General features: G+C 43.3%; 2 protein-coding genes across 5 annotated transcripts in view; one reads left to right on the forward strand and one right to left on the reverse strand.

Annotated features, from left to right (window-relative positions):
* Positions 1–267, forward strand: part of LOC133616077 (casein kinase II subunit alpha'-like) — a 27,272-nt gene extending 27,005 nt beyond the window's left edge. Inside the window, exon 13 of the mRNA XM_061975138.2 lies at positions 1–267. This exon is cut by the window's left edge and continues 79 nt beyond it. The gene's annotated coding sequence lies outside the window, so the exon portion shown is untranslated.
* An 18,131-nt stretch (positions 268–18,398) lies between these two features.
* Positions 18,399–50,082, reverse strand: kiaa0895l. Of its 4 annotated transcripts, none has more exons than XM_061975143.1 (7): positions 49,878–50,082; positions 41,967–42,709; positions 41,754–41,897; positions 34,262–34,394; positions 25,141–25,446; positions 24,865–24,962; positions 18,399–18,761 (listed from the first exon to the last, which is right to left on the reverse strand). In XM_061975143.1, the coding sequence occupies exons 2-7, from the start codon at positions 42,672–42,674 to the stop codon at positions 18,600–18,602; spliced, it is 1,551 nt and encodes a 516-aa protein (XP_061831127.1). In that variant the 5' UTR covers positions 42,675–42,709; positions 49,878–50,082; the 3' UTR covers positions 18,399–18,599. The 4 variants fall into 4 exon arrangements, with proteins under 4 accessions (XP_061831127.1, XP_061831126.1, XP_061831123.1 ...); XM_061975142.1 differs by having other exon boundaries at positions 41,967–42,900; XM_061975139.1 differs by having other exon boundaries at positions 41,967–42,964.
* Between the last annotated feature and the right edge of the window lie 12,081 nt (positions 50,083–62,163).

Below are 62,163 nucleotides of genomic sequence, written 5' to 3' on the forward strand. Positions count from 1 at the left end.
ACACACTCCTCTCAATTAGGGGAATCTGTGCTGAGTTTGGACCAAACTTTATCCCCGCTTCTTTTTTTTTTATATAAAGCAAAGGACTGTTGTATCAAGACAAAGCAGGGTCGGGGGGGGGACTACAAACATTTGTCTGCCATACAAAGCTGCTGTGAACAGATATCTAGTTCCAATATCAGCACTGATCGGTTATAAACCTCCTTTATTTTATGGCGAGAACAAAACCTGTACCGAAAGAGAATAAACAATTATTATTTGAACATTTGTGTTGGATACTCACTTTGCTGTCTCTTAAAGTGAAATAGTTTCACATTGAATAATACAATAAAATATCTTTGAAGGAGGTCTGCAGCACCATCGTCACAGTTATCTTGACGTCGTCCACAACTTCAAAACGGGTCCCCTTGAGCTTGTGAAACAGATCACATCAGTCGTGTAGCTCTAGGCCTATTTTAGGGGGGGCTTTAGTAAAAAAGTGCTGACAAATTAAGCACAAAGCGGCCACAATATGGTAAATCAATAATCATATAAAATGTAATTATTTACCTAAATACGATCATAAATTTGTCAGTCAATCAATCAATCAATGTTTACAGGTAAAAGCCAGTAAATTAGAATATTTTGAAAAACTTGATTTATTTCAGTAATTGCATTCAAAAGGTGTAACTTGTACATTATATTTATTCATTGCACACAGACTGATGCATTCAAATGTTTGTTTCATTTAATTTTGATGATTTGAAGTGGCAACAAATGAAAATCCAAAATTCCGTGTGTCACAAAATTAGAATATTACTTAAGGCTAATACAAAAAAGGGATTTTTAGAAATGTTGGCCAACTGAAAAGTATGAAAATGAAAAATATGAGCATGTACAATACTCAATACTTGGTTGGAGCTCCTTTTGCCTCAATTACTGCGTTAATGCGGCGTGGCATGGAGTCGATGAGTTTCTGGCACTGCTCAGGTGTTATGAGAGCCCAGGTTGCTCTGATAGTGGCCTTCAACTCTTCTGCGTTTTTGGGTCTGGCATTCTGCATCTTCCTTTTCACAATACCCCACAGATTTTCTATGGGGCTAAGGTCAGGGGAGTTGGCGGGCCAATTTAGAACAGAAATACCATGGTCCGTAAACCAGGCACGGGTAGATTTTGCGCTGTGTGCAGGCGCCAAGTCCTGTTGGAACTTGAAATCTCCATCTCCATAGAGCAGGTCAGCAGCAGGAAGCATGAAGTGCTCTAAAACTTGCTGGTTACGGCTGCGTTGACCCTGGATCTCAGGAAACAGAGTGGACCGACACCAGCAGATGACATGGCACCCCAAACCATCACCCAACCATGCAAATGTTGCATTTCCTTTGGAAATCGAGGTCCCAGAGTCTGGAGGAAGACAGGAGAGGCACAGGATCCACGTTGCCTGAAGTCTAGTGTAAAGTTTCCACCATCAGTGATGGTTTGGGGTGCCATGTCATCTGCTGGTGTCGGTGCACTCTGTTTCCTGAGATCCAGGGTCAACGCAGCCGTCTACCAGCAAGTTTTAGAGCACTTCATGCTTCCTGCTGCTGACCTGCTCTATGGAGATGGAGATTTCAAGTTCCAACAGGACTTGGCGCCTGCACACAGCGCAAAATCTACCCGTGCCTGGTTTACGGACCATGGTATTTCTGTTCTAAATTGGCCCGCCAACTCCCCTGACCTTAGCCCCATAGAAAATCTGTGGGGTATTGTGAAAAGGAAGATGCAGAATGCCAGACCCAAAAACGCAGAAGAGTTGAAGGCCACTATCAGAGCAACCTGGGCTCTCATAACACCTGAGCAGTGCCAGAAACTCATCGACTCCATGCCACGCCGCATTAACGCAGTAATTGAGGCAAAAGGAGCTCCAACCAAGTATTGAGTATTGTACATGCTCATATTTTTCATTTTCATACTTTTCAGTTGGCCAACATTTCTAAAAATCCCTTTTTTGTATTAGCCTTAAGTAATATTCTAATTTTGTGACACACGGAATTTGGGATTTTCATTTGTTGCCACTTCAAATCATCAAAATTAAATGAAATAAACATTTGAATGCATCAGTCTGTGTGCAATGAATAAATATAATGTACAAGTTACACCTTTTGAATGCAATTACTGAAATAAATCAAGTTTTTCAAAATATTCTAATTTACTGGCTTTTACCTGTATTTATATAGCCCTAAATCACAAGTGTCTCAAAGGGCTGCACAAGCCACAACGACATCCTCGGTACAGAGCCCACATAAGGGCAAGGAAAAACTCACCCCAGTGGGACTTCGATGTGAATGACTATGAGAAACCTTGGAGAGGACCGCATATGTGGGTAACCCCCCCCCCTAGGGTCAGTGTTCATTCATCGTGTAAAGGTGGAGAGATTGTCGTTATCTGATCCATTCCGTTTGTTCAACACACACATCACCGAAAATTAAATCTACGTTTTCTCTACGCTTGTCGGTGTGCCGATATTCAATCTCTTCCATTTGTTTGTGTACTGAACACCAATATCACTGATAGTCCAGGCCACGTTTTCCTTTGCAACTTTTCTTGTACTGTTTACGCATGTGTGTACTTTTGAAACACTTAAGTCAACTAATACAGCCTAAAACAGTGGTTCTCAAACTTTTTTCCACCAATTACCACCTCAGAAAACACTGAACTCTCCAAGTACCACCATAATGACCAACATTAAAATACAGTAGCGTAGTATTCATACAGTATTCATTAAAAATAAGGAGCAGTTTTATTTAACAAGTATATTTAATTTGTTTGGCCACTGTAAGATTACACACAATGCAAAAACATCAACAATGATACCACATACAGTACATTGACAGACTTTTTTGGTGTACCACTAGATCACCACAGTTTGAGAATCACTGGCCTACAACACAGGTATTAAAGCCCAAGCTCATGGGCACTTATGGGCATAGAGAAAAAAAGCAATTACCTGCGACGTCTGCTTTACTTGACCAACGTATAGCTTCTGCGTGCTATCAAGGACAACGTTGTATTATATATTATAATTTGTGATATATCCTCAGTAGGGCTGTCAAAAATAACAAGTTGACTCAAGTGATTAGTCACAAAACATTGTCACATTAATCATGTATATACGTACAGTGGGGCAAAAAAGTATTTAGTCAGCCACCAATTGTGCAAGTTCTCCCACTTAAAATGATGACAGAGGACTGTAATTTTCATCATAGGTACACTTCAACTGCGAGAGACAGAATGTGAAAAAAAAATCCAGGAATTCACATTGTAGGATTTTTAAAGAATTTATTTGTAAATTATGGTGGAAAATAAGTATTTGGTCAATAACAAAAATTCAACTCAATACTTTGTAATATAACCTTTGTTGGCAATAACAGAGGTCAAACGATTACTATAGGTCTTTACCAGGTTTGCACACACAGTAGCTGGTATTTTGGCCCATTCCTCCATGCAGATCTTCTCGAGAGCAGTGATGTTTTGGGGCTGTTGCCGAGCAACACAGACTTTCAACTCCCTGCACAGATTTTCTATGGGGTTGAGTTCTGGAGACTGGCTAGTCCACTCCAGGACTTTCAAATGCTTCTTACGGAGCCACTCCTTCGTTGCACGGGCGGTGTGTTTGGGATCATTGTCATGCTGGAAGACCCAGCCACGTTTCATCTTCAAAGCTCTCACTGATGGAAGGAGGTTTTGGCTCAAAATCTCACGATTCATGGCCCCGTTCATTCTTTCCTTAACACGGATCAGTTGGCCTGTCCCCTTAGCAGAAAAACAGCCCCAAAGCATGATGTTTCCACCCCTATGCTTCACAGTAGGTATGGTGTTCTTGGGATGCAACTCAGTATTCTTCTTCCTCCAAACAGGACGAGTTGAGTTTTTACCAAAAAGTTCTATTTTGGTTTCATCTGACCACATGACATTCTCCCAATCCTCTGCTGTATCATCCATGTGCTCTCTGGCAAACTTCAGACGGGCCTGGACATGCACTGGCTTAAGCAGGGGGACATGTCTGGCACTGCAGGATTTGATTCCCTGTCGGCGTAGTGTGTTACTGATGGTAACCTTTGTTACTTTGGTCCCAGCTCTCTGCAGGTCATTTACCAGGTCCCCCCGTGTGGTTCTGGGATTTTTGCTCACCGTTCTCATGATCATTTTGACCCCACGGGATGAGATCTTGCGTGGAGCCCCAGATCGAGGGAGATTATCAGTGGTCTTGTATGTCTTCCATTTTCTGATAATTTCTCCCACAGTTGATTTTTTCACACCAAGCTGCTTGCCTATTGTAGATTCACTCTTCACAGTCTGGTGCAGGTCTTTGGTCTTGGCCATAATGGAGTTTGGAGTCTGACTGTTTGAGGCTGTGGACAGGTGTCTTTTATACAGATAACAAGTTCAAACAGGTGCCATTAATACAGGTAACGAGTGGAGGACAGAAGAGCTTCTTAAAGAAGAAGTTACAGGTCTGTGAGAGCCAGAGATCTTCCTTGTTTGAAGTGACCAAATACTTATTTTCCACCATAATTTACAAATAAATTTAAAATTCCTAGAATGTGAATTCCTGGATTTTTTTTCACATTCTGTCTCTCACAGTTGAAGTGTACCTATGATGAAAATTACAGACCTCTGTCATCATTTTAAGTGGGAGAACTTGCACAATCGGTGGCTGACTAAATACTTTTTTGCCCCACTGTATATTATTCAAACAATTTATGATTGACCGTACATGCTACTTTACTTTAATCGCGGATAGTTACATAAAAGTTGGCGCAGCTTGTTATATGGTCTGTGATTAGGTCAATGCATAAGTCAGTGCAAAGATTAGGGTGAAGATGCTAACTGGTGTGCTCGCTGTAAAATGTTGCTTCAAATTACACCCAGATGGGACTTTAGATAACACTTTTAGAAAGTGCAAAAGGAAACATTTTTAAATGTTCCTGTATGATATTCTGACAATACAATTGGATTTGTATCCAAATCTTTTGCTCTTATTTTTTAGGTAATTTAAAATATGCAAGTGAGGAATAATTTATGATTATCCATCCATCCATCTTCTTCCGCTTATCCGAGGTCGGGTCGCGGGGGCAGCAGCCTAAGCAGGGAAGCCCAGACTTCCCTCTCCCCAGCCACTTCGTCCAGCTCCTCCCGGGGGATCCCGAGGCGTTCCCAGGCCAGCCGGGAGACATAGTCTTCCCAACGTGTCCTGGGTCTTCCTCGTGGCCTCCTACCGGTCGGACATGCCCTAAACATCTCCTTAGGGAGGCGCTCGGGTGGCATCCTGACCAGATGCCCGAACCACCTCATCTGGCTCCTCTCGATGTGGAGGAGCAGCGGCTTTACTTTGAGCTCCCCCCGGATGACAGAGCTTCTCACCCTATCTCTAAGGGAGAGCCCCGCCACCCGGCGGAGGAAACTCATTTCGGCCGCTTGTACCCGTGATCTTGTCCTTTCGGTCATAACCCAAAGCTCATGACCATAGGTGAGGATGGGAACGTAGATCGACCGGTAAATTGAGAGCTTTGCCTTCCGGCTCAGCTCCTTCTTCACCACAACGGATCGATACAGCGTCCGCATTACTGAAGACGCCGCACCGATCCGCCTGTCGATCTCACGATCCACTCTTCCCTCACTCGTGAACAAGACTCCGAGGTACTTGAACTCCTCCACTTGGGGCAAGATCTCCTCCCCAACCCGGAGATGGCACTCCACCCTTTTCCGGGCGAGAACCATGGACTCAACCCAAGTGGTGTTTTGTTATTGGACTTTTGTGCCCGTCACGGATTGTCCATAACGAACACCATGTTCAAGCATAAGGGTGTCCATATGTGCACTTGGCACCAGGACACCCTAGGCCGCAGTTCTATGATCGACTTTGTAGTTGTGTCATCGGATTTGCGGCCTCATGTTTTGGACACTCGGGTGAAGAGACGGGCGGAGCTTTCTACCGATCACCACCTGGTGGTGAGTTGGCTGCGATGGTGGGGGAGGATGCCGGACAGACCTGGCAGGCCCAAACGCATTGTGAGGGTTTGCTGGGAATGTCTGGCAGAGTCTCCTGTCAGAGAGAGTTTCAATTCCCACCTCCGGAAGAACTTTGAACATGTCACGAGGGAGGTGCTGGACATTGAGTCCGAGTGGACCATGTTCCGCACCTCTATTGTCGAGGCGGCTGATTGGAGCTGTGGCCGCAAGGTAGTTGGTGCCTGTCGTGGCGGTAATCCTAGAACCCGTTGGTGGACACCGGCGGTGAGGGATGCCGTCAAGCTGAAGAAGGAGTCCTATCGGGTTCTTTTGGTTCATGGGACTCCTGAGGCAGCGGACAGGTACCGACAGGCCAAGCGGTGTGCGGCTTCAGCGGTCGCGGAGGCAAAAACTCGGACATGGGAGGAGTTCGGGGAAGCCATGGAAAACGACTTCCGGACGGCTTCGAAGCGATTCTGGACCACCATCCGCCGCCTCAGGAAGGGGAAGCAGTGCACTACCAACACCGTGTATGGTGCGGATGGTGTTCTGCTGACCTCGACTGCGGAAGTTGTGGATCGGTGGAGGGAATACTTCGAAGACCTCCTCAATCCCACCAACACGTCTTCCTATGAGGAAGCAGTGCCTGGGGAATCTGTGGTGGGCTCTCCTATTTCTGGGGCTGAGGTTGCTGAGGTAGTTAAAAAGCTCCTCGGTGGCAAGGCCCCGGGGGTGGATGAGATTTTATGATTACGGTAATCCAAAATCAAAAGTTTGATTAAACTGATTTATATAAAAAAAAATTGACAGCAGTAATTCTCAGTAATTATGAAGCAGGAAAGGGGTAGAAATAGGTTTGCTGTAAAATTTCATATGAAGTGCCCTGTCATTCATTAATTGACATTTTAATTGACATGGGCCTCCATGCAAAAATGGGGTCCCATGGATCGTGAAGCCCCACGCAGTGCGTTCCTGCTTGTAGAGAGGGGCAGCCAGGGGCTCCTTCTATTACTGCTAAAGCAACCATTGTTTCTAACTGTATTTTTTGCGCCACTTTGCGTATGATTGTATATCCACTAGAGATGCGCGGATAGGCAATTTATTTCATCCGCAACCGCGGCAGAAAGTCGTCAACCATCCGCCATCCACCCGATGTAACGTTTGATCAGAACTGCATCCGCCCGCCATCCGCCCGTTGTTATATATCTAATATTAATTAAAAAAAAAAAAAAAGGGTGAAAACTACGCGAATTGCACCTTGTGCAGACAAGATTTTTCGATCGGACACGGAGGAATTAGCGATGTAAAAGACCACGTTGGGACAAAAAAACACAAGTCTAATGCCGTTGCTAGCGATACAAGTGGAAAACTTTCAACGTTTTTCGTCGCCCAAACAGATTCTTTGGATGTGATAAATGCCGAAGTTTTATTTACGGAGGCAATAATTGAGCATGGACTTCCAATCGCACTGGCTGATCACATGGGACAGTTAATAATGTAATGCAACCTTTAAAAATCATTACGCGGTGATCGCGATCCCAAAAATAAACTTTTCTTGCATGATAATGTCCAGAAAAATTCGCTTTATATTACTATAGAGTCCTTTTAACGAATGAGTTTGATGGTTTATCACAAACCTTAAATGAAAGAAGTCCTTTGTTCTCCTGCAGCATGGCCTTGCTTTGTGTTTGGTGCGCCATCCTGTCGGCTGTATTTCACAGCACGACATACTGTTAAAAGTGTTTATACTATTTATACTTTCAATTAACAAATTGAAGTCTTGTGAAAGGTTGACAGGATAACTGGCATTAACTGTCAAAATAATTTCAAACTATTGAAGTTAGCTTACAGAATAAACATGTCAATCAACCCATATGATTTTTGCTGTAATATTTTTGTTTTGAAAAGTCACTGTGACTGATAGAAAAGTGATGGTTTTAGCAACATTTTAACCTGTCTGAATGCTAATAATCATTTTGCGAGCAAGCAGGTAAGCTGCGCGGGCGGAGCGCGCGGAGTGACCCATGTTACGAGCCCCCGGCCACGGGGGTGGCGGGCAGGTAAGCTGCTTACCTGCTGCGCGTGACGCCGGCCGCGGCGAAAGCGGACGAGGCGGGGTGTCGGTGCGGTGGGCGCGGTAGTGACCCTGGACGTGCGTCGGGCCCTTCTCGCGGATCGCCTCAGCTACGGCTCCCGGTGGGGCCCTCTCGGGGGAAGGAGCCTCGGTCCCGGACCCCGGCGAGGCGTCCCTCCGCTCCGTAAAAGTGTCCATCTCTTTTTTTTTTTTTCTTCTGTTGTGGCATATGCTGCAGGTGCCTGCTCGTTTTTCGTATGTGGGTAACAACATTTAACTATGTATATATATTTCCCAATAGGTTTAACTGCCACCCGCAAAAAAAAAAAAAAAAAAAAAAAAAATCTAATTAATCCGCCCGACCCGACCCGACCCGCGAGAGGATAAAATCTTATTTTTTTAAATTTCATCCGCCCGATCCGCGGATAATCCGCGGACTCCGCGGTTGTGTCCGCAAACCGCGCATCTCTAATATCCACTCATGTAATTACAGACACGTCGGTGTGTTCATTGTTCATCGCTGTCAATAGTTTGTATTTTTACGATGTGTACATCACTCAGTCTTAGGAGTTTGGTAACTGTTTTCCCACTTGTTTATTAGAACAGTTTACTGGCGTCAATTTTAAATGGCCCCTAAGGATCAAAAGTATTAAGAAACGTGCGTATGCCAGCCATGAAGCACCGCATTTACAAATTATTTTGATTCTCAATTAGCCTAACTAGGTGTACTGTATGTAATGTATAACCATATCAGCATTGTTTTTAATATTAGATAAAACAAGGTCATAGATTATTATCAAGTACAGTGGGGCAAAAAAGTATTTAGTCAGCGACCGATTGTGCAAGTTCTCCCACTTACAATGATGACAGAGGTCTGTAATTTTCATCATAGTTACACTTCAACTGTGAGAGACAGAATGTGGGAAAAAAATCCAGGAATTCACATTGTAGGAATTTTAAAGAATTTATTTGTAAATTATGGTGGAAAATAAGTATTTGGTCACTTCAAACAAGGAAGATCTCTGGCTCTCACAGACCTGTAACTTCTTCTTTAAGAAGCTCTTCTGTCCTCCACTCGTTACCTGTATTAATGGCACCTGTTTGAACTCGTTATCTGTATAAAAGACACCTGTCCACAGCCTCAAACAGTCAGACTCCAAACTCCACTAACGCCAAGACCAAAGAGCTGTCGAAGGACACCAGGAAAACAATTGTAGACCTGCACCAGACTGTGAAGAGTGAATCTATAATAGGCAAGCAGCTTGGTGTGAAAAAATCAACTGTGGGAGAAATTATCAGAAAATGGAAGACATACAAGACCACTGATAATCTCCCTCGATCTGGGGCTCCACGCAAGATCTCATCCCGTGGGGTCAAAATGATCATGAGAACGGTGAGCAAAAATCCCAGAACCACACGGGGAGACCTGGTGAATGACCTGCAGAGAGCTGGGACCAAAGTAACAAAGGTTACCATCAGTAACACACTACGCCGACAGGGAATCAAATCCTGCAGTGCCAGACGTGTCCCCCTGCTTAAGCCAGTGCATGTCCAGGCCCGTCTGAAGTTTGCCAGAGAGCACATGGATGATCCAACAGAGGATTGGGAGAATGTCATGTGGTCAGATGAAACCAAAATATAACTTTTTGGTATAAACTCAACTTGTCGTGTTTGGAGGAAGAAGAATACTGAGTTGCATCCCAAGAACACCATAACTACTGTGAAGCATGGGGGTGGAAACATCATGCTTTGGGGCTGTTTTTCTGCTAAGGGGACAGGCCGACTGATCCGTGTTAAGGAAAGAATGAATGGGGCCATGTATCGTGAGATTTTGAGCCAAAACCTCCTTCCATCAGTGAGAGCTTTGAAGATGAAACGTGGCTGGGTCTTCCAGCATGACAATGATCCCAAACACACCGCCCGCGCAACGAAGGAGTGGCTCCGTAAGAAGCATTTGAAAGTCCTGGAGTGGCCTAGCCAGTCTCCAGACCTCAACCCCATAGAAAATCTGTGGAGGGAGTTGAAAGTCTGGGTTGCTCGGCGACAGCCCCAAAACATCACTGCTCTCGAGAAGATCTGCATGGAGGAATGGCCAAAATACCAGCTACTGTGTGTGCAAACCTGGTAAAGACCTATAGTAATCGTTTGACCTCTGTTATTGCCAACAAAGGTTATATTACAAAGTATTGAGTTTAATTTTTGTTATTGACCAAATACTTATTTTCCACCATAATTTACAAATAAATTCTTTAAAAATCCTACAATGTGAATTCCTGGATTTTTTTTTCACATTCTGTCTCTCACAGTTGAAGTGTACTTATGATGATAATTACAGACCTCTGTCATCATTTTAAGTGGGAGAACTTGCACAATTGGTGGCTGACTAAATACTTTTTTGCCCCACTGTATGTGTTCTTTTTAATTATTGAACTGCATATCAACCTCATGATTTCCAGGTGGTTGTTTGTATGTTGAAAACACAACAGCATACAAATACAATATTTCAAGTCAAAAACAGACACCAGAAATGCAGTAAACATAAAAGCAATGCTTTAAAGCTGGGAATGCTGCAAAGCTTATACCATTTGTTTGTCATTACCTGGTTTCCCCCACCGGTCTTGTGGTCTTCTGACCCAAAAGGACTGGTCTGATATGTGAAATGTGTCAATAAGCTGCAGGCACACATCATTAGCTCTAAGTATGATCTTCTATCAAAAGGCACAACAATGACACTTTTGCTCGAATACTCAAAACATCCTATAAATATTATACTTCAAAGTGTGAAAAAACTTGTTTGATGAAGTAAGTATGGTCTTGCCACAACTTTTACACCACTTTTCTCTAAAAACAACTAAGACAAACTTGCATGCATTTTTTTTTTCCTACTTTGCTGGTTCACCAAAAAGTATATATTTTAATAACATAGACCATATTATCATTACTACTGGGTCAATGACTTGATTTCCAAATTACATACTATATATTTTTATTACAGGGCTGGAATATATCGGCAATGAACGTACAAAACAAATAAATACATAATATAAAATTAAAATATTTAAAAAAAACAAAGCAAACACTGACCTACCATCAGTGAAAGCCAAAGCATTGTTTCCCAGATAGAACATGATAAAACGGTGGTTTCATGTGCACTGAATTCCAGTCTTCCACAAGCATTTGGACAAGAATAGCAACATCTTCAATGCAAAAGTTCTGGACAGTTCCTTTTAACTATATTCCAAAATGACAAAACAATTACCGTATTTTCCGCACTATAAGGCGCACCTAAAAACCTTCCATTTTCTCAAAAGCTGACAGTGCGCCTTATAACCCGGTGCGCCTTATATATGAACCAATATTGAGCCACAACAGGTCTCGCAACTACGGGATGCATAACGTAACCCCAGCCTCTACTGTAGCGTCTATTCTATGCGCCTTATAATGCGGTGCGCCTTATATATGAACAAAGTTTTAAAATAGGCCATTCATTGAAGGTGCGCCTTATAATCCGGTGCGCCTTATAGTGCGGAAAATAGGGTAACTTCTTCCCGTGGTAGACAAACAAGTGGTTTAGCACGTTAGCATGCAAGGGTTGTGATATTTATCCGTTTCGCATAAATTCATTTATTAATTCGATTGGGACTATCTGTGCATACAGCTTGTTGTTCCAACTTTGTGCAGTTGATAGCATCGTAACTCTGCTTTTTAACACACTTCATTAATGGGTGGTCTGCCAGAGAATAAGAAGACATTGCAAGACGGATCGGTGTTGCAAATTTTGCATCTTTTTTTCGCTATATTTAGTGAATATTCAGACCCATCTAGTGTTTTCCAAAAAAGTGACAAATCCAGCAAAATGTTTTGGTCTTACAGGAAACTAACGTAAAAGCATGTATCACTCTTCTCAATGAGCCCCACCAACATCTAAAAGCACTCAGTCTTGTGACATAAAAAACATGACTAAAAAAAACTAGTTTGCATAGTTTAATAGTTTGCATTATGGCCAATTATACAGGTAAAAGCCAGTAAATTAGAATATTTTGAAAAACTTGATTTATTTCAGTAATTGCATTCAAAAGGTGTAACTTGTACATTATATTTATTCATTGCACACAGACTGATGCATTCAAATGTTTATTTCATTTAATTTTGATGATTTGAAGTGGCAACAAATGAAAATCCAAAATTCCGTGTGTCACAAAATTAGAATATTACTTAAGGCTAATACAAAAAAGGGATTTTTAGAAATGTTGGCCAACTGAAAAGTATGAAAATGAAAAATATGAGCATGTACAATACTCAATACTTGGTTGGAGCTCCTTTTGCCTCAATTACTGCGTTAATGCGGCGTGGCATGGAGTCGATGAGTTTCTGGCACTGCTCAGGTGTTATGAGAGCCCAGGTTGCTCTGATAGTGGCCTTCAACTCTTCTGCGTTTTTGGGTCTGGCATTCTGCATCTTCCTTTTCACAATACCCCACAGATTTTCTATGGGGCTAAGGTCAGGGGAGTTGGCGGGCCAATTTAGAACAGAAATACCATTGTCCGTAAACCAGGCACGGGTAGATTTTGCGCTGTGTGCAGGCGCCAAGTCCTGTTGGAACTTGAAATCTCCATCTCCATAGAGCAGGTCAGCAGCAGGAAGCATGAAGTGCTCTAAAACTTGAAGGTAGACGGCTGCGTTGACCCTGGATCTCAGGAAACAGAGTGGACCGACACCAGCTGGACTGCTGCTGAGTGGTCCAAAGTCATGTTTTCTGACGAAAGCAAATTTTGCATTTCCTTTGGAAATCGAGGTCCCAGAGTCTGGAGGAAGACAGGAGAGGCACAGGATCCATGTTGCCTGAAGTCTAGTGTAAAGTTTCCACCATCAGTGATGGTTTGGGGTGCCATGTCATCTGCTGGTGTCGGTCCACTCTGTTTCCTGAGATCCAGGGTCAACGCAGCCGTCTACCAGCAAGTTTTAGAGCACTTCATGCTTCCTGCTGCTGACCTGCTCTATGGAGATGGAGATTTCAAGTTCCAACAGGACTTGGCGCCTGCACACAGCGCAAAATCTACCCGTGCCTGGTTTACGGACCATGGTATTTCTGTTCTAAATTGGCCCGCCAACTCCCCTGACCTTAGCCCCATAGAAAATCTGTGGGGTATTGTGAAAAGGAAGATGCAGAATGCCAGACCCAAAAACGCAGAAGAGTTGAAGGCCACTATCAGAGCAACCTGGGCTCTCATAACACCTGAGCAGTGCCAGAAACTCATCGACTCCATGCCACGCCGCATTAACGCAGTAATTGAGGCAAAAGGAGCTCCAACCAAGTATTGAGTATTGTACATGCTCATATTTTTCATTTTCATACTTTTCAGTTGGCCAACATTTCTAAAAATCCCTTTTTTGTATTAGCCTTAAGTAATATTCTAATTTTGTGACACACGGAATTTTGGATTTTCATTTGTTGCCACTTCAAATCATCAAAATTAAATGAAATAAACATTTGAATGCATCAGTCTGTGTGCAATGAATAAATATAATGTACAAGTTACACCTTTTGAATGCAATTACTGAAATAAATCAAGTTTTTCAAAATATTCTAATTTACTGGCTTTTACCTGTAGATTTTTTTTTAAAGATGTCTATTTTTTTTCTATTTCTATCTCAATGTTTTTGTGGCCTATGTCGGCCCATCAGCCCAATGATCCCTGCTTTGGAAAAACTCTGATTATTGTAAATCCTCCCCAAGCCACTGGCACTTGTTATTTTAAGGATGTGTGGCCTCGCTAGACTACAATATGAAGCATTCTTGGTGTCCTTTTTAAAGCGTTCTACGACATCGAAGCAATGCCAGCTAGTGTCAGGAACATTGAGTTTGACGTCACAAAGTTTTAAAAAATTGTGGAGTTTGCATGTCCTCCCCCGTGACTGCGTCGGTTCCCTCCGGGTACTCCGGCTTCCTCCCACCTCCAAAGACATGCACCTGGGGATAAGTTGATTGGCAACACTAAATTGGCCCTAGTGTGTGGATGTGAGTGTGAATGTTGTCTGTCTATCTGTGTTGGCCCTGCGATGAGGTGGCGACTTGTCCAGGGTGTACCCCGCCTTCCGCCCGATTGTAGCTGAGATAGGCTCCAGCGCCCCCCGCGACCCCAAAGGGAATAAGCGGTAGAAAATGGATGGATAATAATTGCATGGATAATGTGATTCTTAAATCAATAAGCAGCAGTTTATACAGCCATTTCAGTGGTAATAATACTACATTTAGGGTATAGTTACATAAAGGCCTGGGCTGATTATTACTCCAACAATAAATTAACTCTAATTGGTGACAAATTGCTGTGTGCAAAATGAACCCATCAACATGGTCAAAAGAGCCAGTATCATGAATTTGTTTAAAAGTAGCGACAGTTTTTCCAACTGTCGAAAAAACAGCACTTCAAAATGCCTAATATTTATTGAAGTGCAATTTTTGCTAACAGAGATTGAGAGTCATTTGTATTTTTATTGTATGAAAAATACTAATGACAACATTTTTTTGCGTTTGAAAGGGTGACTTACATTATTAATATTGTTGTATATTATTAGGGCCCGCACGGCCCATTGCAAAAGGACTCCCACAGGGAGTCCTTATGCAATGGGACATAAGGACCTATTGTTATTCTAAGGTTTTATTATTATTAGGGCCCGCCATGGCCCTTTGCAAAAGGACTCCCACAGGGAGTCCTTATGCAATGGGACATAAGGACCTATTGTTATTCGTCCGTTTTATTATTATTAGGGCCCGCCATGGCCCATTGCAAAAGGACTCCCACAGGGAGTCCTTATGCAATGGGACATAAGGACCTATTGTTATTCTAAGGTTTTATTATTATTAGGGCCCGCCATGGCCCTTTGCAAAAGGACTCCCACAGGGAGTCCTTATGCAATGGGACATAAGGACCTATTGTTATTCGTCCGTTTTATTATTATTAGGGCCCGCCATGGCCCATTGCAAAAGGACTCCCACAGGGAGTCCTTATGCAATGGGACATAAGGACCTATTGTTATTCGATCGTTTTATTCTTTCTTATTATTATTATTATTCTTCCGCAGCTTTGCGCACTACTTTGACCCCCTTAACATGCTTCAAAACTCACCAAATTTTACACACACATCAGTAATATACGGCAAAACTTTTTATCAAAGAACCAAACTTCAAAACTCAAAATTGCGCTCTAGCGCCCCCTAGGAAGAAAAAAAACTAGACTGCCTGTAACTCCCACTAGGAAGGTCGGAAAATTTTGAAACAAAATCCTCTATGTAGGTCTGACGTAGACCTAGTTCTCATAATTGTATGTCTTTGGGCTAAAATCAACAGGAAGTTGGCAATTCCCCCTTCAAGACAAAAAAGTACTAAAAACAGTCACTTTTGCCTCTTTGAGCTGTAATTTGACCCCCTTAACATGCTTCAAAACTCACCAAACTTTACACACACATCAGGACTGGGTAAAACTGTGATCTAATGAAAAAACCTAACCCCAAATCTAAAAATTGTGCTCTACAGCAATTTTTTAATAAAACGGACAAAAAACTGCTCCTCGGAAGAAATAAACTACAAAACTGCCTGTAACTCCCACTGGGAAGGTCGGAGAGACATGAAACAAAAACCTCTATGTAGGTCTCACTTAGACCTACATTTCATAAACTGACAACCCCAAGCTAAAATATACAGGAAGTTTGCTATTCCCCCTTCAACACAACATTTTTGTAAAAACCCGTCCCCTTTCTTCAAACATTATCTCCTCTGAGCGCGTTTGTTGTTTCGGCTTCAAACTAACACAGGAGAGAGATTGAACCCTTCTGATTAAAAGTTGGTGAAAGAGTTGTGATACCTGCTCCGGTTTTGATTTTATGACCCTTCAAAGACACGCTGCACTGATGCTCCTGCGGTGCTGTTTTTTTAAGATGGCTGCTCAAAAGCAGGAAGCACCAACGTGCCCACACAATGCAGACAAGGTAGGTACACTAGACAAAAGTCTTGGGACACTTCAGACTAAAAGTAGACAAAAGTATTGGGACACTTAGGACTAGCACCTGCCAAATACGCGGGCCCGTCCAACGCTGCTTGCAGCTTTAATTCTTTATTATTATTCTTCCGCCGCCTCTTTGAACACTAATTTGACCCACTCAACATGCTTCAAAACTCACCATATTTGACACACTCATCAGGACCTGCGAAAATTGTCTTTTAATAAAAAAACCTAACCCCAAAAATCTAAATTGCGCTCTAGCGCCCCCTAGGAAAAAAAAAAAACAGACTGCCTGTAACTCCCACTAGGAAGGTCGGAGAGACATGGAACAAAAACCTCTATGTAGGTCTGACTCAGACCTAACTTTCATAATGGTACATTCTCGGGCTAAAATCTACAGGAAGTTGGCAATTCCCCCTTCAAGACAAAAAAGTACTAAAAACAGTCACTTTTGCCTCTTTGAGCTGTAATTTGACCCCCTTAACATTCTTCAAAACTCACCAAACTGAACGCACACATCAGGACTGGCAAAAATTGTGATCTAATAAAAAACCTAACCCCAAATCTAAAAATTGTGCTCTACAGCAATTTTTTAATAAAACGCACAAAAAACTACTCCTCGGATGAAAAAAATTACACAACTGCCTGTAACTCCCACTGGGAAGGTCGGAGAGACATGAAACGAAAACCTCTCCGTAGGTCTCACTTAGGCCTACATTTCATAAATTGACAACCCCCAGCAAAAATCTACAGGAAGTTTGCTATTTGCTATTCCCCCTTCAACACAACATTTTTGTAAAAACCCGTCCCCTTTCTTCAAACATTATCTCCTCTGAGCGCGTTTGTTGTTTCGGCTTCAAACTAACACAGGAGAGAGATTTAACCCTTCTGATTAAAAGTTGGTGAAAGAGTTGTGATACCTGCTCCGGTTTTGATTTTATGACCCTTCAAAGACCCGCTGCACTGATGCTCCTGCGGTGCTGTTTTTTTAAGATGGCTGCTCAAAAGCAGGAAGCACCAACGTGCCCACACAATGCAGACAAGGTAGGTACACTAGACAAAAGTCTTGGGACACTTCATACTAAAAGTAGACAAAAGTATTGGGACACTTAGGACTAGCACCTGCCAAATACGCGGGCCCGAACAACGCTGCTTGCAGCTTTAATTCTTTATTATTATTCTTCCGCCGCCTCTTTGAACACTAATTTGACCCACTCAACATGCTTCAAAACTCACCATATTTGACACACTCATCTGGACCTGCGAAAATTGTCTTTTAATAAAAAAACCTAACCCCAAAAATCTAAATTGCGCTCTAGCGCCCCCTAGGAAAGAAAAAAAAACAGACTGCCTGTAACTCCCACTAGGAAGGTCGGAGAGACATGGAACAAAAACCTCTATGTAGGTCTGACTTAGACCTAGTTCTCATAATTGTATGTCTTTGGGCAAAAATCAACAGGAAGTTGGCAATTCCCCCTTCAAGACAAAAATGTACTAAAAACAGTCACTTTTGCCTCTTTGAGCTATATTTGACCCCCTTAACATGCTTCAAAACTCACAGAACTGAACACACACATCAGGACTGGCAAAAACTGTGATCTAATAAAAAAACCTAACCCCTAATTCAAAAATTGCGCTCTTGAGCAATTTTTGAATAAAACGCACAAAAAACTGCTCCTCGGATGAAAAATCTGACAAAACTGCCTGTAACTCCCACTGGGAAGGTCGGAGAGAGATGAAACAAAAACCTCTCTGTAGGTCTCACTTAGACCTACATTTCATAAATTGACAACCCCCAGCAAAAATCTACAGAAAGTTTGCTATTCCCCCTTCAACACAACATTTTTGTAAAAACCCGTCACCTTTCTTCAAACATTATCTCCTCTGAGCGCGTTTGTTGTTTCGGCTTCAAACCAACACAGGAGAGAGATTGAACCCTTCTGATTAAAAGTTGGTGAAAGTGTTGTGATACCTGCTCCGGTTTTGATTTTATGACCCTTCAAAGACCCGCTGCACAGATGCTCCTGCGGTGCTGTTTTTTTAAGATGGCTGCTCAAAAGCAGGAAGCACCAACGTGCCCACACAATGCAGACAAGGTAGGTACACTAGACACAAGTCTTGGGACACTTCAGACTAAAAGTAGACAAAAGTATTGGGACACTTAGGACTAGCACCTGCCAAAGACGCGGGCCCGAACAACGCTGCTTGCAGCTTTAATATTATGATTACAATTGTGTTTAATTTGGTCTTAAAATGATGCTGACAATAATATTGTTTGTCAGCAATAATTTGTGGAACAATCTGCCATCCAGCAAAGTGTGTAATGTGCCCAGGCCTAGTTTCACGGTATATTGAGGTAACATCATAGCAGGAACGAGTGAATGTGAGGTTGTGTGTAAAAAGCCTTACAGTCATGCGCTGGACAAAAGTAGTGTTTTTCCTCTCTTTTTGTTTGTATCATTCAAGTTCTAAAAGTTGCTCAGATAGAGCGGCGCTAATACTGAATAATTTAAGTGCTATTCAGAAGTGCCGCATAATAAGCAGCATCCAGGTGCTCATGGTAGCATGTGTTGCAATGCTGCATCGTCCAGTTTGTTGACAGCGACAATGTGATCCAAGTGTTGAAGGTAGCGGTCTTCATCTCGCATGAAATGTGGGATTCTGGCGTTCGTGGTCACTGCTAAATAGCGTAGCCTCTCCACATCTTCATAGGACACCTGCAGGAGTCAAGGTGGTCAGCGTAGTTGTGTGTTGCTATGGTTACTAATGTTAGCACAATGAACACGTGCTTTACGTTCACTTGTTTGGAAGAACCTCAGAAGTTCAACCAAGGAAAACAGATACAAATTCAAACCACAGGTTAAAAGCGTACAATATGTCATTAACAAATGTGTAATACAAAACCTTAATTTTACAAACTTGGCGCCCTTTGATAGCTAACTCTTCGCACACTTAGCAACGGTACCAGTATCATTCCTCTATTGCTAATACCGTATTCTTCCGACTATAAGTCGCAGTTTTTTTTCCATAGTTTGGCCGTGGGTGCGACGTATACTCCGGAGCGACTTACAGGTAAAAGCCAGTAAATTAGAATATTTTGAAAAACTTGATTTATTTCAGTAATTGCATTCAAAAGGTGTAACTTGTACATTATATTTATTCATTGCACACAGACTGATGCATTCAAATGTTTATTTCATTTAATTTTGATGATTTGAAGTGGCAACAAATGAAAATCCAAAATTCCGTGTGTCACAAAATTAGAATATTACTTAAGGCTAATACAAAAAAAGGATTTTTAGAAATGTTGGCCAACTGAAAAGTATGAAAATGAAAAATATGAGCATGTACAATACTCAATACTTGGTTGGAGCTCCTTTTGCCTCAATTACTGCGTTAATGCGGCGTGGCATGGAGTCGATGAGTTTCTGGCACTGCTCAGGTGTTATGAGAGCCCAGGTTGCTCTGATAGTGGCCTTCAACTCTTCTGCGTTTTTGGGTCTGGCATTCTGCATCTTCCTTTTCACAATACCCCACAGATTTTCTATGGGGCTAAGGTCAGGGGAGTTGGCGGGCCAATTTAGAACAGAAATACCATGGTCCGTAAACCAGGCACGGGTAGATTTTGCGCTGTGTGCAGGCGCCAAGTCCTGTTGGATCTTGAAATCTCCATCTCCATAGAGCAGGTCAGCAGCAGGAAGCATGAAGTGCTCTAAAACTTGCTGGTAGACGGCTGCGTTGACCCTGGATCTCAGGAAACAGAGTGGACCGACACCAGCAGATGACATGGCACCCCAAACCATCACCCAACCATGCAAATTTTGCATTTCCTTTGGAAATCGAGGTCCCAGAGTCTGGAGGAAGACAGGAGAGGCACAGTTGCCTGAAGTCTAGTGTAAAGTTTCCACCATCAGTGATGGTTTGGGGTGCCATGTCATCTGCTGGTGTCGGTCCACTCTGTTTCCTGAGATCCAGGGTCAACGCAGCCGTCTACCAGCAAGTTTTAGAGCACTTCATGCTTCCTGCTGCTGACCTGCTCTATGGAGATGGAGATTTCAAGTTCCAACAGGACTTGGCGCCTGCACACAGCGCAAAATCTACCCGTGCCTGGTTTACGGACCATGGTATTTCTGTTCTAAATTGGCCCGCCAACTCCCCTGACCTTAGCCCCATAGAAAATCTGTGGGGTATTGTGAAAAGGAAGATGCAGAATGCCAGACCCAAAAACGCAGAAGAGTTGAAGGCCACTATCAGAGCAACCTGGGCTCTCATAACACCTGAGCAGTGCCAGAAACTCATCGACTCCATGCCACGCCGCATTAACGCAGTAATTGAGGCAAAAGGAGCTCCAACCAAGTATTGAGTATTGTACATGCTCATATTTTTCATTTTCATACTTTTCAGTTGGCCAACATTTCTAAAAATCCCTTTTTTGTATTAGCCTTAAGTAATATTCTAATTTTGTGACACACGGAATTTTGGATTTTCATTTGTTGCCACTTCAAATCATCAAAATTAAATGAAATAAACATTTGAATGCATCAGTCTGTGTGCAATGAATAAATATAATGTACAAGTTACACCTTTTGAATGCAATTACTGAAATAAATCAAGTTTTTCAAAATATTCTAATTTACTGGCTTTTACCTGTATGTGTGAAATTATTAACACATTACCGTAAAATATCAAATAATACTATTTATCTCATTCGCGTGAACGACGAAGCAAATGGCAGCAATCGTCACTCACACGTCAACCAATAAGAATTCGGTGGGGGAGGGTCATGGCAGAAGTGCATTGTGGGTCATTGGATGCTAACTGCTATACGCTACTGCCGTAGCTATCAAAATGGATCACATCAACATTGGCGGTAACTTATAAAAACTGAGAAGGACTGAACAAAAATGGCACCGAAAAGAAAATCATATACTGCAGATTAAAAGCTAGACGTAGTGAAATATGCAGCAGAGAACGGCAATCGAGCAGCAGAAAGAAAGGATGCTAGCGCATACCACAGGCGACACCGGGGAGGAAGATTTCATCGGATTTAGCGCTCGGGAGTGACAGATTGTTTGGTAAACGTATAGCATGTTCTATATGTTATAGTTATTTGAATGACTCTTATCATAATATGTTACGTTAACATACCAGGCACGTTCGCAGTTGATTTGTGCGTCATATAACGTACACTTATTCAGCCTGTTGTTCACTATTCTTTATTTATTAGGGCCCGCAATGGCCCATTGCAAAAGGACTCCCACAGGGAGTCCTTATGCAATGGGACATAAGGACCTATTGTTTTTCTAAGGTTTTATTATTATTCTTTCTTTATTCTTCCGCCGCCTCTTCGAGCACTAATTTGACCCACTTAACATGCTTCAAAACTCACCAAATTTGACCCACACATCAGGACCTGCGAAAATTGTCTTTTAATATCAAATCAAATCAAATCAAATCAACTTTATTTATAGAGCACATTTAAAATTTACCACAGGGGTAGCCAAAGTGCTGTACAATGAGCAGGTTAAAAGATAAAACGAGTACCGAGCAAACACAACACAACACAAACAGAACACGATAAAAAATAAATAATTAAAATAGAATTAATAAAAAAAAAAAACTGCAAAAATCAAAATTGCGCTCTAGCGCCCCCTAGGAAAAAAAGAAACTAGACTGCCTGTAACTCCCACTAGGAAGGTCGGAAAGACATGAAACAAAATCCTCTATGTAGGTCTGACTCTGACCTAACTTTCATAATGGTACATTCTCGGGCTAAAATCAACAGGAAGTTGGCAATTCCCCCTTCAAGACAAAAAAGTACTAAAAACAGTCAGTTTTGCTTCTTTGCGCTGCAATTTCACCCCCTTAACACGCTTCAAAACTCACCGAACTCTACGCACACATCAGGACTGGCAAAAATTGCGATCTAATAAAGAAACCTAACCCCAAATTCAAAAATTGCGCTCTACAGCAATTTTTGAATAAAACTGATAAAAAACTGCTCCTCGGATGAAAAAAATGACAAAACTGCCTGTAACTCCCACTGGGAAGGTCGGAGAGACATGAAACAAAAACCTCTATGTAGGTCTTACTTAGACCTACATTTCATAAATTGACAACCCCCAGCAAAAATATACAGGAAGTTTGCTATTCCCCCTTCAACACAACATTTTTGTAAAAAGCGGTCACCTTTCTTCAAAATCTATCTCCTCTGAGAGCGTTTGTCGTTTCGCCTTCAAACTAACACAGGTGAGAGATAAAACCCTTGTGATTAAAAGTATAGATGGGATTTTTAATACCTGCTCCGGTTTTGATTTTATGACCCTTCAAAGACCCGCTGCACTGATGCTGCTGCACTGCTGTTTTTTTTAATATGCCTGCTTAAAAGCAGGAAGCACCAACGTGCCCACACAATGCAGACAAGGTAGGTACACTAGACTAAAGTCTTGGGACACTTCAGACTAAAAGTAGACAAAAGTATTGGGACACTTAGGACTAGCACCTGCCAAATACGCGGGCCCGAACAACGCTGCTTGCAGCTTTAATTCTTTATTATTCTTCCGCCGCCTCTTCGAGCACTAATTTGACCCACTTAACATGCTTCAAAACTCACCAAATTTGACCCACACATCAGGACCTGCGAAAATTGTCTTTTAATAAAAAAAGAAAACTGCAAAAATCTAAATTGCGCTCTAGCGCCCCCTAGGAAAAAAAAAAACTAGACTGCCTGTAACTCCCACTAGGAAGGTCGGAAAGACATGAAACAAAATCCTCTATGTAGGTCTGACTCTGACCTAACTTTCATAATGGTACATTCTCGGGCTAAAATCAACAGGAAGTTGGCAATTCCCCCTTCAAGACAAAAAAGTACTAAAAACAGTCAGTTTTGCTTCTTTGCGCTGCAATTTCACCCCCTTAACACGCTTCAAAACTCACCGAACTCTACGCACACATCAGGACTGGCAAAAATTGCGATCTAATAAAGAAACCTAACCCCAAATTCAAAAATTGCGCTCTACAGCAATTTTTGAATAAAACTGATAAAAAACTGCTCCTCGGAAGAAATAAATTACAAAACTGCCTGTAACTCCCACTGGGAAGGTCGGAGAGACATGAAACAAAAACCTCTATGTAGGTCTTACTTAGACCTACATTTCATAAATTGACAACCCCCAGCAAAAATATACAGGAAGTTTGCTATTCCCCCTTCAACACAACATTTTTGTAAAAAGCGGTCACCTTTCTTCAAAATCTATCTCCTCTGAGAGCGTTTGTCGTTTCGCCTTCAAACTAACACAGGTGAGAGATAAAACCCTTGTGATTAAAAGTATAGATGGGATTTTTAATACCTGCTCCGGTTTTGATTTTATGACCCTTCAAAGACCCGCTGCGCTGATGCTGCTGCACTGCTGTTTTTTTAATATGCCTGCTTAAAAGCAGGAAGCACCAACGTGCCCACACAATGCAGACAAGGTAGGTACACTAGACTAAAGTCTTGGGACATTTCAGACTAAAAGTAGACAAAAGTATTGGGACACTTAGGACTAGCACCTGCCAAATACGCGGGCCCGAACCAATGCTGCTTGCAGCTTTAATTTTAAATTGCCTTTCAAATGTCTATTCTTGGTGTTGGATTTTATCATATAAATTTCCCCCAAAAATGCGACTTATACTCCATTGCGACTTATATATGTTTTTTTCCTTCTTTATTGTGCATTGTCGGCCGGTGCGACTTATACTCCGGAGCGACTTATAGTCCGAAAAATACGGTACTTGCTAAACTCTAATTTTATGTCGACAAAAGCAAGTTGACTATTTATGTCGATGTTGACTTAAGTGGAGGAGTTCAAGTACCTCGGAGTCTTGTTCACGAGTGGGGGAAGAGTGGATCGTGAGATCGACAGGCGGATCGGTGCGGCGTCTTCAGTAATGCGGACGCTGTATCGATCCGTTGTGGTGAAGAAGGAGCTGAGCCGGAAGGCAAAGCTCTCAATTTACCGGTCGATCTACGTTCCCATCCTCACCTATGGTCATGAGCTTTGGGTTATGACCGAAAGGACAAGATCACGGGTACAAGCGGCCGAAATGAGTTTCCTCCGCCGGGTGGCGGGGCTCTCCCTTAGAGATAGGGTGAGAAGCTCTGCCATCCGGGGGGAGCTCAAAGTAAAGCCGCTGCTCCTCCACATCGAGAGGAGCCAGATGAGGTGGTTCGGGCATCTGGTCAGGATGCCACCCGAATGCCTCCCTAGGGAGGTGTTTAGGGCACGTCCCACCGGTAGGAGGCCGCGGGGAAGACCCAGGACACGTTGGGAAGACTATGTCTCCCGGCTGGCCTGGGAACGCCTCGGGGTCCCACAGGAAGAGCTGGACGAAGTGGCTGGGGAGAGGGAAGTCTGGGCTTCCCTGCTTAAGCTGCTGCCCCCGCGACCCGACCTCGGATAAGCGGAAGAAGATGGATGGATGGATGGATGGACTTAAGCAGGCACTTTGTAGTAAAAAGAAAAACAAAGTGGACCAGACTTGATGAGTTGGTCCACTTAAACGGGTTCCACTATAAAAAGTGCATCATTTTGTGGTAGTTACACAAGGAAAGTGTAAAATATGGCCAACAGTCTTTCAGACTTGTGGGTTTTCCTTTAACGAGTATCTATTCTAGTATTTTAGTGTCAATCAATCAGTTTTATTTAGAACATGTTAAAAAAACAAACATTTTTGCTCAAGTGATTAACCGTCCAAAAGGACTGGGAAGAAGCGGAGCTTGTCTGGTCCCACTCCTGTACCATATCCTGTGGATTGCTTACAGAAAGTTCTTACACTGACCTTTCCCAGGGAAGTCAACATCTTGAAGTCAATGTCCCTCCGATGGCCAAGTATCTTGAGGATCCCGTCCAAGTAAACCTGGTCTTTACTGAAGCAGCCTGTAAAGATTAACATGCCTGATTAGATGTAAAAAATCACAAGACTGATTTTAACACTTTATACGTGAGGCACAAAATTTTGGTCCGACTTGTTACATGATATTTAAGGACACGTCTATTGCTCACTACAGTGTGTGTGTGTGTGTGTGTGTGTGTGTGTGTGTGTGTGTGTGTTTACCGGGCTGCGACGTGTCCGTCTGTCCCCTCTTGGCGCGCAGGCAGTATTCCCAGCGGACGTCTGGATCCTTAACAAAGCGTGCAATGTGGCTGAAGAGCTGGCTGAAGCTCATTTTGCCGGCATGGAAAACCGTATAGTAAAGAAGAGCCGCACGCCAAAGGTACGGCTGTTTCCGTAGCAACACACTATGCAGGCTGGCTAGCCCTTCCTCAGTGGGGTTAGCCGGCTTGAGGCCAAACTGCTTCCTGCCGTCTGCAGTGGACCAAGGCTGAAGACTGTTGTTGACCCCTCGCAGATAATGTGTGCCTAAAAAAAGGTTGAATTTTAACACGTATCGACCTATTCCTGTAATACAAACTATAACTAAAATGGCAATCAGTACAACGCAAACCTATGCTGAGGCTGTATCATAAAATCAAGTGATACATTTTTTTCCTCATGAAACTTTCGAAATTAGATAAGGAACAACTGATTAGATTTTGGTCCTACTACTACGTTACCTACTACCAGAGGTGTGGACTCGAGTCACATGACTTGGACTCGAGTCAGACTCGAGTCATGAATTTGATGACTTTAGACTCGACTTGACAAAATGTAAAAAGACTTGCAACTCGACTTAGACTTTAACATCAATGACTTGTGACTTCACTTGGACTTGAGCCTTTTGAATTGACATGACTTGACATGACTTGCTACTTTCCCCAAAACCCAAAGATGGAAAAGTTATTCGGGAGCGCTCCGTATTTTTCATTGTGTACTTGTCTATCAGCGTTGCGTGTGTCAGCTGGTGTGGTCTCAGTACAACAGCCAATCAAATTAGATCTACTTTGTTTTCATCACACAGCATTCATCCAATCAAATTGCAGGCCAACCAACGAAGAAGACATGTCCAAACCACACGCCAGTGAACAAAAAATGATACCTAAAATAATTTCGTTTGGGTATAAAAACTACGAGGTGGTCAACACAAAACGGTTTGCAGTATGCAACACATGCGGTTCGAACATTACTGATGGAGAGGCAGCAACTTCCAACTTCGTCCGGCATTTGAAGTTGCACAAAGAACGGTAAGTTTTGAATGTAAGATAACGTTTATTGGCTAAGTAACGTGACTTTTATTTGCTGTGTAGTTAAATCAGTGAGGCTGTAAACTCACTGCTAACGTTATAACGTTATTGCAAACACGGGAATCTGTTGCAGTTCACTACCTTATTCATACTTTTTGTTCAGTGATTTTTTTTTAAGCAGGGTTACGTTAGTCAATATATCACACGTAACGTTAGACGGCGGTCAGCAGCACCGCGTATTTTAGCCACCTAAAAAAAGACAAAAATAGTCAAATAAAGGTCAGTTAAAATGTATACTATATTATGAATATGTGTACCGTTTTAGCTAGCTTTCTGACATACTGTTGGTTGTTTACCTCAGTGGTCCCCAACCACCGGGCCGCGGCCCGGTACTGGTCCGTGGATCGATTGGTATCGGGCCGCACAAGAAATAATTTTTTTTTTTTTTTCTTTTTTTAATTAAATCAACATAAAAAACACAAGATACACTTACAAGTAGTGCACCAACCCAAAACAACTCTCTCCCCCCTTTTGTTCTGGGCATTGAACATGAAGACTCTTCCTTCACTGTTCCGAGTGGCCATGAGAGTCTTGGCAGTGCCTGCCTCCAGTGCTCCAGTGGAGCGAGTTTTCAGCCATGGTGGCATCATACTACGCCCCCATCGTGCACAAATGACTGACAGACTCTTGGCTAATTTGGTCTTTTGCAAATGCAATGCAGCATAGGGCCCTGACATATAAAAAGTACAACTTTTTTGTTATGTTCACGTATATGTCATGTTTTTTCAATGTTAACACTTTTGTACAAATAAGTACATTTGCACTTTATTTTTCAATGTGTTTGTTCTGTAAAGGAATGAGTTAATGTTTAAAATGACTGGTTAATAGTGCTATTATAAAGTGCAATGTCAGCACAATTTTCTTTCCTGCAATTTAAAATGCACTTGTTTTAATAAATAAATACAGCGTTTGAAAAGCATACACAATCTGTGTTAATATATTAGTCTGTGGTTAAAAGGACTTGAAAGGACTCGAAACTCAAAATGCAGGACTTAGGACTTGACTTGAGACTTTCCAGTCTTGACTTTGGACTTGACTCGGGGCTTGCCTGTCTTGACTCGGGACTTGACTCGGACTTGAGGGCAAAGACTTGAGACTTACTTGTGACTTGCAAAACAATGACTTGGTCCCACCTCTGCCTACTACTACTTTTAGACGCGTGTGGATGATACTCCATTTCTTTTAAAAAGTTTTTCATTTCCATCTAACTCTCAGGAAATGTCAGAATTGGGGTAAGGAACAAATCCTTACATTTCTACCTTATGTTATGAGCTTCAAGTGTTTATGCTTGCAGTCCGCCTTCACTCACAGAGACAAATAGTGGATGACTGATAAGAGGCTTCACCTGTCTTGTTTTCACTGAAATTGTCGCTATTTTCTTATTTTTGGAAAACAGAATATAGGTCGGTTTGAATACTTGCTAAATGCAGTGACACATTTGCTTAGTTGGCAACTTGAATCCTTTCTGTTGTCGTCTTATTCTCTGGCTGACCATGTTTAAAAAGGGTATGTTGAAGGGGAACTGCACTTTTTTTTAATTTTGTCTATCATTCACAATCATTATGAAAGACATGCCGAAAGATGGATTTTTTAAATGAATTCTAACTTGTAAATAAAAGTCCACTTACAGCGGAGCCAATGGGAGGTCCACTATTTCACCCATAAAATCCAATAAATAACCATTCAAAAACCGTTAACAATACTCCATTTACATTTCAAATCGACTGGCAAGGTGTTTCCTTGCTTCCTTGCTCCCTGGAAGTTTAATGGGGATCATAAATCATGCCTCTCACCTGGACAACAGAAGTCTGAGGACGTATTCCGACAAGTTGGTACACTTTGACAGCCATATTAAGACCCGGAAATGGCGAGACAAATAAGATATTTTTCATCGAAATGGGAATATATGAACATCCCAGCAGCCGGCATCCTAATGACAGCAGACATTGCACAGTAAGTGATGTTTTATTATGCGTGTTGCTCTCATGAAGTCTGCAGTGAGCAGAAATCAGTGATAAAGAAAGAAAAAAAGCAAACGTCGTATTGCATTTTTTAAATGATAGTGCCGCATACGCTTAAAATTCTCAAAATACGTAAATATTAAATGTTATTATAAATGTGCCCATTAATACATTACATATATACTTACATCATGTACAGTGGGGCAAAAAAGTATTTAGTCAGCCACCGATTGTGCAAGTTCTCCCACTTAAAATGATGACAGAGGTCTGTAATTTTCATCATAGGTACACTTCAACTGTGAGAGACAGAATGTGAAAAAAAAATCCAGGAATTCACATTGTAGGATTTTTAAATAATTTATTTGTAAATTATGGTGGAAAATAAGTATTTGGTCACTTCAATTAAGGAAGATCTCTGGCTCTCACAGACCTGTAACTTCTTCTTTAAGAAGCTCTTCTGTCCTCCACTCGTTACCTGTATTAATGGCACCTGTTTGAACTCGTTATCTGTATAAAAGACACCTGTCCACAGCCTCAAACAGTCAGACTCCAAACTCTACTATGGCCAAGACCAAAGAGCTGTCGAAGGACACCAGGAAAATAATTGTAGACCTGCACCAGACTGGGAAGAGTGAATCTACAATAGGCAAGCAGCTTGGTGTGAAAAAAATCAACTGTGGGAGCAATTATCAGAAAATGGAAGACATACAAGACCACTGATAATCTCCCTCGATCTGGGGCTCCACGCAAGATCTCATCCCGTGGGTTCAAAATGATCATGAGAACGGTGAGCAAAAATCCCAGAACCACACGGGGGGACCTGGTGAATGACCTGCAGAGAGCTGGGACCAAAGTAACAAAGGTTACCATCAGTAACACACTACGCCGACAGGGAATCAAATCCTGCAGTGCCAGACGTGTTCAGACGGGCCTGAACATGCACTGGCTTAAGCAGGGGGTGCTTAGGCCAGTGCATGTTCAGGCCCGTCTGAAGTTTGCCAGAGAGCACATGGATGATACAGCAGAGGATTGGGAGAATGTCATGTGGTCAGATGAAACCAAAATAGACCTTTTTGGTATAAACTCAACTCGTCGTGTTTGGAGGAAGAAGAATACTGAGTTGCATCCCAAGAACACCATACCTACTGTGAAGCATGGGGGTGGAAACATCATGCTTTGGGGATGTTTTTCTGCTAAGGGGACAGGCCGACTGATCCGTGTTAAGGAAAGGATGAATGGGGCCATGTATCGTGAGATTTTGAGCCAAAACCTCCTTCCATCAGTGAGAGCTTTGAAGATGAAACGTGGCTGGGTCTTCCAGCATGACAATGATCCCAAACACACCGCCCGGGCAACGAAGGAGTGGCTCCGTAAGAAGCATTTGAAAGTCCTGGAGTCGCCTAGCCAGTCTCCAGACCTCAACCCCATAGAAAATCTGTGGAGGGAGTTGAAAGTCCGTGTTGCTCGGCGACAGCCCCAAAACATCACTGCTCTCGAGAAGATCTGCATGGAGGAATGGGCCAAAATACCAGCTACTGTGTGTGCAAACCTGGTAAAGACCTATAGTAATCGTTTGACCTCTGTTATTGCCAACAAAGGTTATATTACAAAGTATTGAGTAGAATTTTTGTTATTGACCAAATACTTATTTTCCACCATAATTTGCAAATAAATTCTTTAAAATTCCTACAATGTGAATTCCTGGATTTTTTTCACATTCTGTCTCTCACAGTTGAAGTGTACCTATGATGAAAATTACAGACCTCTGTCATCATTTTAAGTGGGAGAACTTGCACAATCGGTGGCTGACTAAATACTTTTTTGCCCCACTGTATATAAAACCCTAATGGAGGAGTTTGGATGTTTTTTTAAGGGCTTTATAGGCAGAATAGAGCGGCACCCATAGGCTCCATTGTAAGCGGACTTTTGATCGCATTTGTTTAATACTTAGAATGCAAAAAAAATAACATCCATCGTCATGTCTCTCATAATGATTGTGAACAATAGGCAAAATTCCAAAAAAAAGTGCAGTTCCCCTTTAAGAGTCTGTAGAACTGTACAGAGTTGTTTCAACAAGCTACATACACAGATTGGACAATGTTTAATGAGTGAGCAGTGTTTAAACCTGTCGCGCCAAATGTATTTGTGGCGAATGTAATGTATGTACCGTATTTTTCGGATTATAAATCGCTCCGAAGTATACGTCGCACCGGCCGAAAATGCATAATAAAGAAGGAAAAAAAACATACAGTGGGGCAAAAAAGTATTTAGTCAGCCACCAATTGTGCAAGTTCTCCCACTTTAAATGATGACAGAGATCTGTAATTTTCATCATAGGTACACTTCAACTGTGAGAGACAGAATGTGAAAAAAAATCCAGGAATTCACATTGTAGGATTTTTAAAGAATTTATTTGTAAATTATGGTGGAAAATAAGTATTTGGTCAATAACAAAAATTCAACTCAATACTTTGTAATATAACCTTTGTTGGCAATAACAGAGGTCAAACGATTACTATAGGTCTTTACCAGGTTTGCACACACAGTAGCTGGTATTTTGGCCCATTCCTCCATGCAGATCTTCTCGAGAGCAGTGATGTTTTGGGGCTGTCGCCGAGCAACACGGACTTTCAACTCCCTCCACAGATTTTCTATGGGGTTGAGGTCTGGAGACTGGCTAGGCCACTCCAGGACTTTCAAATGCTTCTTACGGAGCCACTCCTTCGTTGCCCGGGCGGTGTGTTTGGGATCATTGTCATGCTGGAAGACACAGCCACGTTTCATCTTCAAAGCTCTCACTGATGGGAGGAGGTTTTGGCTGAAAATCTCACGATACATGGCCCCATTCATTCTTTCCTTAACACGGATCAGTCAGCCTGTCCCCTTAGCAGAAAAACAGCCCCAAAGCAAGATGTTTTCACCCCCATGCTTCACAGTAGGTATGGTGTTCTTGGGATACAACTCAGTATTCTTCTTCCTCCAAACACGACGAGTTGAGTTTATACCAAAAAGTTCTATTTTGGTTTCATCTGACCACATGACATTCCCCCAATCCTCTGCTGTATCATCCATGTGCTCTCTGGCAAACTTCAGACGGGCCTGGACATGCACTGGCTTAAGCAGGGGGACACGTCTGGCACTGCAGGATTTGATTCCCTGTTGGCGTAGTGTGTTACTGATGGTAACCTTTGTTACTTTGGTCCCAGCTCTCTGCAGGTCATTCACCAGGTCCCCCCGTGTGGTTCTGGGATTTTTGCTCACCGTTCTCATGATCATTTTGACCCCACGGGATGAGATCTTGCGTGGAGCCCCAGATCGAGGGAGATTATCAGTGGTCTTGTATGTCTTCCATTTTCTGATAATTGCTCCCACAGTTGATTTTTTTCACACCAAGCTGCTTGCCTATTGTAGATTCACTCTTCACAGTCTGGTGCAGGTCTACAATTCTTTTCCTGGTGTCCTTCGACAGCTCTTTGGTCTTGGCCATAGTGGAGTTTGGAGTCTGACTGTTTGAGGCTGTGGACAGGTGTCTTTTATACAGATAACCAGTTCAAACAGGTGCCATTAATACAGGTAACAGTGGAGGACAGAAGAGCTTCTTAAAGAAGAAGTTACAGGTCTGTGAGAGCCAGAGATCTTCCTTGTTTGAAGTGACCAAATACTTATTTTCCACCATAATTTACAAATAAATTATTTAAAATTCCTACAATGTGAATTCCTGGATTTTTTTTTCACATTCTGTCTCTCACAGTTGAAGTGTACCTATGATGAAAATTACAGACCTCTGTCATCATTTTAAGTGGGAGAACTTGCACAATCGGTGGCTGACTAAATACTTTTTTGCCCCACTGTATATACGTCATACTGGAGTATAAGTCGCATTATTGGGGAAAATTTATTTGATAAAATCCAACACCAAGAATAGACATTTGAAAGGCAATTTAAAATAAATAAAGAATAGTGAACAACAGGCTGAATAAGTGTACGTTATATGACTCATAAATAACCAACTGAGAACATGCCTGGTATGTTAACGTAACATATTATGGTAAGAGTCATTCAAATAACTGTAACATATAGAACATGCTATACGTTTACCAAACAATCTGTCACTCTAATCGCTAAATCCGATGAAATCTTCTGCCTCGGTGTCGCTTCTAAACAACTCTGCCAACACCAAAAAGTATGCGCCGCTTCCTCTTGCCGTTTTCTGCTGTATATTTCACTACTTCAAGCTTGTAATCTGCAGTATATGATTTCCTTTTCGGTGCCATTTTTGTTCAGTCCTTCTCAGTTTTTATAAGTTACCGCCAATCTTGAAATGATTCATTTCAATAGCTACGGACGTAGTGGCAGGTAGCATCCCATGACCCACAATGCACTTCTGCCATGACCCGCCCCCCGACGAATTTTTATTGGTTGACGTGTGAGTGACGATTGCTGACATTCGCCTCGTCTCTTACGGGAATGAGACCACGACCCCAAAAAGGGACAAGCGGTAGAAAATGGATGGATGGATAGATGATATTTTACAGTAATGTGTTAATAATTTCACACAAGTCACTACGGAGTATAAGTCGCAAACTATGAAAAAAACTGCGATTTATAATCCGAAAAATACGGTATACAAAATACTGTTTGTGCTGGGAGTGCTCAGAGAATATGGGGTTTCGGACTGTCTGATTGTGGCAGTCCGCTCCCTGTATGATCAGTGTCAGAGCTTGGTTCGCATTGCCGGCAGTAAGTCGGACACGTTTCCGGTGAGGGTTGGACTCCGCCAAGGCTGCCCTTTGTCACCGATTCTGTTCATAACTTTTATGGACAGAATTTCTAGGCGCAGTCAAGGCGTTGAGGGGATTCGGTTTGGTGGCTGCAGGATTAGGTCTCTGCTTTTTGCAGATGATGTGGTCCTGATGGCTTCATCTAGCCAGGATCTTCAGCTCTCACTGGATCGGTTCGCAGCTGAGTGTGAAGCGACTGGGATGAGAATCAGCACCTCCAAGTCCGAGTCCATGGTTCTCGCCCGGAAAAGGGTGGAGTGCCATCTCCGGGTTGGGGAGGAGATCTTGCCCCAAGTGGAGGAGTTCAAGTACCTCGGAGTCTTGTTCACGAGTGAGGGAAGAGTGGATCGTGAGATCGACAGGCGGATCGGTGCGGTGTCTTCAGTAATGCGGACGCTGTATCGATCCGTTGTGGTGAAGAAAGAGCTGAGCCGGAAGGCAAAGCTCTCAATTTACCGGTCGATCTACGTTCTCATCCTCACCTATGGTCATGAGCTTTGGGTTATGACCGAAAGGACAAGATCACGGGTACAAGCGGCCGAAATGAGTTTCCTCCGCCGGGTGGCGGGGCTCTCCCTTAGATAGGGTGAGAAGCTCTGTCATCCGGGGAGAGCTCAAAGTAAAGCCGCTGCTCCTCCACATCGAGAGGAGCCAGATGAGGTGGTTCGGGCATCTAGTCAGGATGCCACCCGAGCGCCTCCCTAGGGAGTTGTTTAGGGCACGTCCGACCGGTAGGAGGCCACGAGGAAGACCCAGGACACGTTGGGAAGACTATGTCTCCCGGCTGGCCTGGGAACGCCTCGGGATCCCCCGGGAGGAGCTGGACGAAGTGGCTGGGGAGAGGAAAGTCTGGGCTTCCCTGCTTAGGCTGCTGCCCCCGCGACCCGACCTCGGATAAGCGGAGGAAGATGGATGGATGGATGGATGTTTCAAAAACTGGCTTAATTACTGCATGCACTTTTGTAGTTTGAGTACAGTGATGGTGACCATCTCATCACGCCCTGGTCCGTTGTGTACTTCTTATTCTTAAAATGCCCGCATAAGTTGACGTTCGACCCTAAAGCACAGCAGCATGAAACGAGAACAGCAACATAATTATTGTTTAGCATTAAAACAAGTTTTGAAAGGTTAAAAGCAATACAGTCCTGTTTGTGGTAATAATAAACGACAAATTCTGCTTTTGCCATCAAAGGATACTAAAAAAATCACGATGAAACCTTGACATCCATTACCGTGTCATGTGTCAGCTCACCTATTTCGTGTCTCAGCATCCCTTCCAGCCAGTGCTGACGGGCTCCGGCCAAGTTGATGGTCAGAGTGGGACGACAACTCTCCACCACCATCACTGCCTGAGAGAGCAGCTCGTCAGACAGACGTACCACAACCTACAAACAAACATACACATACACACATGACATCACCACCGTCCTCACCAGGACAACCAAACAATGCCTTAATTCCTCTGGAAACTTTAGATCATTTGTTATAGCGGTCTCTTTCTTAAAAAGATTATTTCTTATAGTCTTGTAGTCCATTCCAGTCTTGTGTAGGTTTACAATCTTGTCCCCGAGGTCCTTTGACAGCCTTTTGGTTTTGCCTGTGGTGATGGAGGTATTTGAATAGAAGAGACCATTGCTGTGACAGGGGTCTTTTATCCACATAAATTGAGATTAGGACTACCTTCGTAAAGGGACAGGGCTAATTTAGGTACCGTATTTTCCGCACCATAAGCCGCCCTGGGTTATAAGCCGCGCCTTCAATGAACGGCATATTTCAAAACGTTGTCCACCTATAAGCCGCCCCGTGTTATAAGCCTCATCTAACTGCGCTAAAGGGAATGTCAAAAAAACAGTCAGATAGGTCAGTCAAACTTTAATAATATATTAAAAACCAGCGTGATGTGGGCGCGCATGGAGTCGTATATCAACATGGACGGAGCTGCGTGAAAAAAGCCACCCGGCCTCTTCGCGTAAACTTCCCTTAACCACTCGCTCATCTTTTCTTCATCCATCCATCCCTTCGAGTTAGCTTTTATGATGACGCCGGCTGGAAAGGTCTCTTTTGGCAAGGTCTTCCTTTTGAATATCACCATGGGTGGAAGTTTCTGGCCATTAGCATGGCAAGCTAGAACCACAGTGAAGGACGACTTCTCATTCCCTGTGGTGCGAATATTCACCGTACGTGCTCCCGTTGTATCCACAGTGCGGTTCACAGGAATTTCAAAAGTCAGTGGAACCTCGTCCATGTTGATAATGTTCTCTGGCCGGATCTTTTTTTCAGCTATCTTGTTTTTACAATATGCACGAAAAGTAGCCAGCTTTTCTTGAAAGTCTTTAGGCAGTTGCTGTGAAATAGTAGTCCGTGTGCGGATGGAGAGATTGCGTTTTTTCATGAACCGGAAACACCAAAAAGCACCACCTTTAAAATCATCCAGGTGAAGTTCGCTTGCTAGCGCTGTTGCCTTCATTCGAATAGTGATGGTGCTGACACTTCTGCTTGCTGCTCTCTGCTCAACAACCCACTGTTCGAGTTTGTCCTCCAACAGTTGCCATCTTGCTTTGTTCCCTCGGAAACTCTGTTTTGTCTTCTTTACCTGGCGCAGGTCATCTTGTTGCTTCCTCCACCTACGCACCATTGATTCATTTATGTTATATTCTCTTGCTGCTGCTCTATTTCCGTGTTCTTCGGCATGACTTATTGCCTTAAGTTTAAATTCTGCGTTATACGCGTGTCGCTTAGTAGGAGCCATTTTGTGGTCTTTACAGATGTAAACACACAAAGGAAATGAAACGTAATACCCGCGCGCTTCTTCTTCTACGGGGGCGGGTGGTTGCTTACCGTAGAAGAAGAAGCGCTTCCTCTTCTACGGGGGCGGGTGCTTACCTTGGCAGTTGCTTACCATAGAAGAAGAAGCGCTTCCTCTTCTACGGGGAAACAAGATGGCGGCTGTTTACCGTAGTTGCGAGACCGAAACTTTATGAAAATAAATATTTATATTAATCCATATATAAGGCGCACCGGGTTATAAGCCGCACTGTCAGCTTTTGTGAAAATTTGTGGTTTTTAGGTGCGGCTTATAGTGCGGAAAATACGGTACTTTGTGGACATAACTAGCCTGTGGAGCTTGGAATTAGGGATGGGTCCAAACATTGGGTACTTTTAAAGGTAGGCCTACCGACCAAATTCTGTCGGTACTATTGAGTACAGATTCCCATAAACTCAAGATGCACCATATTTTGATACCTTTTTAGCACGTGATGTCACATTCGGTTGCAGATTGGCACGTCAAGCATGCGGAGGGCAAACGCGTATTTAAAGCAGACTGCCTCTAGGTTATGTTGCAATTTCTCATTCTAACGAAGCAAGCATGCCTGATAAGGCGCTCCAAAGTAATGCTCTACTTTTCAAAATGTGCTAGCTTTATGCTAATTGGATATGCCATGTTCTTTTATTATATCTAACTTTATTTTTTTTAATTTAGATGTTAATGACGATTCCAACACCCAGAAATTTGGCAATAGAAACTACAACTAAGCTGCACGTTACAATCAAACAGCTAGTGTGTAATAAGTACAATACTTACGGCACAAACACTTTGTAGGGCTCCTATCTTGTCGATTGCATTGTACCATATGTCCCGGCAAGAAATCTGCGTTCAAAGAACTCCGGCTGATTAGTGATTCCCAGAGCCCAAAAAAAGTCTGCGGGCTATAGAGCGTTTTCTATTCGGGCTCCAGTACTATGGAATGCCCTCCCGGTAACAATTAGAGATGCTACCTCAGTAGAAGCATTTAAGTCCCATCTTAAAACTCATTTGTATACTCTAGCCTTTAAATAGCCCCCCTGTTAGACCAGTTGATCTGCCGTTTCTTTTCTTTTCTCCTCTGCTCCCCTTTTCCTTGAGGGGGGGGGGGGGGGGGGGGGGGGCACAGGTCCGGTGGCCATGGATGAAGTGCTGGCTGTCCAGAGTCGGGACCCGGGGTGGACCGCTCGCCTGTGCATCGGCTGGGAACATCTCTAAGCTGCTGACCCGTCTCCGCTCGGGATGGTGTCCTGCTGGCCCCACTATGGACTGGACTCTTACTATTATGTTGGATCCACTATGGACTGGACTCTCACAATATTATGTCAGACCCACTCGACATCCATTGCTTTCGGTCTCCCCTAGAGGGGGGGGGTTACCCACATATGCGGTCCTCTCCAAGGTTTCTCATAGTCATTCACATCGACGTCCCACTGGGGTGAGTTTTTCCTTGCCCGTATGTGGGCTTTGTACCGAGGATGTCGTTGTGGCTTGTGCAGCCCTTTGAGACACTTGTGATTTAGGGCTATATAAATAAAGATTGATTGATTGATTGATTGAAAAATAAGACTGTCCCATTCAACAAAAGGCAATAGACTATGGCAAGTCACCTAGGACAAACGGCAATGAATGAATACTTGGAAATGAGCCTCAGAAGTCTAAGAAACCCAGATATAAAAACTGGACAGTGCAGTTCATTGTTATCAGCTCAGTGTTAAATGTTGAATAAAAATGTGGTACCGTTGAGATCTGGGCCCAATTACTGGGAATTATTGGTACAAATGTGAAAGCAACCCATTTCTAGTTGGTAGGAGATCAAGTATGTATTTCCCTAAATAGAATACAGTTATATTATAACCATTATTTATTATTTTCAAAAATGTTAAATACACTTTGTCAACATTATTTACAATAAACCTACTGGGAAAAATATGGACCGTTAACATGGGGATAAACTCATAAAATCAGTAAAGGGTCAAAAACTGCAGCTGTTCATTAGAGATTTGTGTCTATGATACTGAGTTGTTTTTGTCATTTTATTAATTAGAGAAACAAATAACGCATTACAAAAAGAATTTAAAAAAATATACATATACAGGTAAAAGCCAGTAAATTAGAATATTTTGAAAAACTTGATTTATTTCAGTAATTGCATTCAAAAGGTGTAACTTGTACATTATATTTATTCATTGCACACAGACTGATGCATTCAAATGTTTATTTCATTTAATTTTGATGATTTGAAGTGGCAACAAATGAAAATCCAAAATTCCGTGTGTCACAAAATTAGAATATTACTTAAGGCTAATACAAAAAAGGGATTTTTAGAAATGTTGGCCAACTGACAAGTATGAAAATGAAAAATATGAGCATGTACAATACTCAATACTTGGTTGGAGCTCCTTTTGCCTCAATTACTGCGTTAATGCGGCGTGGCATGGAGTCGATGAGTTTCTGGCACTGCTCAGGTGTTATGAGAGCCCAGGTTGCTCTGATAGTGGCCTTCAACTCTTCTGCGTTTTTGGGTCTGGCATTCTGCATCTTCCTTTTCACAATACCCCACAGATTTTCTATGGGGCTAAGGTCAGGGGAGTTGGCGGGCCAATTTAGAACAGAAATACCATGGTCGGTAAACCAGGCACGGGTAGATTTTGCGCTGTGTGCAGGCGCCAAGTCCTGTTGGAACTTGAAATCTCCATCTCCATAGAGCAGGTCAGCAGCAGGAAGCATGAAGTGCTCTAAAACTTGCTGGTAGACGGCTGCGTTGACCCTGGATCTCAGGAAACAGAGTGGACCGACACCAGCAGATGACATGGCACCCCAAACCATCACTGATGGTGGAAACTTTACACTAGACTTCAGGCAACGTGGATCCTGTGCCTCTCCTGTCTTCCTCCAGACTCTGGGACCTCGATTTCCAAAGGAAATGCAAAATTTGCATGGTTGGGTGATGGTTTGGGGTGCCATGTCATCTGCTGGTGTCGGTCCACTCTGTTTCCTGAGATCCAGGGTCAACGCAGCCGTCTACCAGCAAGTTTTAGAGCACTTCATGCTTCCTGCTGCTGACCTGCTCTATGGAGATGGAGATTTCAAGTTCCAACAGGACTTGGCGCCTGCACACAGCGCAAAATCTACCCGTGCCTGGTTTACGGACCATGGTATTTCTGTTCTAAATTGGCCCGCCAACTCCCCTGACCTTAGCCCCATAGAAAATCTGTTGGGTATTGTGAAAAGGAAGATGCAGAATGCCAGACCCAAAAACGCAGAAGAGTTGAAGGCCACTATCAGAGCAACCTGGGCTCTCATAACACCTGAGCAGTGCCAGAAACTCATCGACTCCATGCCACGCCGCATTAACGCAGTAATTGAGGCAAAAGGAGCTCCAACCAAGTATTGAGTATTGTACATGCTCATATTTTTCATTTTCATACTTTTCAGTTGGCCAACATTTCTAAAAATGCCTTTTTTGTATTAGCCTTAAGTAATATTCTAATTTTGTGACACACGGAATTTTGGATTTTCATTTGTTGCCACTTCAAATCATCAAAATTAAATGAAATAAACATTTGAATGCATCAGTCTGTGTGCAATGAATAAATATAATGTACAAGTTACACCTTTTGAATGCAATTACTGAAATAAATCAAGTTTTTCAAAATATTCTAATTTACTGGCTTTTACCTGTATATTTCTGCAAAACAGGGTGACTGAACCTTCCTCTGTTTCCTAATTCCTCACACAACAATAACACATGTGCACAAGGATTGAGTGATGCAAGCCCACCAGTTAGGCAAGGGATAATGTGTTTTTTTTTAAATAAAAATGGAGAAGAGCACGTTGTGTGCAACAATTACTTTGTCGATTACCGAAGCATTTAAACTAAGTACAGTATCAAATAATCACAAATCTTGTTGCAGCGAGCACAGTTATTTTTGCTAGCCCACAGTGGACCAGATGGCGGAGATTTGAAACGATACTACAAATAGTCTGACCCAACGTACGAATGGTGCTGCAAAAACAAATAGTTTTCAAAACTGTGACCTTACAAAAAGTAATTTAAATACTTTATTAAAACCAACCGCAGTTTGAGTTACATAGATGCCTTGTAGATATCGTCAGCTAAAAATGCAACTCGAAATCATAGTCCAGTTGCACTTGCACTTTGTTTATAAAGTTGAACCTACCTGATTGGAAATGTAGTTGGCTGATAGAAGAACATTTGTATTTTTCTGGCTTGATTTCACATATACTGTATGTCTTGTCATTGAGTCAGTTAACTATAAAGGTATTTGAATTGAAAAACATCGCTTAGGGTGTCAAATGTTATCTAATCAAGTTTCTTTGCAATATCCTTTTCCTTTTGGTCACTAAAAGTTGGGAATAAATTAACAAATAAATTTACAGTACAGTATATTATATATATATATATATATATGCTGATTATCGGTCCTGCTAAACACCGACATTTATTTGATAATACCACCTTAACATTTGACAACCAAACAATTACACAAAGCGACTCAGTAAAGAATCTGGGTATTATCTTCGACCCAACTCTCTCCTTTGAGTCACACATTAAGAGTGTTACTAAAACGGCCTTCTTTCATCTCCGTAATATCGCTAAAATTCGTTCCATTTTGTCCACTAGCGACGCTGAGATCATTATTCATGCGTTCGTTACGTCTCGTCTCGATTACTGTAACGTATTATTTTCGGGTCTCCCTATGTCTAGCATTAAAAGATTACAGTTGGTACAAAATGCGGCTGCTAGACTTTTGACAAGAACAAGAAAGTTTGATCATATTACGCCTATACTGGCTCACCTGCACTGGCTTCCTGTGCACTTAAGATGCGACTTTAAGGTTTTACTACTTACGTATAAAATACTACACGGTCTAGCTCCAGCCTATCTTACCGATTGTATTGTACCATATGTCCCGGCAAGAAATCTGCGTTCAAAGAACTCCGGCTTATTAGTGATTCCCAGAGTCCAAAAAAAGTCTGCGGGCTGTAGAGCGTTTTCTATTCGGGCTCCAGTACTATGGAATGCCCTCCCGGTAACAGTTAGAGATGCTACCTCAGTAGAAACATTTAAGTCCCATCTCAAAACTCATTTGTATACTCTAGCCTTTGAATAGCCCCCCTTTTTAAGACCAGTTGATCTGCCGTTTCTTTTCTTTTCTCCTCTGCTCCCCCCTATCCCTTGTGGAGGGGAAGACACACAGATCCGGTGGCCATGGATGGGGTGCTGGCTGTCCGGGGTCGGGACCCGGGGTGGACCGCTCGCCTGTATATTGGTTGGGAACATCTCTGCGCTGCTGACCCGTCTCCGCTCGGGATGGTTTCCTGCTGACCCCACTGTGGACTGGACTCTTACTGTTATGCTGGATCCACTATGGACTGGACTCTCACAATATTATGTTAGACCCACTCGACATCCATTGCATTCGGTCTCCCTAGAGGGGGGGGTTACCCACATATGCGGTCCTCTCCAAGGTTTCTCTTAGTCATTCACATCGACGTCCCACTGGGGTGAGTTTTTCCTTGCCCTTATGTGGGCTATACCGAGGATGTCGTTGTGGCTTGTGCAGCCCTTTGAGACACTTGTGATTTAGGGCTATATAAATAAACATTGATTGATTGATTGATATATTGTGTTATCAATAGTGCATTTATTTAATTGTATTATATGATTTTATTGATATTATTGACGTTTATTAATCACAAATACTTTTTGTTTGCAACAGAATTGACAACCTTAGATTTTATAGCATGTTTTCTTGGTGGCATTTTTCATAATACAAATGTCAAGTATTCAGTCAAACAAAATAGCACACAGATTCTGAAGTTTATGTAAAACCTGATGCTTCGCTAGGACTTAAGGATGTAAAAGTGTTTTAAGGCACTGAGCTTAGGAGACACAGGCGATTTTTTCACTCACCTCACCCACACAGCCTTCCTTCTGCAGATATTTGCGCACTGCGGCCCACACTTGACTTTTGGGAAGCACACCCCCACCTGTGACTTCCACAAAAGTCTCATAGGAGCCAAACTTATTCAGGACAGACTCCATGATTCCAACAGCCTGCAGTCACACACAAACATGAACCAATGTCTTTTGAGGATAGGATATTTTCCTTCAATTGTGTCATACCTGTTCAAGGAAGAGTCTGGAGCCCTCGCTGTACTTGTCCAAAACGGACCTCGGCTCAGGCTGGGCATACTCGAACTGAGGCTCGTACTTGAAGTCAGACTGGAAGAACTTGTGCTTCTCCTGCTCCAGGTTTAAAGGTCTGAGGGCAACAAGCAGGCATGGCCTGCTTGGGGAAGGCAGTGAGTGGTCTCTCGTCCTTTTAGCAATGTGTGGCAAGGAGGTGGCGGGTCGCATTAGACCCTTTTTGGCATGTAGCCCCAGGGAGTGGTTGACTGAGCATGAGCTCTCGCTGCGACGCATCCAGGCACGGGTGCCCAGACTGGGGCTAGTCAGGCTGCGATTAGGGGGCGGTGGGGCGGTGGAACTGCGCCAAGGTGGTTGCACGAGGCGCCTGGCTACCTTCTGCTCCTGAGATCCTCGCAAACGCTGAGGCGTTATGTCCAGGCTCAGGAGACGACAAAGAGGTTGTTTGGCTGTGGCACCCATTTTTGGCTTCCTCTCTACTACTCTGGCAGCGTCTGTCTGAGCCACAAACCCGTTCTGGGACACTTTTTCCTGTTTGGAAACATTGCTACTTCCAGCCTGATGTGTCCGCTTGGTTTTGATGGTGCTGCTGGTTTTGGCAGCTTTGTCTGGCTCCAAGCTGCTGCCCCCAGTGTGGTCCCCCTCAACATGATCCATGAAGACTTCCACTGAGTCCAACACCATCACCACAGCCTCAGGCTCTGTTCGTCTTGCTCTGACTGATGCAGACACAGCACAGATTGATGTTGCGGTGATGCAATGAGTGATAGCAGAAGATGAACGGTATAACGTTTTTGTAAAACCCCTGCCCCAACTCCTCTTTCTGATGTAGCGCTGAGTCCTACAGTCAACTCTTCTGACAGGCAGCATGGGTGATAACAATTTTTGTGAAATGCTTGGACGTTGTTTGCTGCAAATTATACCACCACATTAGTGTCAGTGAAAACATTACGACGCTACTGGTCCGACATTTCCTAAACAAAATAGAAAAACAAGTCAAAAACCTCTCCATATGTTTACTGATGTTTGTCATGTTTAATGACTGCAGAGGGCATATCTGTCAGCATTAATATTTAAACATATAACATTTCCCAATAATTTTTTTTAAATAAGGGGTTTTCATTGTCATCACAAATCGCCGTTAAATTAGTAAAAAGAAAAATAACATGCCCAAATCAAGACTCAAACCCTCGTCCATTGCTTCACCAGCAAGCGTCATTACCACTGAGCTATCCATTCTAATAATCTTATGACAGTTGTGCCATTGTATCAGTTTTGTTTCAGTTAAGATCTTAATTACCGTATTTTCCGCACTATAAGGCGCACCGGATTATTAGCCGCACCTTCAATGAATGGCATATTTCATAACTTTGTCCACCAATAAGCCGCCCCGGACTATAAGCCGCGCCTACGCTGCGCTAAAGGGAATGTCAAAAAAACAGTCAGATAGGTCAGTCAAACTTTAATAATATATTAAAAACCAGCGTTCTAACATCTCTGTTCACTCCCAAAATGTACGCAAATGTGCAATCACAAACATAGTAAAATTCAAAATAGTGCAGAGCAATAGCAACATAATGTTGCTCGAACGTTAATGTCACAACACACAAAATAAACATAGCGCTCACTTTCTGAAGTTATTCTTCATTCGTAAATCCTTCGTCTTCGGTGTCCGAAGTGAAAAGTTGGGCAAATTTACGATCCACTGGCAGATGTTGGCGTCGTCTGGCGCTGCCTCCTCGTCTTAGTGAAGGTGTGTTCGCCTTCTGTCATCCATTGTTCCCAGGCAGTTAGCAGTCTAGCTTCGAATGCCCTGTTGACACCAATATCTAGCGGCTGGAGGTCTTTTGTCAATCCACCCGGAATGACGGCGAGTATTGAATTAAGCGCGTAAGCGTGTCTCTCAATGTGCTGTTATGAGCTAGCAAATATAACAACTACACTACCCAGCATGCAACGATAGTTACGAGCATGCGCGGTAGCCCTGAGAAGCGTTGTATGCTGGCAGTTAGAATGTGGTTATGAGCACGCTGTGAGTAAACGTTGAGAACTCAGTTAACACGCCTCGTCTGCATTATTTATAATTAGACAGACAACACACTTAATAGGAGCCATTTTGGGGTCTTTACATAAACACACAAATGGAAATGAAACGTCACATATCCCAGCATGCACCGCGCGCTTCTTCTACGGGGAAAAAAGATGGCGGCTGTTTACCGTAGTTGCGAGACCTAAACTTTATGAAAATGAATCTTAATATTTATCCATATATAAAGCGCACCGGGTTATAAGGCGCACTGTCAGCTTTTGAGAAAATTTGTGGTTTTTAGGTGCGCCTTATAGTGCGGAAAATACGGTATTGAAGGGAAAGATGGGTCCTAAATTGAGCTACGACCGTCTGGTGACATATTTGTTATATACTGTATTATCACTCGGAGTCTTGTTCACGAGTGAGGGAAGAGTGGATCGTGAGATCGACAGGCGGATCGGTGCGGCGTCTTCAGTAATGCGGACGCTGTATCGATCCGTTGTGGTGAAGAAGGAGCTGAGCCGGAAGGCAAAGCTCTCAATTTACCGGTCGATCTACGTTCCCATCCTCACCTATGGTCATGAGCTTTGGGTTATGACCGAAAGGACAAGATCACGGGTACAAGCGGCCGAAATGAGTTTCCTCCGCCGGGTGGCGGGTCTCTCCCTTAGAGATAGGGTGAGAAGCTCTGTCATCCGGGGGGAGCTCAAAGTAAAGCCGCTGCTCCTCCACATCGAGAGGAGCCAGATGAGGTGGTTCGGGCATCTGGTCAGGATGCCACCCGAGCGCCTCCCTAGGAAGGTGTTTAGGGCATGTCCGACCGGTAGGAGGCCACGGGGAAGACCCAGGACACGTTGGGAAGACTATGTATCCCGGCTGGCCTGGGAACGCCTCGGGATCCCCCGGGAGGAGCTGGACGAAGTGGCTGGGGAGAGGGAAGTCTGGGCTTCCCTGCTTAGGCTGCTGCCCCCGCGACCCGACCTCGGATAAGCGGAAGAAGATGGATGGATGGATGGATGTATTATCACTGCGATGCTACTTCCACTACTTCAACATGCTTCAACTTGATGTCATAAAACGGTGAAAAGAACAAATGTGTGTACTGTACACACACCATAAGTAGTAATATGACAATAATGTGTTTATAAAGTTTGTTTTATAAATGGTCTTTGTATATCCCAGAAGAGCCCAGGGTTTTTCTTAATGTATTCAATCTTGGCGCACGACCAGGGCAAAATATATGCCGCCAAGCCTTAAAAATGTGTTATTTTTACGTGAAAACATCCATCCATCCATTTTCTACCGCTTGTCCCTTTTTTGGGGTCGTGGGGGGTGCTGGAGCCTATCTCAGCTGCATTCGGGCGGCAGGCGGGGTACACCCTGGACAAGTCGCCACCTCATCGCAGGGCCAACACAGATAGACAGACAACATTCACACTCATATTAAAGTCATATTGTGTACCGGTATTGTAGCATCCAAAAGAAGACACACAACACTTGATACTCTTTTTAACTTTTTTTGCCAATCTTATGCCCAGTTCCAACACGTATTCCCTTCCGTCTGTCTCTGTGCTTCCCCAGATACACTACAACCCTTCCTCATTCTCTGCCAACACAGTGTGTTCACAGACCATGGGAACAATGAACATCATAAGGCACAAACATACACATTAACACAACAGGTAGTTACAGTATAAATAGCTACATATACATATACACATATATATATATACACATATATATATATATATATATACACATACATATACATTATATATATACATATATATATACACACACACATATATATATATGTATACACACACACACACACACACACACACATATACATATACACACATATATATACATATATATATATATATATATATATATATATATATATATATATATATATATACACATATATATATATATATATATACATATATATTAGGGATGTCCGATAATGGCTTTTTGCTGATATCCGATATTGTCCAATTCTTTAATTACCGATACTGATATCAACCGATATATACAGTCGTGGAATTAACACATTATGCCTAATTTGGACAACCAGGTATGGTGAAGATAAGGTACTTTTAAAAAATAATAATAAAATAAAATAAGATAAATAAATTAGTAGTAGTAGTTAGTACTATTAGTGGACCAGCAGCACGCACAATCATGTGTGCTTACGGACTGTATCTCTTGCAGACTGTATTGATATATATTGATATATCATGTAGGAACCAGAATATTAATAACAGAAAGAAACAACCCTTTTGTGTGAATGGGAGAGGGAGGTTTTTTAGGTTGGTGCATTAATTGTAAGTGTATCTTGTGTTTTTTATGTTGAATAAAAAAAAGAAAGAAATAAACCGATACCGATAATAAAAAAAAAATGATACCGATAATTTCCGATATTACATTTTAACGCATATATCGGCCGATAATATCGGCCTGCCGATATTATCAGACATCTCTAATATATATATACATATATATATATATATATATATATATATATATATATATATATATATATATATATATATATATATATATATATATATATATATATATGTCTTAATAAGGTTATCCAAAAAATAGTGCTCGATACCGTAGTAGAGCGCAATATATGTATGTGTGGGAAAAAAATCACAAGACTATTTCATCTCTACAGGCCTGTTTCATGAGGGGGGGTACCCTCAATCGTCAGGAGATTTTAATGGGAGCATTCGCATACCATGGTTTATATAGGGCACAGAGTGGGTGGGTACAGGCTGGCCTAGGGGCGTGGTGATTGGCTCATGTGTTACCTAGGAGGTGTTTCCGTCTATGGCGGCATGTTGTTACAATTTCGCTGCGCTTGTTGAGGGATGACAGGTCTGGACGGTAAATAATAAACAGTTTCTCTTTCAAGCATAGGTTGCATCTTTTATTACCACTATTACCACTACTGCAAAAAAAACAAAAAAACCTGCGAAATACCACAGAACTCAGCAAACACATTTGGGACCTCAAAGACAATAATGTTGAATATTCAATAACATGGCAAATTCTTGCATCCAGCACACCTTACAATAGTGGTAATAAAAGATGCAACCTATGCTTGAAAGAGAAACTGTTTATTATTTACCGTCCAGACCTGTCATCCCTCAACAAGCGCAGCGAAATTGCAACAACATGCCGCCATAAACGGAAACACCTCCTAGGTAACACATGAGCCAATCACCACGCCCCTAGGCCAGCCTGTACCCACCCACTCTGTGCCCTATATAAACCATGGTATGCGAATGCTCCAATTAAAATCTCCTGACGATTGAGGGTACCCCCCCTCATGAAACAGGCCTGTAGAGATGAAATAGTCTTGTGATTTTTTTCCCACACATACATATATATATATATATATATATATATATATATATATATATATATATATATATATATATATATATATATATATATATATATATATATATATGTCTTAATAAGGTTATCCAAAAAATAGTGCTCGATACCGTAGTAGAGCGCAATATATGTATGTGTGGGGAAAAAATCACAAGACTATTTCATCTCTACAGGCCTGTTTCATGAGGGGGGGTACCCTCAATCGTCAGGAGATTTTAATGGGAGCATTCGCATACCATGGTTTATATAGGGCACAGAGTGGGTGGGTACAGGCTGGCCTAGGGGCGTGGTGATTGGCTCATGTGTTACCTAGGAGGTGTTTCCGTCTATGGCGGCATGTTGTTACAATTTCGCTGCGCTTGTTGAGGGATGACAGGTCTGGACGGTAAATAATAAACAGTTTCTCTTTCAAGCATAGGTTGCATCTTTTATTACCACTATTGTAAGGTGTGCTGGATGCAAGAATTTGCCATGTTATTGAATATTCAACATTATTGTCTTTGAGGTCCCAAATGTGTTTGCTGAGTTCTGTGGTATTTCGCAGGTTTTTGTTCCTGAAAGAAGCCTTGTGATTGTTCCATCTGGTTTTGAATTCACCCTCGGTTAATCCTACATATGTGTCGGATGTGTTAATGTCCTTGCGTATTACCTTAGATTGGTAGACAACTGATGTTTGCAAGCATCCCCCGTTGAGGGGGCAATCAGGTTTCTTTCGACAGTTACATGCTTTGTTGGTTTTGGAGTCGTTCTGACTGGGGGTCGACGGCTCATTTGCAATTGTTTTGTTGTGGTTTGAGATGATTTGTCGTATATTGTTCATGCAGCTGTAGCTCAATTTGATGTTGTTCTTGTTGAATACTTTTCTTAGGTTGTTGTCTTTGGGAAAGTGTTTGTCAATCAGGTTGAGGAATTTGTGTCCAATGTTAGTTGAGACGTTTTTGCTGTATGGGGGGTTGTACCAGATGATGCCGTTTCGTTTTCTGTTCTTTTTTGGCTGGTTTCCTGGCGTGGGTTCATAGGTGAGGGTGAAATTGTATCTGCTTTCATCAAGGGCTTTTTGGTACGGGGGGGTTGCTTGGTCAAATTCAGCTTTGCTAGATGACAGCATCGATAGCCTTTTATTGATTCCGGTAGGTATTCTTTTCGTGGTGGTGGGTGGATGGTTGCTGTCATGGTGCACGTATTGGAGTGTTGTGTTGGGTTTCGTGAATGGTTGGTAGCTGTTATTTCTCAGGTTGAAAGTGACATCAAGAAAGTTGACGGTTTGCTTGTTGGCTTCAATCGTGATCCGTAGGCCGTTCTCTTTGAAAATTTGGCATATGCGCTTCTTGGTATTCTCGCTGCTCCTTGGCGAGGCGCGACACACTGCCAGTCCGTCATCACGGCAAATACCAAGGTTCAGATTGAGGCTAGCGAGCTGGGAGAGGAGGAAACTCCCAACGAGTTCACACGTTTCTGCTCCGTCAAAACTTCCCATAGTGACGTCAAATGTTGCATTGTTCTTTTTTTGCCATGGTGTACTGTTGTGGATGAGAATGGAGTTTTTTGCGTGGATGATGATGTTTCTTTCGTTGCCTGTGATTGAGTCGTAGTCTGAGGCGAAGTCTAGTGCTTGAGTCAGTAGGTCTTGCGTGATGGAAGGGTAAAATTCCTCGATATCAAAGGAGATAAAGTTGTGCTGTTGTTTGTCTTGGATGTTGTTGAACCATTTGATTACTGCTGCTGTATTTCTCCATTGGTTGAGTGGTGTTTTGTCCTATATATATATATATATATATATATATATATATATATATATATATATATATATATATATATAGGGGGTGTTATTTGTTTTGTCATAGAAAAATACAATCATGTGTGCTTACGGACACAGATTTGTTTAAATGTATGTATATGTTTTAATTTTCAAAAGAATATATGTGGATTATAGCAAATGATATGATGTCATATATTAGCTCCCCCCCCCCCCCCTGCAGGGGACATTTGTAAACATGTTTATCTGGGAAATTTTTTCCCCAAAATGAGAAACTCTGAAATGAAATGGACCCTAAACAAATGTCCCCTGCTTAGTTTTTAAATATCATATGAACCACACAAAAAATAAAATACCTCCAAGTGGGAGAGTACCTGCTGTTAGTTTAAAAATAATGTATCTTATATATCTGGTAATAGTCACAAGTAGATAATAATATGAAAAATACAAATAAACAAAAATAAAGAAGTGCGTCGCACTGTTAACTGTATAGACAACGGGAGGCTGGATGAACAGAACCTCCACAAGAACACAAATTAGTTGCTAATCAACTACAGCTTAAACTAATTGAATACACATGTACAGTATTGCGCTATCATTCAAAATGTTGACGTTGATCTCGTTTGTTTTGTAGAACGAGCTCTCATTCCAACATGTTCTCTTAAAACAAAGACTAGATAGTACATACCGAACAAGGTGTTGTGGAGGTTTGTCCTCTTCACTCGCACATAATGGCCACAGGCACTCAGCAGTAGTTGTGGTGCAGGAGCAGGGAGACAAGAAGCAAATAACGGTCCGACCTGCTGGGGCCCTCAGGCGATCGCCTGCCTGCGCCGGCCAGGAAGCGGCAAACAGTGTTGGAAGAAATTACGTCATACGTCGCTGCGTGATGACATAATTCCCGGCTGTATTATTTCCGGTTCCGTTGTCAATAAAACAGCTCCGTTTTTTTTTAAGGTTTTTTTTTTTTACAAGACTCATTAAGAGGTCCACATTTCCAGAAAATGAGATAACATACTTAAGATAATAGAGTTGAAAAATATTTGGGACGTAAGTGGAATAAACAATCAAATAAGAACAAATAGCCACGAGATAGGCTCAAAATGTTTTATTACAAACCCCGTTTCCATATGAGTTGGGAAATTGTGTTAGATGTAAATATAAACGGAATACAATGATTTGAAACTTGTCGATTGCATTGTACCATATGTCCCGGCAAGAAATCTGCGTTCAAAGAACTCCGGCTTATTAGTGATTCCCAGAGCCCAAAAAAAGTCTGCGGGCTGTAGAGCGTTTTCTATTCGGGCTCCAGTACTATGGAATGCCCTCCCGGTAACAGTTAGAGATGCTACCTCAGTAGAAGCATTTAAGTCCCATCTTAAAACTCATTTGTATACTCTAGCCTTTAAATAGCCCCCCTGTTAGACCAGTTGATCTGCCGTTTCTTTTCTTTTCTCCTCTGCTCCCCTTTTCCTTGAGGGGGGGGGGCACAGGTCCGGTGGCCATGGATGAAGTGCTGGCTGTCCAGAGTCGGGACCCGGGGTGGACCGCTCGCCTGTGCATCAGCTGGGAACATCTCTGCGCTGCTGACCCGTCTCCGCTCGGGATGGTGTCCTGCTGGCCCCACTATGGACTGGACTCTTACTATTATGTTGGATCCACTATGGACTGGACTCTCACAATATTATGTCAGACCCACTCGACATCCATTGCTTTCGGTCTCCCCTAGAGGGGGGGGGGGTTACCCACATATGCGGTCCTCTCCAAGGTTTCTCATAGTCATTCACATCGACGTCCCACTGGGGTGAGTTTTTCCTTGCCCGTATGTGGGCTTTGTACCGAGGATGTCGTTGTGGCTTGTGCAGCCCTTTGAGACACTTGTGATTTAGGGCTATATAAATAAAGATTGATTGATTGATTGATTGATTTGCAAAACCTTTTCAACCCATAAATGCTGATTATCGGTCCTGCTAAACACCGACATTTATTTGATAATACCACCTTAACATTTGACAACCAAACAATTACACAAGGCGAATCAGTAAAGAATCTGGGTATTATCTTCGACCCAACTCTCTCCTTTGAGTCACACATTAAGAGTGTTACTAAAACGGCCTTCTTTCATCTCCGTAATATCGCTAAAATTCGTTCCATTTTGTCCACTAGCGACGCTGAGATCATTATTCATGCGTTCGTTACGTCTCGTCTCGATTACTGTAACGTATTATTTTCGGGTCTCCCTATGTCTAGCATTAAAAGATTACAGTTGGTACAAAATGCGGCTGCTAGACTTTTGACAAGAACAAGAAAGTTTGATCATATTACGCCTATACTGGCTCACCTGCACTGGCTTCCTGTGCACTTAAGATGCGACTTTAAGGTTTTACTACTTACGTATAAAATACTACACGGTCTAGCTCCATCCTATCTTGCCGATTGTATTGTACCATATGTCCCGGCAAGAAATCTGCGTTCAAAGAACTCCGGCTTATTAGTGATTCCCAGAGCCCAAAAAAAGTCTGCGGGCTGTAGAGCGTTTTCTATTCGGGCTCCAGCACTATGGAATGCCCTCCCGGTAACAGTTAGAGATGCTACCTCAGTAGAAACATTTAAGTCCCATCTCAAAACTCATTTGTATACTCTAGCCTTTGAATAGCCCCCCTTTTTTAGACCAGTTGATCTGCCGTTTCTTTTCTTTTCTCCTCTGCTCCCCCCTATCCCTTGTGGAGGGGAAGACACACAGATCCGGTGGCCATGGATGGGGTGCTGGCTGTCCGGGGTCGGGACCCGGGGTGGACCGCTCGCCTGTATATTGGTTGGGAACATCTCTGCGCTGCTGACCCGTCTCCGCTCGGGATGGTTTCCTGCTGACCCCACTGTGGACTGGACTCTTACTGTTATGCTGGATCCACTATGGACTGGACTCTCACAATATTATGTTAGACCCACTCGACATCCATTGCATTCGGTCTCCCTAGAGGGGGGGGGGTTACCCACATATGCGGTCCTCTCCAAGGTTTCTCATAGTCATTCACATCGACGTCCCACTGGGGTGAGTTTTTCCTTGCCCTTATGTGGGCTATACCGAGGATGTCGTTGTGGCTTGTGCAGCCCTTTGAGACACTTGTGATTTAGGGCTATATAAATAAACATTGATTGATTGATTGATTGATATTCAATTGACTGCATTACAAAGACAAGATATTTGATGTTAAAACTCATAAACTTTATTTTTTTTTGCAAATAATAATTAACTTACAATTTCATGGCTGCAACACATGCCAAAGTAGTTGGGAAAGGGCATGTTCACCACTGTGTTAAGTCACCTTTTCTTTTAACAACACTCAATAAACGATTGGGAACTGAGGAAAGTAATTGTTGAAGCTTTGAAAGTGGAATTATTTCCCATTCTTGTTTTATGTAGAGCTTCAGTCGTTCAACAGTCTGCTGTTTGGCCCTTTTACTTGGTCTTGTAAACGTCACTAAATAATGAAAGCATACAGCCTCCAACAAATAACTTGAGTTAGAAACATTGTGGTCACAGATGCTCCTTTGTGCCATTTGTTTACAACTGTATGGAATGTTAACGTGGGTGATTCGGACTACTTTGGTCTAATTGTGGTCGATCCACAGCGATTGTTCTGCCACACAATACCTTAATGCTAACGAGGTGAAATTACACTTAAACAGCCATCATCGAGTCCATCCTCACCTCCTCCATCACCGTGTGGTTCCCCGGAGCCACAGTCCAGGATAAGCATTGACTGCAGCGCATGGTACGTGCTGCTGAGAAGGTGATTGGCTGCAAGCTCCCATCCCTCCAGGACCTGTTCTCCTCCAGGACCAGGAGGCGTGTGGGTCGGATCACAGCTGACTCTTCTCACCCAGGACACAAACTATTCTCACCTCTCCCCTCAGGCAGGAGACTACGGTCCATCCAGACCCACAGTTTTTTCCCCCTCGGCCCTCAGGCACATGAACAATAACAAGATCTGATAGCTCAGGTACAGCTCATTTTATTACCTATTCTGTGTTATTTGTTTTATGTTGCACGATTGCACCAAGAAAAATTCCTAGTTTGTGAACCCGTTCTCAAACAAAGGCAATAAAAACTATTCTGATTTCTGACTGTCGTTGGCATTGACAGTAGGATAGCTCCTTTGAAGCGCAACAGTTTTTTTTCTCACTACAATAGGACGGAACCATCCTTGCCCAGGCACACCTTCAATCAATCAATCAATCAATCTTTATTTATATAGCCCTAAATCACAAGTGTCTCAAAGGGCTGCACAAGCCACAACGACATCCTCGGTACAAAGCCCACATACGGGCAAGGAAAAACTCACCCCAGTGGGACGTCGATGTGAATGACTATGAGAAACCTTGGAGAGGACCGCATATGTGGGTAACCCCCCCCCTCTAGGGGAGACCGAAAGCAATGGATGTCGAGTGGGTCTGACATAATATTGTGAGAGTCCAGTCCATAGTGGATCCAACATAATAGTAAGAGTCCAGTCCATAGTGGGGCCAGCAGGACACCATCCCGAGCGGAGACGGGTCAGCAGCGTAGAGATGTTCCCAGCCGATGCACAGGCGAGCGGTCCACCCCGGGTCCCGACTCTGGACAGCCAGCACTTCATCCATGGCCACCGGACCTGTGCCCCCCCCCCCCCCCCCCCCCTCAAGGAAAAGGGGAGCAGAGGAGAAAAGAAAAGAAACGGCAGATCAACTGGTCCAACAGGGGGGCTATTTAAAGGCTAGAGTATACAAATGAGTTTTAAGATGGGACTTAAATGCTTCTACTGAGGTAGCATCTCTAATTGTTACCGGGAGGGCATTCCATAGTACTGGAGCCCGAATAGAAAACGCTCTATAGCCCGCAGACTTTTTTTGGGCTCTGGGAATCACTAATAAGCCGGAGTTCTTTGAACGCAGATTTCTTGCCGGGACATATGGTACAATGCAATCGACAAGATAGGACGGAGCTAGACCGTGTAGTATTTTATACGTAAGTAGTAAAACCTTAAAGTCACAAAGTCACCTTGCTGGTCTTGGAGTATAAATATTTGGGGTTTTGGCACCAGCCGCTAGTCTAGCTGTGACCAATCTAAGTCTATGAGCATGATCTGATGAACCTGACTTGGATGAGAGGCGAAATGTTTTCCAAGACAAACAAAAAAGTTCAGTTGCAATCGATTGAAGATGGATATATCGATAGACAACATTCACACTCACATTCACACACTAGGGCCAATTTAGTGTTGCAAATCAACCTTTCCCCAGGTGCATGTCTTACCATACGATATTGTGTGATGATGTTACAGTTTTCATACTGAGGGAAACTTGGAGTGATTGAGTTCAGAAGGAAATAATGAGATCCAGTAACACCACAGGATCAACCTGCTGTGTACTTGGGGATAAAGTAGTCTTAATCCCATTCACGCTGCTCGTATGGATTACCAGATATGCCTGCAGAGTACAAAGAAATAGGAATTGTAATTCAGACAACATCCATCCATCCATCCATCCATCTTCTTCCGCTTATCCGAGGTCGGGTCGCGGGGGCAGCAGCCTAAACAGGGAAGCCCAGACTTCCCTCTCCCCAGCCACTTCGTCCAGCTCCTCCCGGGGGATCCCGAGGCGTTCCCAGGCCAGCCGGGAGACATAGTCTTCCCAACGTGTCCTGGGTCTTCCTCGTGGCCTCCTACCGGTCGGACATGCCCTAAACACCTCCTTAGGGAGGCGCTCGGGTGGCATCCTGACCAGATGCCCGAACCACCTCATCTGGCTCCTCTCGATGTGGAGGAGCAGCGGCTTTACTTTGAGCTCCCCCCGGATGACAGAGCTTCTCACCCTATCTCTAAAGGAGAGCCCCGCCACCCGGCGGAGGAAACTCATTTCGGCCGCTTGTACCCGTGATCTTGTCCTTTCGGTCATAACCCAAAGCTCATGACCATAGGTGAGGATGGGAACGTAGATCGACCGGTAAATTGAGAGCCTTGCCTTCCGGCTCAGCTCCTTCTTCACCACAACGGATCGATACAGCGTCCGCATTACTGAAGACGCCGCACCGATCCGCCTGTCGATCTCACGATCCACTCTTCCCTCACTCGTGAACAAGACTCCGAGGTACTTGAACTCCTCCACTTGGGGCAAGATCTCCTCCCCAACCCGGAGATGGCACTCCACCCTTTTCCGGGCGAGAACCATGGACTCGGACTTGGAGGTGCTGATTCTCATCCCAGTCGCTTCACACTCAGCTGCGAACCGATCCAGTGAGAGCTGAAGATCCTGGCCAGATGAAGCCATCAGGACCAAATCATCTGCAAAAAGCAGAGACCTAATCCTGCAGCCACCAAACCGGATCCCCTCAACGCCTTGACTGCGCCTAGAAATTCTGTCCATAAAAGTTATGAACAGAATCGGTGACAAAGGGCAGCCTTGGCGGAGTCCAACCCTCACCGGAAACGTGTCCGACTTACTGCCGGCAATGTTTTGGTACAAACATTGAAAGCACACTGTTGTGTGCCTTTTGTATTCTTCTGGTAGGCCTTTTGTGAAATGCTCCAAATTTTTTCAAAAGGCTTGATTGATTGGTTGATTGATTGAAACTTTTATTAGTAGATTGCACAGTACAGTACATATTCCGTACAATTGACCACTAAATGGTAACACCCGAATACGTTTTTCAACTTGTTTAAGTCGGGGTCCACTTTCATTAATTCATGGTAATTCATGGCTGATTCTGTGCTACTCTGTTTCATGTTATTCTAGTTTTTGGAATTTGTGGTTTGGTCCCTGGCAGTGGTGGCGAAAGTATGGAATTCTAGACATCCGCGTAAAGATTGCAAACAGCGCTTAAAGGCGCTTAAAGGCACTTCTCACTTCTCCAGATGAGGCTGGAGGTTGGTGGAGTGATCTGTCCTAGGTAATACAACCAATACCAGATCATTTTAGTTTATAGGGATGTATCTTAGCTAGAACTACAGTATCCCCTTGTTTATAATGGCCAATTGGGTTAAGGCCCGATTGTGGTGAACACATTTCGGCGAAGTAGAATTATTATTAATAGAACAAATATTTTAATAGTTAGAGCAGGGTTTCTCAAACTTTTTTCACCAAGTACCACGTCTGAATACAATTGGCTCTCTAGGCATCACCATAATGACTAATATTTAAATACAGTTGCGTAGTAAGCCTAAGTATTTATGAGAAACAAGTTAATGGTTTTATTTAGGATATTAAGATATTTGGGATAGTATTTCATGTTATTAATATTTTTTTAAATTGTACCGGGTGGGTTATGTTATGTTATATTTAAGTCCCATCTTAAAACTCATTTGTATACTCTAGCCTTTAAATAGCCCCCCTGTTAGACCAGTTGATCTGCCGTTTCTTTTCTTTTCTCCTCTGCTCCCCTTTTCCTTGAGGGGGGGGGGGGGGGGGGCACAGGTCCGGTGGCCATGGATGAAGTGCTGGCTGTCCAGAGTCGGGACCCGGGGTGGACCGCTCGCCTGTGCATCGGCTGGGAACATCTCTGCGCTGCTGACCCGTCTCCGCTCGGGATGGTGTCCTGCTGGCCCCACTATGGACTGGACTCTTACTATTATGTTGGATCCACTATGGACTGGACTCTCACAATATTATGTCAGACCCACTCGACATCCATTGCTTTCGGTCTCCCCTAGAGGGGGGGGGGGGTTACCCACATATGCGGTCCTCTCCAAGGTTTCTCATAGTCATTCACATCGACGTCCCACTGGGGTGAGTTTTTCCTTGCCCGTATGTGGGCTTTGTACCGAGGATGTCGTTGTGGCTTGTGCAGCCCTTTGAGACACTTGTGATTTAGGGCTATATAAATAAAGATTGATTGATTGATTGATTGATATGTTATGTTTCACATGTAGTTTATTCAATGTTTAACAGATGTTTTGGTTTACCATGGCCTTGAAGGCATCATTGTTATGTGCAGCTTTCTCTGCCAATGTTCGTCTTTGTTTAAACTTGTTCTGCGTATTGATTGGCTTAGAGGCTAGGAAAGGGCATCCGTAAGCGGGGAATGTGGAAAACATTTGTTTCCCGTGTTTATTGACAGATAGAAATGATGGAGTAAGACAGTTCTGTTTTTGTCTTAATTGTTTATTTTGGCATCAATTCTAACGACTTCCGTTGAAAGCTGATAAATCTTTGATAACGGCTCAAGTCGCGTCATTACAATATTTAATTAAATGATTTGTTGCATACCGCTACATGGAGAAGGAGAGGTACGCAAACCATTTTTTTTACATAGCTCGTTTGGTAGAGTGGCCGTGCCAGCAACTTGGGGGTTCCAGGTTCGAATTCCCACTTCCGCCATTCTAATCACTGCCGTTGTGTCTTTAGGCAAGACACTTTACCGACCTGCTCCCAGTGTCACCCACACTGGTTTAAATGTAACTTAGATATTGGGTTTCACTATGTAAAGCACTTTGAGTCACTAGAGAAAAGCGCTATATAAATATAATTCACTACATAATTTCAGCCCTTTAAACATGAAATCACCCAATATAGTAGCCCTGGGTGTGTTCTACTGTAGATTACAGTACTCACTGGTAGCCCGGAGAATCCTCCAAGCGTCATTGACCGGCCACTAAAACATGGCCACGACGTGAAAATACTTTGTCACATCCTGGGTAATTCCACTAAGTCAGAAATCGGCTTCCATGTGCTTAAACCATGGGTGTAAAGTGTTCTGCAAAATTTTGACAGTCGCAGCTACAATCCTTAGCATTGAAGTTATCCAATCGTATTGTTAGCAATGCCCAAGCGATGTCAAAGATTAAATCAATCAATCAATCAATCAATCAATCAATCAATCAATCAATGTTTATTTATATAGCCCTAAATCACAAGTGTCTCAAAGGGCTGCACAAGCCACAACGACATCCTCGGTATAGCCCACATAAGGGCAAGGAAAAACTCACCCCAGTGGGACGTCGATGTGAATGACTATGAGAAACCTTGGAGAGGACCGCATATGTGGGTAACCCCCCCCCTCTAGGGAGACCGAATGCAATGGATGTCGAGTGGGTCTAACATAATATTGTGGGAGTCCAGTTCATAGTGGATCCAGCATAAAAGTAAGAGTCCAGTCCACAGTGGGGTCAGCAGGAAACCATCCCGAGCGGAGACGGGTCAGCAGCGCAGAGATGTTCCCAACCGATATACAGGCGAGCGGTCCACCCCGGGTCCCGACCCCGGACAGCCAGCACCCCATCCATGGCCACCGGATCTGTGTGTCTCCCCTTCCACAAGGGATAGGGGGGAGCAGAGGAGAAAAGAAAAGAAACGGCAGATCAACTGGTCTAAAAAAGTAGGGGCTATTCAAAGGCTAGAGTATACAAATGAGTTTTGAGATGGGACTTAAATGTTTCTACTGAGGTAGCATCTCTAACTGTTACCGGGAGGGCATTCCATAGTGCTGGAGCCCGAATAGAAAACGCTCTACAGCCCGCAGACTTTTTTTGGGCTCTGGGAATCACTAATAAGCCGGAGTTCTTTGAACGCAGATTTCTTGCCGGGACATATGGTACAATACAATCGGCAAGATAGGCTGGAGCTAGACCGTGTAGTATTTTATACGTAAGTAGTAAAACCTTAAAGTCGCATCTTAAGTGCACAGGAAGCCAGTGCAGGTGAGCCAGTATAGGCGTAATATGATCAAACTTTCTTGGCTTGGAAGACATGAAAAGCAACAAAACACTGGTTTATTATTAGGCTATTTATTGTTAAAGATAAGCACTTTAATATTGAACATTGAACAGTGCAACATGAACTTTGAAAAAAAATACGAAAATAAATACCCAAATGGAAAAAACTTCAATGTGAAAATCTGTCCTTCTTCCCTTAACTTGATGAAAACACCATCAAGTTGTAACTTATGGTCCTCCTCACTTAATGCTCAGACTAAACAACTGAAACGCAATACAGGGCCAAAAATATGGACCAGGGGCCAGTAGAGGGCTGTAGGATGGAGGCCACCCATACCCAAATATGCTCCTCAATGTAAATTCAGGGCTTCCATGAAATGCTGTGAAATCAGTGCACAATCAGTAGCCAAACCTTCTGGGGGCCTTAAAGCAGCACCCTTCTGGGGGCCATGTCCCTGTAGATGTTGATCACATCATTGTGATTTATGACTACGTCTTTTTCAATGGAGAGGAGAAGGAGATCAGACAGCCTCTCTTCTGTGCATAGGCCTCTGAGTGAGTTTTTGACCAGCTTCAGTTTAGAAAAAGACCTCTCTACTGTGGCAGTGGACACTGGAATCGTGGCATATGTTTTCATCATTTCTTCCAGTGCTGGAAAGATGTCATGTCCACTGTTGTCTCTTAGTGTTCTTAAGATCCCCTTCAGTGTGAGAGTGTCATGGATTGATGCATAGAAAACTCTGAGCTGTGTCTTCAGCTTCTCTTCTTCTCCTCCATAGAATTCGCACAGCGTGCGAACAGCTTCAGTAGAGTCAGGACCCATGGCATCTTTACCTACCCAGTTGCTGGCCTTCGTCAAACTGTGGAGTGCACTGAGTACTTTGAAGGACTGTGTCTTCCCATCTCCCTTAAATCTCCTATGTGAGAGTGTCATGGAATGATGCATAGAAAACTCTGAGCTGTGTCTTCAGCTTCTCTTCTTCTCCTCCATAGAATTCGCACAGCGTGCGAACAGCTTCAGTAGAGTCAGGACCCATGGCATCTTTACCTACCCAGTTGCTGGCCTTCGTCAAACTGTAGAGTGCACTGAGTACTTTGAAGGACTGTGTCTTCCCATCTCCCTTAAATCTCCTATGTGAGAGTGTCATGGAATGATGCATAGAAAACTCTGAGCTGTGTCTTCAGCTTCTCTTCTTCTCCTCCATAGAATTCGCACAGCGTGCGAACAGCTTCAGTAGAGTCAGGACCCATGGCATCTTTACCTACCCAGTTGCTGGCCTTCGTCAAACTGTAGAGTGCACTGAGTACTTTGAAGGACTGTGTCTTCCCATCTCCCTTAAATCTCCTATGTGAGAGTGTCATGGAATGATGCATAGAAAACTCTGAGCTGTGTCTTCAGCTTCTCTTCTTCTCCTCCATAGAATTCGCACAGCGTGCGAACAGCTTCAGTAGAGTCAGGACCCATGGCATCTTTACCTACCCAGTTGCTGGCCTTCGTCAAACTGTGGAGTGCACTGAGTACTTTGAAGGACTGTGTCTTCCCATCTCCCTTAAATCTCCTATGTGAGAGTGTCATGGAATGATGCATAGAAAACTCTGAGCTGTGTCTTCAGCTTCTCTTCTTCTCCTCCATAGAATTCGCACAGCGTGCGAACAGCTTCAGTAGAGTCAGGACCCATGGCATCTTTACCTACCCAGTTGCTGGCCTTCGTCAAACTGTGGAGTGCACTGAGTACTTTGAAGGACTGTGTCTTCCCATCTCCCTTAAATCTCCTATGTGAGAGTGTCATGGAATGATGCATAGAAAACTCTGAGCTGTGTCTTCAGCTTCTCTTCTTCTCCTCCATAGAATTCGCACAGCGTGCGAACAGCTTCAGTAGAGTCAGGACCCATGGCATCTTTACCTACCCAGTTGCTGGCCTTCGTCAAACTGTGGAGTGCACTGAGTACTTTGAAGGACTGTGTCTTCCCATCTCCCTTAAATCTCCTATGTAGTTCCTGAGAAAGAACATCAAGGAATGGATAGTACATCTTCACTCTGTAGTACTCTTCCACTGATTTGAAGGAGTGGCTCTCTGTGGCTGCAGTAAAACTGTGTTTATACTTTGCAGGAACCTTCCTCTGCCTTTTCTGTCCCGGGGGGACTGTGGGAATGCTCATTTTGACATAGCTGGCATTACATTTTAGATCAAAAGCTTGTTGGTGGGCAGTAGAGATGCGCGGTTTGCGGACACAACCGCGGAGTCTGCGGATTATCCGCGGATCGGGCGGTTGAAATAAAAAAAAATTAGATTTTATCCGCGGGTCGGGTCGGGCGGTTGAAATAAAAAAAAATTAGATTTTAAATAGATTGAGGCGGGTGGCAGTTAAACCAATTCGGAAATATATATACATAGTTAAATGTTGTTACCCACATACGAAAAACGAGCAGGCACCTGCAGCATATGCCACAACAGAAGAAGAAAAAAAAAAAGAGATGGACACTTTTACGGAGCGGAGAAGGTCTACTGCTTACCTGCCCGCCACCCCTGTTGCCGGGGGCGCGTAACAGGGGTCACTCCGCGCGCAGTGCTCTCACGAAAGGGGTGGGGCTCACCCTGGTTGATATAGACAGCAGGACGGTGGCCATGGAAGTCGGAACCCGCTAAGGAGTGTGTAACAACCCACCTGCCGAATCAACTAGCCCTGAAAATTGATGGCGCCGGAGCGTCGAGCCCATACCCGGCCGTCGCCGGCAGCGAGAGCCGCGAGGGCTAGGCCGCGACGAGTAGGATGGCCGCCGGGGTGCGCGCTGAAGCCTCGGGCGCGAGCCCGGGTGGAGCCGCCGCGGGTGCGAGGCACATCGCACCTCCATGCGCTTGGAGGTGCGCTCAGCGCGGCTCCCATATGATTGCGCACTGGTGTGCGTCTGGGCCGTGACAGCGTGGCACGCATTGAATGTCTGTGCTGCATTGGATCAGTCTCCTTTCTTTAACAGGCAAAAGCTTTATAACCTCACTAATGCCTTGCATCGTCTATATTAGATATATAACAACGGGCGGGTGGCGGATGGCGGGCGGCGGATGGCGGGCGGGTGCGGTTTTGATTAAATGTTAGAACCGGGTGGATGGCGGATGGTTGACGACTTTCTGATGCGGTTGCGGATGAAATAATTGCCTATCCGCGCATCTCTAGTGGGCAGGCTCTGTAGGATACTTTAACAGTGCAATATTTGTTAAGACCTCTTCTCCTACATCACTTGTAGCTCCTTCAACTTCCCCCTCATCTATGGCTTCCTCTGCAGTA

The sequence above is a fragment of the Nerophis lumbriciformis genome, linkage group LG15, assembly GCF_033978685.3.
Source record: "Nerophis lumbriciformis linkage group LG15, RoL_Nlum_v2.1, whole genome shotgun sequence".
Taxonomy (NCBI): domain Eukaryota; kingdom Metazoa; phylum Chordata; class Actinopteri; order Syngnathiformes; family Syngnathidae; genus Nerophis; species Nerophis lumbriciformis.

Bases quoted from the DNA above. Each gene is read 5' to 3' on its own strand.
- kiaa0895l (XM_061975142.1), bottom strand. From the start codon at position 42,860: ATGCTGCCTGTCAGAAGAGTTGACTGTAGGACTCAGCGCTACATCAGA. The intron at 24,963-25,140 runs GTAAACACACAC...TAATCTTTACAG, and splicing joins GACGGACACGTCGCAGCCCG to GCTGCTTCAGTAAAGACCAG. The intron at 18,762-24,864 runs GTCAGTGTAAGA...TGACTCCTGCAG, and splicing joins TGTTGACTTCCCTGGGAAAG to GTGTCCTATGAAGATGTGGA.